This window comes from Glycine soja, chromosome 5, assembly GCF_004193775.1.
Source record: "Glycine soja cultivar W05 chromosome 5, ASM419377v2, whole genome shotgun sequence".
In the NCBI taxonomy this organism is placed as follows: Eukaryota; Viridiplantae; Streptophyta; class Magnoliopsida; order Fabales; family Fabaceae; genus Glycine; species Glycine soja.
This window is the reverse complement of record NC_041006.1, coordinates 8,421,678-8,493,766: the sequence shown is the minus strand read 5'-3', so window position 1 is coordinate 8,493,766 and position 72,089 is coordinate 8,421,678. Positions and strand designations below refer to the sequence as shown.

The 72,089-nt window shown below is 32.5% G+C and overlaps 1 protein-coding gene and 1 long non-coding RNA gene across 2 annotated transcripts; both read right to left on the bottom strand.

Annotated features, from left to right (window-relative positions):
* Positions 1–40,698: 40,698 nt before the first annotated feature.
* LOC114411106 lies at positions 40,699–42,703 on the bottom strand. The gene is made up of 6 exons (XM_028374868.1): positions 42,344–42,703; positions 41,979–42,230; positions 41,571–41,735; positions 41,397–41,467; positions 40,850–41,294; positions 40,699–40,767 (listed from the first exon to the last, which is right to left on the bottom strand). The coding sequence occupies exons 1-6, from the start codon at positions 42,701–42,703 to the stop codon at positions 40,699–40,701; spliced, it is 1,362 nt and encodes a 453-aa protein (XP_028230669.1).
* Positions 42,704–56,166: 13,463 nt separating this feature from the next.
* Positions 56,167–63,252, bottom strand: LOC114412281. The gene is made up of 5 exons (XR_003666635.1): positions 60,046–63,252; positions 58,729–58,792; positions 57,157–57,213; positions 56,727–57,065; positions 56,167–56,601 (listed from the first exon to the last, which is right to left on the bottom strand). It is a non-coding gene; the product is annotated as an uncharacterized LOC114412281 (long non-coding RNA).
* Between the last annotated feature and the right edge of the window lie 8,837 nt (positions 63,253–72,089).

Sequence of the window (72,089 nt, the reverse complement as noted above, 5' to 3'; positions counted from 1 at the left end):
TTTATTTTGTTGTGTTGTAGTTGACATGAATATTTGTAATTATTACAGTTTTTGTTTAATATAGTTGACGTGTTTTGCACAGTTTATTATTTTATAATATAGTTTGTTATTCCGATTGTTTGTGGTCCTTAAGCGAAGTTTACGGTTGTTTTAAATTTATTTTTAAAAAAAGGGAACCTAGAATCATGAGTTTTGTTTGTAAGAATTACATAAAAAATAAAAGTTTTTAAAATGATTAATAATTCATAAGTGAACCCGTTTTCCATGTTCAAGTACCCATGTTTGTAAGAATTACATAAATGAACCCTTTTTCCATGTTTGTAAGAATTACATAAAAAACATAAGTTTTTAGAATCATGAGTTTTGTTTGTAAGAATTACATAAATGAACCCTTTTTCCATGTTCAAGTACCCATGTTTGGGATTTTTTTGCGTGGGTGTGCCAGTGCCCTGAGACAATGGAGGGCGGCCATTTCTCATGTTTGGACGTCAAAGAACCCAAAAAAAATAGTCCCGTTCCCCGGTTCCGTCAACTAACACGTCAAAACAAAGCCTCAAAATCCAAAAAAATACGAAATGAACCCTTTTAACAATTAATTTTTTGGACCACTGAAACAACGCATTCAACTTTATTATGGGAATTAAACACGCCGTAAACATATAAAGGTTACATCAACGAAAAAACAAAAAATTAAACATCACATTCAGTTGTTTAGCGACGTCCCACTGACCTCGTCTTCAACATATTTAGTAAAGACAGCTAAAATTTCTATTGGTCCATATTTTTTCCAGTAGTTAGATTGTACTAACACCTTCAGTAGTTCTTCGTTGGTGATCAGCTCATTTATTTCATATTTTATAACCGTATCTGAATACTCAAACCGAGCTGGTTGGCGGAAAAACAATCGTCTTACCGTTTGTGATTCGTGAATTCCAAGAGGGGGAATCCCTTTAGGTGCAACTTGCTTGATTAAATTCTTCAGTTCATCGATGGTACATGTTGAAGGAATTTGAAATTTCTTAGGATTTTTTCCTGTGAACGCGCATCCAACAAATTTGTTCTGCAGTGGCATGTTCCATTTGCCGTTGTAATACAGGATCGCGTCATGAATACGAGGCATAGTGCGTTCAAGTAAGTTTATTATTCCATCTGGTGTTCTTCCAACGGTGCATAATAACTCAATCGGACCAACACAAGAAAATTGATCATTACACATTAACATTGTGTTGACATTGTCATCATTTATCAATTTGATACACTCAAAGCGAATTTGGTTACCTGTATCGATGAATGGCTTCTGGTAGTGAATTTCATCCAAAAATTGTTTGTCGGATAGCTGAAGGGTATTGTGTATTCTGGTTTTTAGGCTTACAAAATCACACCTATTTGGTACTCGAATGGGCACCGGAATTGAAGTTTGGAAGTAAACCCCAGTATCATTGTGAATAATCGATCCATTTGGATAAATGAAAGCCAACCTTGAGTTGACAGTCGTCTGACTGCTAGTTTCTCCTAGAAATGCCATAGTTTGTGTATCAGTTGGGAGATTATTTGAAAGCAAGATAATGTGTGATTTAGTAGCCTAGTCTGCCATATATATAGATGGTTGTGACCGAGCCTTTGTTTAACTTTGTTTACAAAAAAATAGACACGCGTAAATGTGTTGTCAAGTCAGCCAATGTGTTGTCGCTAATGTGTAGTCAAGTCAACCAATGTGTTGTCGAGCGACTGCTAGTTTCAAAATGTGTACTGAAGTCAGCCAATGTGTCACGCTCAAACTATAATACGCATGAATGTCATTATGTGTTGTCAATTATGACAATGATGTATGCTGCACACGTAAATGATTTTTGTTGGACCAACAATTTCCTTGCTTAACCAAACGAGTAGTTGATAATATTAATTGGTTAGTAACGGGTTACAACAAATTATATCGCATAATGAATACAATTAAATAAACAATGCATGTTTAGTCTTCATTTAGGTCTACATAGTGTGTTTTGAATGACATCAAGCTTGTGTATTGCTGCATTCTACTAATATATGGAATTGCCCATTGCTTTGCCTGAGAATAACAATTGGTTGACCACAACAGCGCTGGAGGCGGCAACGGACAATGGTCTTTCAAATAAACCTGTTGTACATGAACAAACATTATATCATGCGCTGACCGTGCCAAACGAACCAGCGAAGTCATTGCATAATTGTTACACTAACTATATTCAATGTACCTGAACAAAATGATTTCCAAACACGTGACCGACACATATGATGCGGTGGCCAGAAGAGTCAGGTGGTGGTTGACTTCTAAGAGGGAAAAATGTCATGCTTTGTTGTTGGGACAACGATACAAGGATTACGTTATACCGTGAAGCAATCACATATCTCATGTCTGTTATATCCATCCACTTGTCCACACTAACCTGAATGAACCAAACATACACATGTAAGTAATTTAAACATTGTTATTAAAAAAAAATTAACCTAAAAACATACCTTTGAAAAGCCATCAACAAGTAGGGACAACTTTAATTGTTCAAATCTCTTTGTGCCACCGAAGAGGTTCATGTACTCATGCGACCACCTGCCAAGTTCTTTAAGCAATTCATTACGCACTAACGGCCACAAATCTTCCCCTATACCTAATAAAGCGCCAATGGACCGATATCCACAGTTACCGTCCGCTTTCACATCCACAACGTCACGAATGAAACCTTGAAAGAATGACGCAAATTGATCCAACATCAGGATGATCCTTGTTGGCTGACGCGGTTGAGAACATGATGCACTTCATTTCACTGGAGAGTTGCTGCTTTGAACAGAATGAAAAGCATCAACATACTCCCAATAAGACGGATCACGCTTTGTGGATGTTTGACTTCTTTTCATCGGTTTCTTCGGTGCACCTTTAGTGTTCACCTTTGACGGAGGAGGGCACATAGAGTTATGATCAGGGTATGCGATTTCTCGAAGTTTACTCTTCAGATTTACATTGTCAGCCACATCAAGTTCATCAAACCTTTTAGATATGACCTCTATTTCTTCCTTGATGGTGACTTTCGTCTCACATAACCCTTGGTCTGAAAAGCAAAGTCTCCTCCAAAAAAGATGGACTGACTCCAATGGGATGCTGCTAGCAGTATACCTAGAAAGCTCACATGCACAAGGAAGCCCGTGCGTGCTTCTCATCACACAACCACAAGAAGAGAGATTGTTCCCGAGATAACGTAGACGGTCAATCTCAGAAGCAATCTGATTTAAAGCATCCCTCGAAACCATCCCAAGAAGCCTCTTGTATAAGGTTTTTTTATATACATGGCCAACCACATGGGTACTGGTTTCAAAGGATGCTTTAATTTCGACGTGTTGCAGCGTGATCATGTTGTTCATGGCATCCCAAACACTACATAGGTCTCCAACGCTATTTTGTAGTACTCTTTTGAGAGCCCAATGAGCTGATTCAACCCTACATTTAAAATACACAACAAACATGAAAATATACAACAATTAAATACCATTTAATATTAATCGTTACTAACAAATAAAATCAGTTGTTAATACCTGTTTGTTGTTGTGTTGCCTAGGTGCATGACCTTATTCGTCCATGCTGTAATAAATTTTTCCTTGTGGGGGATAATCCATGTGTCGTTAACATAGTCAACGAACATCGGCCAAGGCGAACAAGCAACTTGAAACTTCTGATGTGACTCATGGAACTCGTATTCGGACGGACAATCAACCAAAGTACCCCAGCTATCCATTACATAGTCCCACGCATTTTTTTTCCCGATTAAAGATTTGCACTTCGCCTTCACATTCTTATCGATATGAAACCTGCACAACAAATTAGTAGACTCGGGAAACACAGTTTTCACTGCATTCATCAGTGCTAGGTCTCTGTCAGTGACAATAACAAGAGGGAGGCGATCGTGTCTTAAAAATAGGCCTCGAAATCGTTCCAAAGCCCATACAATATTATTAACACGCTCAGCCTCCAGATATGCAAACCCAGCAGAGAATGTCATCGCTGTTGGTGTCATTCCAACAAAGTCAAGTAGTGGGAGTCTGTACCTGTTTGTTTTGTAGGTACTGTCTATAAAAAACACCAGATGACATGCATTGTATAACTTTACTGCATCTGGGTGACACCAAAACAGATCACGCACCACAACTTCATCCTTCAATCTATGCCAATGAATGTATTGATCACGTTCGAGAAGCTTCATCAGATGCTGCATTTCGGTATCAACTCCTCTTATTGAAGAACGATATGCACTTCTTGCATTGTAAATTTGCTTTATCGTGGTGTAATTTTCGGCATTGTGTTCCTTCAACGTTAGCAAGATGTTTTTCGGTTTCACCATTGACTTTGTCATATCAGCAATAATTTTCTTTTCTTCCTTAGTCAATCGTCCGGCGTATGGATGTCCAACTAAGGACTTCGCCAATTCATGATTATGAATCCCACAGATCAACTTCACCATCCAACCTTCCCCTCCACGCACTGGTTTACCACGAAGCCTGAAGGGACAACCACATTTCCTACTCCCGGTGTTTTTTCTAACGAATTCTTTATTTCTACACTTGTACGTACCACTCCTTTCACACCCAATTAACACAAATGAACTTCTTCCTCTGCTACCGGTCTCTGTGTCAGATCTCATAATCACTGCAACAAATCCATTTTCATGGGCAACTGTTCGAGCCCATTGCAAAACATCATCTCGAGTAGCGAATACCTACAACGCAACCCTAACATATTAATTTTCATACAAACCATCAATTAAACCAATGACTCAAATTATCTATGATTACCTGAGATGTATTAAAAGCATTTGAACAATCGACATGTGGTTCATTCACTCCACATTCTTCTTGATTATCATAATCATAATCCATATGAACTTCTTGTGACATCGCAAAGTCATACCTCCATTGATCTTCGTCCATCTTAAGGACATATGCATCATACACAAGTACATTCAAATTATCATATAACCACATCCAAAAATTTACTACACCTTAAATAACAAACATATTAATAGGACATATGCATCATACACGACTATATTAAAATTATCATATAACCACATCGATAAATTGACTACTTATTAACTAACAACTAATACAAATATATTCTAAATTTATAACTACATTATTTACTTAAACTAAACTTATCACTATAATAAACAACTAATAAAACATTTTTGTACCATTATACATTTAAGTTACCTAAATCATTTAATATTATACCATTATACCTAATTAAATCAATAATCCACAACATATATAAAACAGAAATAAAAAAAATTATAAAACAGAAATATATATATATACCATTATAAAACAAAAAAATTATTAAATGAATTTTATTGTTATAAATTTTAATGTCCACAATATATACCATTATACCTAATTAAACAAATAATCCATTAATCCATTATTAACTAACAGAAATATATATATATATATATATATATATATATATATATATATATATATATATATATATATATATATAAATTATAAAACAGAAATAAAAAAAATGCTAATAATTTAACATTCCGGAAGACCTTCTTCCGGAAGTTACTAAGGCCTATTCCGGAACAAGTGCTTCCGGAAAACACATCCGGAAGCACTTCTTCCGGAATGGGCCTCAGTAACTTCCGGAAGAAGGTCTTCCGAAAGTTCCTGAGGCCTACTCTGGAAGAAGTGTTTCCGGAAAACACTTCCGGAAGCACTTCTTCCGGAATGGGTCTCAGTAACTTCCAGAAGACCTTCTTCCGGAAGTTACTGAGGCCTATTCCGGAAGAAGTGTTTCCGGAAAACACTTCCGGAAGCACTTCTTCCGGAATAGGCCTCAGCAACTTCCGGAAGACCTTCTTCCGGAATTTACCCCTTCCGGAAGAAGTTCTTCCGGAAGTTTTTTCCGGAAACACTTCTTCCGGAAAAGGCCTCAGTGCCTAAAATTTCTTCCGGATACACATTTTTTTACTGCTTTTCTTCTCTAAAAACTAGCCGGAAAAGAAAAAAAATACCCATAAAAGCGTACCTCCGACAAAATAGGAAGAACACCCACTAACAAAACTTCAAATACCGAACACGGGACCGCCGAATCTCTAAATACTTCACGGGACCACCAATGGAAACTGCAAAAGGGACCACCGAAAGAACACCAAGCAACCGGAAGAAACAAAGCAGAAGAAAGCGAAAGGCAGTAAAAAGAAGCGAAGAAAGCGAAAGCGCAGTAGAAAGAAGCGTGTGCGCGTTAATTTAAAGAAAATTACACAAGGGCAAAATCGTCATTACATACGCATTAAATATTATTTTATTTTTACTTATTATTATAAAATGAAAATTCTTATTTCGTTACATACGTTCACTAATTATTTAATTATTTATGTATAATAATATTAATTATTTTATAATTTAGTTTATCCATTAAAAGTAAATTATATTATCAAATAATTTTTTTTTAAAAAAAGTTAACTTCCGGAAGAAGCTTCTTCCGGAAACTTCCGGAAGAAGGTTCTTCCGGAAACTTCCGGATGACGTTCTTCCGGAAGTAATTTGTGGGTACTTCCGGAATTCACAAATTCTTCTTCCGGAAGATGTTTTTTTCCGGAAACTTTCCGGAAAAGCTTTTTCCGAAAAGTTTCCAAAAATACTTCTTCCGGAAGAAGAATTATTGAAGGGCAATTTTGTCACTTCACTGTTTGCTGGGTGCCCCAACAATAATGCTGGGTGCACGTAGCAACTCCCTCTCTGATGACACTAGGACAACTTTATTTTATTTATTTTTAACTTTTCTTTATGTATAAAGTTTATATAAATTTTAGAATAAATTGTACTAATTGTTACTGCAGTAACATGAAATTACACAAATTCTACATTTTACTTTTATATTTAGAGCAATCTCGCTTATAAGAAAATATAATATAATATAATATTTTTAAAACAATTAAGATAAGCAAGTATAATATATAAAAGAATAGTAGTAGTATATTTTTTAAACAATTAAAGAAAGAGTTAGTGTATGAGGAAAAAAACTAAGAATAATTTGTATAATTTCAAGAAATCCCAAGTGTAATTTACTATAGAATTTATGGTGTATCGAGTTTTAAAAAAATAAAAAAGATATTTAAGTAGAAAAAATATAAAATAACATAAATATTTTAACTACAATTGAAATGTTTGCTTTTGGTTCCTTTAAAAAAATCATTTTTTTTTAGTTTCTCTAAATTTAAAATGAATCACTTTTGACCCTCAAAATATTTTAAATATCACTTTATATAAGGATGAAAAATGATTTAAATATTCCTTAAGATGAAAAATTGACATTTAATTAGAGGAATTAAAAACATCCAGAAAATTTTAGAAGGATTAAAAATAAATTTCTCAAATTTTAAAGCTACTGAAACCTATTTTACTCATATTTTAAATAAACAATGTAATATAATTAATAGTAATTTATTTTATATACATTTAAAAACTCTCAATTGTTTCTTTTCTGTCCAATTTGAAAGGAAAGCACACGGTGGAAGATCCAATAGTATTTTTCTTGCGCCCATAATCATTCCTACCTCTGTACTTTTGAAACAAACACATCATTAGTAAACGGAAGATAATAAACTCAAAAATTAAAGCTCAATCTGAGGGAAATTGCAGGGCAGCGTCAATTGGGGGCGCGTGGGAGTGAATATATTGACATGTGCAATGATAGCAGCAGCACGGTGGCTGGGTGAGGAAGCACCACGTGTATGGTACAGTGGGGGACGCTGATTGGCCAATTTTTAATATGGAGTGGGTCCCTTCCAGAAAGTGGCGTATCTCCAAGCCCTATTTCGTGGCCTTCTCATTGGTTCCGCGGTTAAAGCACTGCCCAATGAGCTTCACCATCGTGCATGCACTTATCTGAAGACAGAGGGTACGTGGCCTCTTGCCAGCGAACAGCGTACCACAATATTCCAACATTGATTTCTGGCATTGCTTTTCTTTTTGAGTATTGTTAAAAAAAAATATTTATTATATGGATTACAGGAAAGTAATAAAAAAACCATGGATATTAAAATTTTATACATTTCAATATTTTTTTTTAATTTCTTAACAATGTTCCAAGAATTCTAATTAATTAATATTTTTATCAGTTTATTAATTATTAATGCTCTCTTCAATTGAGATGAGAGAAATAAAATAAAAAAAGTTGTGTTTGGTACATAAAAGATAAATAAAGATGATAAAAATAAAAGAAAGATTCAAGTTTTTTGATTGAAGAGAAACAAGGTAAAAATAATGAGTTTGTGTTTGGCTAGATAAATAGAAATAATATTAGAAGTTTGAAAATAATATTTGGGTATTTGGTAACAAAAAAAATAAGCTAAAAATAAATTTTCAAATGATAGGATCTACTTGTATTATTTTTTACTTATTTACATTCATTTCTCTCCTCATTTCTTTTCTATTTCTTTTCAACCAAACAATTTTACATATTATTTTATTTCTCATATATTTCTACTCTCCCTTTTTACTTTCATCTATATTATTTCATCCAAAATACCAAACACAAGCTTGAGAGGTAGAGTCATAGTAAAATGAGTGAAAATAAATAAAAAATAGTATAAGTGAGTTTCATTATTTTTAAACTGATTTTTTTTTTCATTCTCTCACATATCAAACCCAATTTCCTTATTCCTGTCGGTGCAATATTATTTGATTTATTTCCACCTCTCGTTCTATACACAACGAAAAAAGAAAATAGCATAGAAATAAATAAAAGATAGAAAGAGAGATAAGTAGAAATTAGTACGAACTAGTACGTGCAGGATTCATTGTTTTAAAACTTATTTTTACTTTATTTCTCCTTCACTAAATACTCAAAATTATTTGCTTCATCCTTATATTATTTCCTTCTGTTAAATCAAACAGAACCTAAGTCGTGTGAATTAAAAAATTTTGATTACTCAACCAAGTTTTTGAAAATATTAATTATTGATAAAGTTAATAATACCTAATACTAATAACATGATAAAAATATATACTCCTAATATAAGGGTGTACAATTATTGATTGAAAAGTCATTGTACATGCCATGCGACAAAATATGAAAGGTTCTCTTTTTTTTTTTTTGTTAATTTAAACTATTGTTAGAATTTATTTATTTTAATAGCAAACGAAACTCATACTATGTATTTGCATTTTTTTTCTTTTTTTAGGAGAATTTTCATTTATTTCTATTAATTAATTAAGAAATGAGAATAGAGATGAACTTTGATACATTATCAGTAAAAAAAACTCATTATTAATTAATTAGAAATCTTCTTATATATTATTTTTAAAATAATTATTAAAAATATTTATTTTTAATATACTAGATTTTGTAAATAAATAGGTATAAGTAAAAGTACTTAAATTTTTAATTAACTGATAAGTATTCATATAATGTACCGAGTATTTTTTAAAATAAGATTTAAAAATATAAAATAAAAACATTTAAAATTATAAGAAATATATATACACCTAATTTAAATAGATAACTAAAAGTAGTTTATATTTGTGAAGAAACAAGCTTGATTTTATAAAGAATGAAAGTGATTAATTGATTTCCGATTTATTCTTTGTATATGTTGTTACTAGATTTGACACAATCTCTTTAAGGTGGTGCTCCTTACTAAGCTCCTTATAGTACAATGGTGAGATGTACATGCCAAGGAATTTCCACACTCAAGTTAGCATGCAGAGGTATGAATAGGTGAATTAGAGTAAAAATTGATTTACCTGAACCTTTTGGATCTATGATATTATTTTCCCTTGTTAGATAGCATAATTAGGGAAAGATACAATTTTATTTTATCTTTCCCCGTATGGTAAATTTCTTCTGGTTTTGATTTAGGAGATATCTTTATCAATTATGAGAAAAGATAGAGTTTTACTCTTGCTTTAATTAGCTCTGCAAGGTTCTCTAGATACCTACATTATATATATATATATATATATATATATATATATATATATATATATATATATATATATATATATTATAAACTATAAAAACTCTATCGTGCATGTGCTACGTTGGTGAGAAAAAGAAAAGCGGTTTAATAATCGCCATTCAAATCAAGCAACTTTCAAGTTCAGTTTTGTTTTGATTTTTCGCATAATAGTTTCTTTTATTCTCATTGGGGTAATGATGTTGGAACCCTCAACGCGACAATGAAATTTGCCTAACTCTTTTAGTAATACTAGTACACTACCATCGAATTATTTAATAGAAAGGTGCATATTGGGATAACAAAAACTAGTCGCTTTTCCAGATGATTTGAACCATAAGCCATATATATACATCTCAAAATTCTGAAGTATCATTTGATAAGTATACTTACGTAGTAGCAGCAGCCTCTTTAATATTCAAACATGGAATTTCATAGTTTCAAAATGCCCAATTATTTTACTAGCAAAGTTGCAGGTCGCAAGTCACAACCTTTGATAGGTTTATTGGTCACATCTTAAAAAAAGCAAATGGCATTGGCCAATGGCGTGCACCACATGTCATTGGCATTAGTCAAATGCTATATATGTCCACCCCCTCTATACCTAATACCTATATTTGTCTAAGACTACCACAATAATTAAATGTCTTCCTAATTATATGGTTGTACTTTGGGATTTAATTCATCATATGACTGTTTCCTTCTTTATTAAGTCACATCTTTCCAATGGCATTATTGGTTAAGTTAAGTTTCAACATATTGTAGTGAAACACTTACCCATGCCATATCCAATATTTGATTTATAATTATATATTGATGAAAGCCATACCTTTTATTTTTTTATTATTAAAAGGCTAGAAAGAAAATGGAATAGTAAACTGTTTATTTTTTTTTATTTTCAATATATATTTTTTACCGACAATTAATTAGAAAAATATCACATTATTCTCATTCTATTTTTGTTTTTAAGAATTTATATTTATAGGAAAAGGTGAAATCAATATTTTTTTATCATTTCATTTATACATTATTAAAATAATTAATTAATAGAGAAAAATAATATGATATACTTATAATTACTATTAAAAACATCATGTTATCAGCTAAGTAAAAAGTGGAAACAAATCAAACACATCAGACTTGACACTTGATTTTCTTTCTAATTTTATTTTAAAAATATTTTACACTACTTAAAAATCACTTAATGTGTGTTTGATAGAGAGGGGTGAAAAAAGATGAAAAAGGATGAAAATGTGAGGGATGACAAGGAATGAAAAGGGATGAAAGAGAGTGAAAAGAAAATATTAAGTTAGGTTGTTTGGTTGGGATGAAAGATAGTGTAAAAGATGAAAATTTTGAATTAAAGAAGTAGATAAATAATAAAAGGAAAAACTAAAAAGTTAATGATTAAGTAAATGTCTATTTTACCCCATTAAAAACACACGATTCCATTAATAGTTGTGACGTAAAAAATATTTTTTTGAACAAATTTAATGCATATAATCAATTATGTAAATTGCATATTCAGTTATGTAACTTCATACGAGGTCACTTGAAAGCAAATTCTTCCTTAATGACCACCTAAATGATTATGTTAAACATAATTGATTATGTTTCCAATAGTGATGCACAAGGGTCATGAGGGGTAGAGCAGTGACTCAAAGAAAACCCAACCTTTATATACCTACTTCAAAATTCTTGAGGCATCATCAACAAATCCTTCTTCCCAAACAAGTACAACTGCCTCTTTACTAGTCGTCGCAACTTTCACATCCAATATTTGTTGTTGGCATCAAGTCCTTCATCCTTCTCTAAAAAAACAAAGGGTGTATGAAACAAGTTATCCATTTCCTCTAAAATCACAAACAAATGACCTTACAGTCACAAACATATGTAGTAACCACCACGAGGTGGTCCTCTCATGGTCACACTTGCAATCTCATTCACATTTCTAATAGATTCTTAACTTATCACATAACGACCCTGCTACCATTGGAACTTCCAAAACTCAATGGTCTTCCAGAACTCATCAACACATCACACAAAGATCAACATTTCCCCTACTATTTCAAGCAATCAATCCATCGTTATCCTGTCCTTCACAAACATAACACACAACATGGATGGAGCTCCCTACACAACCTCTCCAAAGCTTGCCTCCACAACTAGTGATAACAAAGAGATCATATTTCTCGAATGACATGTTATCCTCATCACGATCTCATCACATTCTACACAGTCTCACCATGACCAAACCGGGAAGAGGTTCTCCCCTCTTCTTTTGTGCTCACAAACAAGCACAATCTTATATACATCAAACTCATTTCATGAAAACACGTGCATCGTGCACCACAACAACACATCACAATCCATAGCAATGCCATAAAACATTCTCACCCATTCCATGAATTGGACTCATGCCCCATCCCATGTTTTGTTACATTTTATGTTATCCTTCCTTCTCTCAATATTATGCAAGGTTTATCATGACTCGTGTTCTCCAAGCAAGGCTCCTAAGGCTTATTCTATGTCCAATCCCTGAAAATTACAACTCCATGTATGTGTGTATTTAGTCTTTTCTGAGTATTTTCCTATGATTGAATTAACTATGGACTGTGATTTAATTAAAAATCATAGTGTTAAGTTATTTTACTATGAGTGAAATGTCTGTAAATAATTGGATTCTTTGTGCTTTAATTGTCTGTGAATGTTTTCCCACAAATTATTTTGCATGTGATAACTTGTTGTTGATTAATCCTTTTTAAGAGAGAAAATATATTTAATAATTAGGATTTATTTAAGTACACAAAATACTTTAAGTATTAAGTTTTATAAAAATTTAATTGGTTAGATTTAATTCCTAAATCTAGTAAAAGATTAATTTCCATTGCAAAAAATATTTCACAGTGCAATGTTACATTGTGTAAAATATTTACATAGCGTACAAATTCAAATTCGCAATCATAGTCATGTTTTCACTCACCAATGGGAGAACAGGCTAAAAAAGGGTTTTTATGCAAACTGTTTTGGAAAACTGTGGACTTTTCCTTTGCATGCATGTCTTCTACCATTCATTTTCTCTTTTTGGTGCCTTGGAAAAGCTCCTAATATAGAGGAGGCTCTGTCCAAATTTTCTTAGAAAAGAAAAACAAGTTTCGATTTTCGAAATATGGGTCATGAGAAGGAAAAAACTAGCTGGAAGACTTTGTTCTCTAGACCAGTCTCAGTATTTTGAGCCTAGAATAAAATATACTCATTTTTTCATGAAATTTGTCTCATTTTACTCTATACGAAATTTTAAACAACTTTCATGTTGGAGCCCTTGAGAGATGATGTAATTTTGGGGACTATTTGTGACATGCAAGATGATTGTCTTATGTTGCAAATTGAATTTGGTAGTGGTTGGTTTTCTGTAATTTCTTATCTCTATGGTTATCACCTTGAAGTGATGTTTACATTTTATAAAACTAGAGAGAAAATTATTTTCAAACATGTATATAAAAAAATTGTAGGTTTCATTTTTGAATTTAAAAGGTCAAAGCAAAACAAAATGGTTATAGTGAGGATTGAAAGGAAGCACTCTCCAAATATAGAGGTTCATTGAGGAAAGCATTCTCGTTGTTGTTGGATGACCATGGTTGGTACTTGGGAAATGATCATAAGACACGAGTTGTCCTTAAAGGGGAGGCCCCTAGTTGTGACTGATGTCACTGAGCCGACTTGACAACCTTGATTGACTACAAGCAATTTTCAATTGGTGAGAGCCTACCATTGTACCATGGTGTAAAGATGTCCTCCCAATAGTCATCCAAAAACCAAATTGTGTAAGACCATTGAGTTCTAGGAGTTCTAGTGGTAGATGGCCACTAAGAAACAGAGAAATGTTATACGATGCGAGTAAGATCTGGTAGATAACCACATCGTCATGGTTGATAGATTGTATGTGTTTGTTCTTGTTAAGTTCTTCTTTGTCTGGCTGACGAAGAGGGAAGACTCACCTCTTATGTTTTTTTTAGCACCAAATGGCGGGTGAAGAGTCGATGCTCCATCTCGAGCATGAGTGCACTTAGAGGTGGTAGATACCCGACATGATCAGAGGCGTGGATCATTTCTTGGGGTATCCCGATTATGTGATGCCTGTTGACTTATGCTTTTGTATAGTTTCCACACCAGGTTGAGTGTTAGAGATGACAACACTAAGTCTAGGACTCTTTATCTTATATGTATTTGATATGGGTAGGCCTAAGCTTTAGTACTTTTTCTCATGTGTATGTTCAATCATCTACTTTTTTTTTCATATACAGTTGTACCCTGAGGTTGTGCTTGTTACTTTACTCGACGAAAACACTTATGCATATTTATATATATTTTATGAACTTCGGATGCGTTATTTCTTTCTTTTTGTTTTAATTATTTGAGAAGTAAGTTTCTAAATGAAACCATGCTATGCTTCTTTTAAAAAATGTTAATAAGTATTTTATTGATTACGTGACCTTGATCTTTGAAAGTAACTAATGAAAGTTTTAAAAATTCACTAAAATTCTCATTCATGTTTTCTTAGTTTTATTTGATTGTGAAAATTAAATGGATTAACACGCTTTATAAAATAAAGAAATGGATTAATTAAGGTATAATCATAGTCTTAGAAACTAGGGTGTTACAATACTAATGTACTCCGATATCCAAAGGTACCTAACATTTACTACATCCAATAATTTATTAGGTTCACACTTTTATTAAGTCTTTATTCATTGTTTGTCACAATGAATCTTATTTCAATAATCTTAATCACACCTCAAGGTGATAGCACTAGAATAAAATTCTAGTTTCTACAAATGTGCTCATGCATTGTGTCCATTTGTCCCACCTCAAGGATCCCATAATCCTTAATCACGCCAAACAACACCACATCAATATATAAGCACACACCCAATCAAGGTTTCTAGCACACAATTTTCCCGAGGATCACAATTCCTCCTGGTCTCCAATTCAATCAATAACAATTCAATAAAAGCAATTAAAAGAACTCCATTCACAATAGTCAATAAATCATGTTAAAGTATAATGGTATCCCTTTGGGGTAGACTCATTCAATCTTGGTAAAGTACAAGACTCATTTCAATAACAATTTAATAATAGTGGTTAAAGTGCAAATAGTTCATACTCAATTTGATTCAATTTCTAACTTATCAATGCATAGTAAAAGTAAATACTTCAATCATAACATTAAACCCATGTATATTATCCCCAAACCCAAAATCAATAAGGAAATTCCAACTCAAAATCCATTTGGAAGCGAATCACCTGTGCCTAACAGACAGTGGTGCTTAAGCGCTACCTACCCTGTGCTTAAGCTCCACCACTTGGAATTTAAGTGCCACCTTCCTTGCGCTTAAGCCCCAACGTCTGATAACAACACTAGTGCTTGTAAAGAAAAGCCACGCTTAAGCGCGAGTAACATCCTACTTAAGTGTGAGCGACTGCAAGACCTCAAACAAGTGCGTTTTTACCTCCAATGACTTCCAAATCAACCCAAATCAAAACCCAATAACACCAAACACATTCCCATAACATGAACCACAAAAAATGACAGAAATTTACAAGTTACAACAAACTTGCACAAATTTATAACAAAATGGATCTAGAGTGTTGATTTATGGAGAGCTCTTCCTATGCTCCTACAACACATCTAAATGGAGACTACTACATGAGCAAGCAAGAAAACAAGAGTGAGAATGGATAGACTCCTCAATACCTCAATTGATGTACAAAAATGGTGAAGAATGAGTGGTTTGAAACTTCAAGACTCAAGAACTCAAGCAAAAAGGTAAGAACAAACTTCCAAGTTAGCACCCCCACAAAATCTCCTCCCTTTCTTCTACAAACCTCATAACCGCCACCACTAAGAATGGCATCTCCCTCCCTCACTGAGTGTCTCGGCCAGCAGAGCACAAAAATGAGGGGTTTGCACTATGCCGATGCTTTTAATTGGATCTAGAGTGTGTGAGAATCTAATTTGGACTTGGAGGTAATTAAAGGCTTCAAGATCTAGGATTTTAGGGAGCAATGTGAGTTTATTTGATGGTCAATGAGGTGCCCAAACATGGCTGTCCAAGAAATTCCATTTATGGCTAAAATGGATTTTGAATCTTTTGTTTAAAAAGGTTAAAGTAGAATTAGGACAAAAATGGATGTCTCACTTTAACCATAAATGGAAATCCTTTGGTTAATTAACCTTGATCATTGTGCTAATTATCTAGGGAAGAGTCATTAAATCTAATCTCATATAGTGCTAATCTCACACAGAGTAACTTTATATAGCGCAAATTTACACAGTGCAAGTTCACATTGTATAAATTCTACACAGTCCATATTGTTCTCAATTAAATCTCAACAATCAATAGATATTGGTCACTCACACAAAATCAATCACATGAATAATTAAATGAGATTCCACTCAAGATTAATTATATCAAGATTCACATAGTGCAAAACTTTGATTTCAATTAAAGTTGAATTTCACTAAAACTTGTCACATGGAATAATGTACATACAATTCAAAATTTTCTAAATCACTTAAATTATCATTGTAAATAATTTCAATATCAATTAAGCTTTCATAAAGCATCCAAACACATATCTTACTATAGTCTAAGTTGTAAATTTTAGGGTGTTACAAAAATAAAACACCATGGGACCCACCTTTATTTCAAAACTTTCACCTACCTTTCACCCACAAACCAAACATCCATACCCTTCCACTTTCATCCCTTTTTAGCTGCAACCACTTTCATCTATGTTTCATCCCTCTAAACCAAGAACTACCTTAGTCTGTGTTTCGTAGTGTTGAAATGGAGTGGAAATGAAGGAAAAGTTTAAAAAATTAGTGTGGGTCCCACACTTTACTTTAATTTAAATATTTGTTCTCATTTCTATTTCATTCCATTTCCTTCCACTCTACCAAGCACATTTATCATTTTCTTCTATTCTCCTCAAGTGTTGTCACTATAAGAAATTTTCTGATTAGCAAGAGAAACTTCCATCACTAGTCTCTCGCTATTATAAATTGTGAAGGCTTTGTGAGGGATTATCGAGGGAACTTTGTTGGGCTAAATTCAAGCCACTAATTAGCGAGGGAAACATCCCCTCTCTTTCCTTGCTAATATCTCAATTTACCTCTTAATTCCCTCACAAAAATCCCTTGCAAACTAGACGACTCAGAATGGATAATTCACTCGCTAATTTGTGACAATCTTCACATGCTAATTCGTCACAATGTTTCCTTCACAAATCTCTTATTGTTCCCTTGCAATTGTGTCTATCACAAAATCATCATTATTCCTTCAATGTTCCCTACAATTGTTCCGTCGCCATTGCCTTACTATTCCCTCACCATGATTTGTTCACAAATCTAACGTTATTCCCTTGTTGTTTGCAACTTTTCCCTCACAATTTTGCCATTGTTTCCTCTCAATACTTCCTTAGTGAATCTAATGTTATTCCTTCACAATTTTTCCGTCACTTTTCCTTCATTAGTTGCTTACAAGTTGTTGTGAATGTATGTGTATGAAGGTTTTGATGATGCCAAGATGTAAGCAACACAAGAGTACTTCAAGTCAAAATTCAAGATCAAGAAAATAAGATAAGACTTAGTTTATTATTGTTAAAAGAATCTCTTATTGGTTGAAAAGGTTTGGCCTCAAAACATGATTTTCAAAATGATTACAAAAAGTTTTTAAATATTTTATCATTACTAAAATAAGGATTTTTCCACTGGTAATCGATTACCAGAGACAAGTTACTATAGAAACTTTTCAAAAAGAAGTTTGAAATTTGAAATTTAAATACTGTAATTGATTACCATTTTCTTGTAATCGATTACCAGTAACGAAACTTCAGATATTCAAATTGAAAAGTCATGACCCTCAATGTGTAACTGTGTAATCAATTATAAAGAGACTGTAATCGATTACCAGTAAGATAATTTTTGAAATATAATCTGAAAAGTCACATCTCTTCAAAAGCTTTTGAAAAGCCATCAAGGGCCTATAAATGTGTGACTTATCTACAAAAATATTTAGAGTTTTTCATAACCTTATTGTCTTACTCTCTCATAAACAAATCACTGACCAAACACTTGCAAATCATTTGAGTATTCTTCTAAGATCTTCAACTTGTATTATCATCTCAAAAAGAGAGAAAAACATATGTACTTTCTGAAAAGATTTATTGTAATCAAGAGATTGTTTGTCTCTTGAATTGTGAGAATCCTAAACACAAGGGAGGGGAATCCCTAGGTGGTTTAGAAGTTGTAAAAGAGTTTTACAAAGATAGTGAAAATCTCAAGTGGGTTGCTTGAGGACTGGACGTAGGCACGGAAGTGGTCGAACCAGTATAAATTGAGTTTGCAATTCTCTCTTCCCTTATCTCATTTATTTTATTAAAATTGATTTTCTCTCGCACATATAAAGAACATCGATTAAATTGATTGCTGCTTCTTCTGCATTATAAATCTACTATATATCATTTAAAGAGGAAATTAAAACTTGTTAGTAAAAAAATTTTAGAATTTAATTCACCCCCCCCCCCCCTCTTAAGTTATTGAGGCCACTTGTCCAACAAGTGGTATCAGAGCTTGATTCTTGTATAAAGTTTAGAAACTTCAAGAATAATTATGGCCTCATCAAACTTTTTATTTCCTGAAGGAAAATCCATTAATAGGCCTCCTATGTTTAATGGTGTGCGTTATCATTACTGGAAAACCCGTATGCAAATCTTCATAGAAGCTATAGATTTAAACATCTGGGAAGCCATTGAAATTGATCCTTACATCCCTACAATGGTAGTAGGAAATGCAACTATAGAAAAACCCAGAGAACAATGGTATGAAGAGGAAAGAAGAAAGGTACAATATAACTTAAAGGCCAAAAATATAATTACTTCTGCATTAGGCATGAATGAATACTTTAGAGTATCAAATTGTAAGAATGCAAAAGAAATGTGGGATACATTACAAGTAACCCATGAAGGAACAACTGATGTAAAGAGATCTAGAATAAACACCCTAACACATGAATATGAACTTTTCAGAATGAATCAAAGTGAGACCATACAAGACATGCAAAAGAGATTTACACATATAGTTAATCATCTTGCATCATTAGGAAAGATATTTCCTAACGAGGATCTCATTAACAAAGTACTAAGATGTTTAAGCAGGGAATGACAACCAAAGGTAACTGCAATTGCAAAATCAAGAGATCTCGCTAACATGTCTCTTGCAACTCTTTTTGGGAAGCTTCAGGAACACAAGATGGAACTTATAAGACTAAACCAACATGAAGAAAATGACAAGAAAAAGAAAGGAATTACACTTAAAGCCTCATCTTCTATTCAAGAAGAAAGTGACAAAAAGGACTTGAATGAAATAGAAGAAGATGATGATTTTAGTTTCTTCGTAAAGCGATTCAATAAATTTCTAAGGAACAAAGGAAATCAAAGAAGAAAAAACTTCAATTCAAAGAAAAGAGGAGAAGATTCATCTTCTGTTCCAAAGTGCTATGAATGTAATCAACTTGGACATCTAAGAGTTGATTGCCCTAGTTTCAAGAGAAGAATGGAAAAATCTAACAGGAAAACCTTCAAAGATAAGAAAGCAAAGAAAACTTACATCACTTGGAAAGATAACGATATGGATTCATCCGGAGACTCAGAAAATGAAGTCGTGAATCTAAGTCTCATGACCAAAAACAATGAAAGTGAAGAAGAGGTAACATCTTCTAATAATAACTTATCTATTTCCTTTGATGAACTTCAAGATGTATTCATTGACTTACATAAAGAATCAGTCAAACTTGAAAAACTAGTTTCATTTTCTAAGAAAACTATTTCAAATTTAGAAAAAGAAGTTTTGAAATTAAATGAAGAATTAGAAATCTTAGAATTGAAGTCAAAACTTTAAAACCAATTGATACAAATCAATCTTCTACCATAAAATTGATACAAGATAGTAATGAAGCATCTAACTCATGTAGATGTTGTAACAAGTTTAAAGAACAAATCAAAGATCTGAAAAATTCTCTTGCCAAATTTACTATTGGCAAAAATAATTTAGATATTATACTAGGAAAGGAAAGATGTGTGTTTGATAAGGCTGGATTAGGATATAGACCTGACAAACAAATGTTGTCCATCCAATGAGGAATGGAAAAGAGCTGAAAGATTGTGTGAATTTTTGAAGCCATTTTATAAGATGACTAATTTGATTTCAGGTATATTTTTTCAAACTTCATAATTTTAATAAATAGTTTCAGATTTATATTTATAGTTTAATTATCTTATTTGAATTTTTTTAGGTACATCTTATCCAACTTCCAATGAATACTTCATGCAAGTATGGAAAATTGAATGGTTGTTGTGAGAAACAAAGTGTGATGGTCCAGTATTGCAAAATATGGTAGTGTTGATGATGGAAAATTTTAGCAAGTATTGGAGTGACTATAATGTCATTCTTTCAATTGCTATGATTCTTGACCCACGGATGAAGCTTGAAGCACTTCGATTTTACTATTCAAAGCTTGATGCTTCTACTTGTGATGAAAAGATTAATAACATAAAAGAGAAGATGTACAAGCTCTTTGATGAATATGTGAGTATAAAGTCAAGTTCATCTACTACATCAAGTTCTCAACAACCTACTATTGAAGATTTCAGTATAGAAGAAAATCAAGAGATGGATGATCCATGTAATGTTAGTCTTTTGTTTAATTATTTAATAGTTTTATGATCCAATTCATTTTATTTAATTTTTCTCTTATATTGTCATAGGAATATATGTTCGAATCCGACAAGTGCACCGGATCGCGCAAGTAGTATAAAATGGTAAGAACCGAGTATCGAACTCTCGGGGAACTTCTGTTACTTGGTAAAGCTATATTCAGTGAATAGGTGTCTAGTATTAAAATATATGTGTGGACTGTAAACAGGTATGTAAACTAACTATTAAAAGGAAAATCACGTGAGTAATGATGTGTAAAGACAAGTAGACAACACGTTGGTCTTCCTATTAGGTGCCTGATGTTATAAAGATATTCTCTACTTAACAATGCTCGTGTGTTCTATGGTGTCTCCTGAAATTTTAAACCCCGATTCCTTATGATAGTATAGTGTAATCTTGATCAAGCATCGTCCTCAGATTCCTCTTGCTGGTCTAAACTTGACCAGAACCGCATTAAGACAAACATGCAACAACTAGGTTACGGTACCCCGATCCCTCGTGATAATACGATAAACTAGCCCCGTCCTATCAAGTTCTAAGAATCAGACCAGTTTCCACCGTTGAATGATCCTAACAAAGCATGCATCTACATGATCAAGGCAAAAGCACATTGAAATGACGTACTGATAGCATAGAGAACACATAAAACATCATTAAATAGATATACAGGTATTTACATCAAGTACCTACAGGGAAGAACCAATAGAGGATTTAGCTCTCCATACCTGGGAAGCTTCCTTTACAACAAAGAGAAGAGAAAAATGAAGGATTAAAGAAATACAAGTAGTGGGGATGTCTCCTCCACCTTTAGAATCTCACAATCATTCACAGACTCATCTGATGCTCTTTGGATGACTTCCTCTTCATGCTCCGTTCTCTGCCACTCTTCGCACAACAAAAGCTCTCAAAACTCTCTAGAACTTGGACCTTTCTCTCTCTATAAATCTATAAACATGCAAAAGCTTCGAAAATTGCCCAAACTCCCCCAAAATCTGATTTCAGGCTTAAATAGATGGCTTTGTTTGTGCTAGCGCGCTTAGTGCGACTATGGACCGCTCAGTACGCATTAGTGGATTTTGGCTTAGCGTGTGCTTTTCTCGCTCAGCAAATGGACTGATGCGGTGAGCTTAGCAGGATGACCCTTTGCTCAGAGCAAATGCACAGCTCATCCTTCTTCCAGATTCTTCCTCGCGCTCAGCTGAGGAGTGTTGCACTCAACGGATGGCTCGCTAAGTCAGAAGATTGGCTTAGCGAGCGGATGAAAATCAGCACTTCACAAACTTTCCTAATTAACCTAAAATTGAGAGGAAATGGTTATTAAACACACAAAATGGGAGTACTAAGTATTTATTACCTATCTTTAACAAAAAGTAATTACAACACTACAAAATAACCATAAATTGGAGGAGTTTGATACAATTTACACAGGTTTTATACACAAAAGTTAGTCGTATTCATCGACTAACAATATATCAATTATGTGAGCCAAAATGTTAATGTCAATGACAAGTCTGAATTAGATCTCTATTTGGCTGAGACACTGCTTGAACCAAAGTTTTTTCCTAAGTTGGATATTTTGAGTTATTGGAAGGACCGCCAAGAATGTTATCCAAATCTTTGTAGATTGGCATGTGAGGTGTTAAGCAATAACAACTCTTGCTAGTGAATCGACATTTAGCATTGGTGCTCGTGTGCTAAACAAGTATCGTGCTAGTCTTCTTCCTTGCAATGTTCAAGCACTAATTTTAACCCAAAATTGGATAAATGGTTTTGAAGATATTGGTAATTTACATTTCTTTTTCCATAATTTTTAGTTTGTTATTAGTGTACTGTTTTATTTACTTGACTTATTATTGATTTTTTTTTTTTTTGTCTTTGTAGATGAAATTAATGGTGATGTTGAGAAAGAAGAGGAAGTTGTTCTGGATTTCACAATCCATGACTCTAATGTTTAATTTCAATTTCAATAGTTTAGAAGTTTATTTTTGATGACATTTAAATTTCAATTATCTTAATGTTGAATGTTTATTTTGAAGACTTCAATCACTTTAATATTGAATGTTTGGATTTGATTTAGTTTGGTTTCTACATTGGATTTTATTTTAAGTTGTTTAGAATATTTTTTTTTAAAAAAAAAACTGAAAAGTGGGCCAGCCTGCATAACCCACCAACCCGTGGTGGGCCGGGCCGGACTGGCATTTTGTTAGCCCACACGAAAGTGGGTCAGGCTGGGTTAGCCCACTTTTAGCTCAACCCGTTGCGAGCCAGCCCATATGGGCTGGGCTGGCCCGTTTTGATAGCTCTAACAACAAAAATTGTATAAAAACTTCTTTGCATATGCTTAAAAGAATAGTTCTCCTTTCTTGACATGTTTTTATTGTGGTAAGAAAGGACATAGTGCATATACATGCTATTTTAGGAAAAATTGTAATAATATTAAGATGGTATAGGCTCCAAAAGGATCTTTTATCAAAACTAACATTCAAGGACCCAAGAAAATTTGGGTACCTAAGTCAAAAATATGATTATATGAATGAAGGATTCTTTGAAGAAAAGTTGGTATATTGATAGCGGATGCTCTAAATACATGACGGGAGATGCATCAAAGTTTACTCATATTTCTCCCAAGAATAGTGGACATGTGACTTATGGTGACAACAACAAAGGTAAAATTCTTGGAGTCGAAAAAATAGATACGAATCCATCTGCCTCCATTGAAAATGTTTTACTTGTTGATAGTCTCAAGCATAGTTTACTAAGTGTTATCCAATTATGTGATAAAGACTTTTCAGTATCATTTGATTCTCACAATTGTTTTATTGAAAATAAACATGACAAGAATATAAATTTTTTTGGATATAGAACTAATAATGTATACATGATAAATTTAGATAAAACATCAAATCATGTTCAATGGATTTTAAGCAAAAATAATGATTCATGGGTATGGCATAAGAGAATTGCTCATATAAATATGGATCATTTAAATAAATAAATTTCTAAATATTTAGTAATCAGGTTACCAAAACTCAGATTTGAAAAAGATAGATTATGTGATGCATGTCAAAAAGGAAAACAAGTAAGGGTCTATTTCAAATAAAAAAATATTGTTTCTATCACTCAACCCTTACAATTTTTGCATATGGATCTCTTTGGTCCTTCTAAAACCATGAGTTTTAGTGGAAATTACTATGCCCTTGTAATAGTTGATGATTATTCAAGATTCACATGGACATTATTTCTTACTCACAAAAGTGATGCTTTTCATGCTTTTAAGAAACTTGCTAAACTCATTCAAAACAAGAAAAATCTTAACATTGTATCCATTAGGAGTGATCATGGAGGAGAATTTGAACATAAAGATTTTGAATTATTTTGTGATGAAAATGGTATTGAACACAATTTTTCTGCATCTAGAACCCCTCAACAAAATGGAGTTGTTGAGAGAAAAATAGGTCTTTAGAAGAAATGGCTAGAACTTTGCTAAATGATACAAATATTCCTAAGTATTTCTGGGTTGAAGCTGTTAGTACTACATGCTATATAATGAATAGAGCTTTAATCAGAGCTATCTTAAAGAAAACACCATATGAATTGTACAAAGAAAGAAAACCAAACATTTCTCATCTTCATGTTTTTGGATGCAAGTGTTTTGTGTTGAACAATGGGAAAGACAACTTAGGTAAGTTTGATGTAAACTCAGATGAAGGTATATTCCTTGGATATTCCTCAAATAGTAAAGCTTTTAGAATTTAACAAAACTATGATTATTGAAGAACCTATTCATGTTGTTTTTTGCGAGACTAACCCTATAAGGTCAAGAAAGGAAACACTTGATGATATTACAGATTCTTTAGAAGATATGCATATTCATGAGGAAGGGCACAAAGACAAAGGAAATGGAAATGATGAAGACTCTCAAACTAATGAAACTAAAACAAGTACAAATCTTCCAAGAGAGTGAAGAACTTCAAGATATCATCCTCTTGATAATATCATCGGTGACATATCAAAAGGGGTAACAACTTGACACTCTCTCAAAGATGCATGTAGTAATATGGCTTTTGTTTCTTTAATTGAACCTAAAAACTTAAATGAAGTCATAGTTGATGAACATTGGGTCATTGTTATGCAAGAAAAGTTGAATTAATTTGAAAGAAATCAAGTCTGGGAATTAGTTGATAAACCTAATGATCATCCAGTTATAGAAACTAAATGGGTATTTAGAAAAAAAATTGGATGAACATGGAATAGTTATTAGAAACAAGGCTAGATTAGTGGCTAAAGGGTATAATCAAGAAGAAGGAATAGATTATGAAGAAACATATGCTCGAGTAGCCAGATTAGAAGCCATTAGAATGTTATTAGCCTTTGCATCCATAATGGATTTTAAACTTTATCAAATGGATGTTAAAAGTGCTTTTTTAATTGGTTTTATTCAAGAAGAAGTGTAAGTTAATCAACCTCTTGGTTTTGAAAATTCAGATATGCCCAATCATGTCTTTAAATTGAAAAAGGCTTTATATGGTTTAAAACGAGCCCCTAGGGCTTGGTATGAATGCTTGAGCAAATTTCTCTTAGAAAAGGGCTTCACTAGAGGAAATGTTGATACCACACTTTTTATCAAAAGAAAAATGAATGATATTCTTTTAGTACAGATTTATGTTGATGGTATAATCTTTGGGTCTACTAATGATTCTTTGTGCAAAGAGTTTTCTCAAGATATGCAAACTGAGTTTGAAATGTCCATGATGGAAGAGTTGAATTTCTTCCTTAGACTACAAATAAAACAAATAAAGAATGAAATATTTATTAGTCAGTCAAAATATTGCAAGGAACTGCTTAACATGTTTGGGATGAAAAATGATAAGCAAATGGCCACTTCTGTGAGCACTGCTTGTTATCTGGATAAAGATGAAATCGGTCAATCAATAGACATAAAGAAATATAGAGGTATGATCGGATCTCTTCTTCATTTATCAGCAAGTAGACCTGATATAATGTTTAGCATTTGTATGTGTGCAAAATATCAATCAAATCCCAAAGAATCTCACCTTAGTGTCGTTAAAAGAATAATGAGATACTTATTAGACACTATAAATCTAGGGTTATGATATCTTAAGAGTTCCTCTTATAACTTAGTAGGATACTCTGATTTTGATTTTGCTGGATGCAAAACTGATAAAAAAAGTACTAGTGGAACTTGTCATTTTATTGGTTCTGCTCTAGTATCATGGCATAGTAAAAAGTAAAATAGTGTTGCCTTATCAACTACAGAAGCGGAATATATTTCTGTTAGAAGTTGTTGTGCACAAATCCTTTGGATGAGACAACAACTTTCTGATTATGGCTTAAAACTCGATCATATACCTATCCGCTGTGACAATACAGGTGCAATCAATCTATCCAAAAATCCTATTCTGCACTTTAGAACAAAACATATTGAAATAAGGCATCACTTCCTTCGAGACCATGTTCAAAAAGGGGATTGCATATTAGAATTTGTTGACACAAAGAATCAATTAGTTGATATCTTTACAAAACCTCTCCCAAATTTTATTTTCTTTTTGCAATTAGAAGAGAAATAGGACTCATAGACCTAAATAACTTAGATTCCTAGCCACTTTGATTTTTTTATAACAATTGTTTTTTATGGTTGTTTATCATGCTTGTTTATGATGATTGTTCACTTTGATTGTTTATAATAATTGTTTTTGATGAATTTTTATCATGCTTGTTTATGATGATTGTTCACTTTGATTGTTTATAATAATTGTTTTTTATGGTTCTTTATCATGATTGTATATACTAATAAGTGTTTTTGATTGTTTATAATAATTGTGTATATTGGTTACTTATAATAACATGTTTGTCATGATTATTAGACTTAAAACTTATATTTTAGGGTCTGGTAATCGATTACCAATTTCTGTAATCAATTACCATAGAACAAGGCCACTGTAATCGATTACAATAGGCTATAATCGATTACCAAAGGCTGTGGGTAGTTATAGGTTAAGCCTGTAATCGATTATCATGAGCTGTAATCGATTACAGCTCATCTCTACCTATAAATACAAATTTTTCTCTCTCCTTGCACAAAACCCTCTTCCTCCCTATCTCCTTGACGGCGCCCTCCATTCTAAAATCTTCAAATCCTCATAACTTTCTCGTTTCTTAACCAAATCCTTTCAAACAAAGTGTAAACTTCATCATTTTTAATTCTCTACAAACCTCACGATCAAAATCAGCAAAAAAACACACCAAATGGCATAAACATCTAAGAAGCGCAAAGGTTCAACTTCAACCACCACCGCCATAGGCTAACGCCGCCACAACACTTCCGGTGACTCTATCGCACCACCCAATCCCTCCATTTCTTCCCTACGCTCCTTAACTCTATTTTTCTCTGATGATCAATGTCAAAGGTATTATTCCTCGTTTTCTAATCGAGTCATTTTTTATCCCAAATATTTAGACTTAGAATTCTTTGAAGGAGAGACTTTTGATTGTTATCAAGTCTTTCAAAATTCCGAATTAATCGATTTTATGACTCTCAAACTGCCATACTATCTTGAGTTAGTCCATGTCTTTTATAATAATATGAAAATTCAGAATGATGTTATCTTTTCTGAGGTGCATAAAATTCCCATTGTGGTTGATCAATATTTATTTTATTCACTGACAAAATTAAGTAGTCAGGGTGTACCTTTTGAGGGCACTTTGGTTGATGAATGGAAGCATATTTATTCAAATCATGATGCCCGCAAAATGGTTTGCACTGAAAATGATGATATGATTGGTCGATTGCTTGCTGGTTCATTTACTTTTGAATGTCGTATCATGCACTATATTTTGTGTCGTATCTTGCTTCCCAGTTTAACAAATCTTGCTCAGGCTTCTGAAGAGGATTTGATTCTGTTGTGGGCCCTTTAAACCGGTCATCAAATTGACTGGGCCCATCTTGTTCGGTACCATATGCATAAGGCATTACGGGCAAATGCACCTCTTCCATACCCCCAACTAGTCACTATTTTTCTTCAACATTTTAATGTCCCTCTAGATGATGAACTCTTTGTTAAGGTTAAACGTTCTTTTGCCATTGGAGTTGCGGCTATTGCATCCTTTGGGTATCGGAAGGATATGGATGGTCAGTGGGTATGGAAACAAGACCTTCCACCTACTGTTCCTAATGAACATACACCCTCACCACCACCACAAAGGGATTCCTCATCTTCATTGTTGCATGATGTTCTCTCTGAACTTCGGGATCTTCGGGCCTTTGTAGGTGAGCATTTTGATGCTATGGATTCACGTATAATGCGTCTTGAGGATGACATGAGCTTCATTCGTTGATGCTTCGATCCTCCGACCGATCCATAGAGCTTTTTCCGTACTTTTTTCTCTAGCATTCTCTGTCTTTAAGTTCCTTGTTATTTTAAAACTTTCTGCATTTTGTTTATGATTTAGTCATTTATAATTATGTTTTGGATTTGATATATTTAGCACTTGGTTGCTTATTATGTGAATACTTTGGTCATTTCTAATTTTTTTTTGGACTTGATATGTTTAGCACTTGGTTGATTATTATGTGAATGATTGATCAATTCTGGACACGTATGGATCTTTTTGGACAATGTGAATGATTGTTTATTTTATGGTGCTTCCTTATTTTTGATGTTGCCAAAGGGGGAAAAAACTATGTAAGGTACAAGGTATATTTTCTGAAAATATTTATTCTACTAAGTAATGATTGCAACTTTAAGGGGGAGTGATTGTATCGCGAAAAATATTTTTTGTACATTCTTTCAGATGGTTGTCATCATCAAAAAGGGGGAGAATGTGAATGTATGTGTATGAAGGTTTTGATGATGTCAAGATGTAAGCAACACAAGAGTACTTCAAGTCAAAATTCAAGATCAAGAAAATAAGATAAGACTTAGTTTATTATTGTTAAAAGAATCTCTTATTGGTTGAAAAGGTTTGGCCTCAAAACATGATTTTCAAAATGATTACAAAAAGTTTTTAAATATTTTATCATTGCTAAAATAAGGATTTTTCCACTGGTAATCGATTACCAGGCATTGTAATCAATTAGCAAAGACAGATAAATACTGTAATCGATTACCATTTTCTTGTAATCGATTACCAGTAACGAAACTTCAGATATTCAAATTGAAAAATCATGACCCTTCAATGTGTAATTGTGTAATCAATTACCAAGAGACTGTAATCGATTACCAGTAAGATAATTTTTGAAATATATTCTGAAAAGTCACATCTCTTCAAAAGCTTTTGAAAAGCCATCAAGGGCCTATAAATGTGTGATTTATCTACAAAAATCTTTAGATTTTTTCATAACCTTATTGTCTTACTCTCTCAGAAATAAATCATTTGCCAAACACTTGCAAATCATTTGAGTATTCTTCTAAGATCTTCAACTTGTATTATCATCTCTAAAAGAGAGAAAAACATATGTACTTTCAGAAAAGATTTATTGTGACCAAGAGATTGTTTGTCTCTTGAATTGTGAGAATCCTGAACCCAAGGGAGGGGAATCCCTAGGTGGTTCAGAAGTTGTAAAAGAGTTTTACAAAGATAGTGAAGATCTCAAGTGGATTGCTTGAGGACTGGACGTAGGCACGAGAAGTGGCCGAACTAGTATAAATCGAGTTTGCAATTCTCTCTTCCCTTATCTCATTTATTTTATTACAATTGATTTTGTCTTGCACGTTTAAAGAACGTCGATTAAATTGATTGCTGCTTCTTTTTCTGCATTGTAAATCTACCATATATCATTTAAAGAGGGAATTAAAACTTGTTAATCGGAAATTTTTAGAACTTAATTCACCTCCCTCTTAAGTTATTGAGACCACTTGTCCAACAGTTGTCCCTCACATTTCCTTTTGGTTGCTATCTTTACCTTGTTAGGTTTGGACAATCCACCATACTTTACATTTTCATGTTTACAAAAGTATAAATATTAATAATCTAATGTGTTGACGTTAAGTGCACAAGGCCAACTTCGTAAAAAGGCTTAATCATTATTTTATCAACATCTACAACTCCAGTAGTCACATCCATGCTTAAATTGGAAAAGATTGTGATAAGATACATTTAGCATCCAATGTGCTATAAAATCAATTGGATCCACTTCTTTTGAAAAGAAGTGTTTATACACTAAGTGTTTTTATTACAAGCATCCAATAGTTATAAGCCACTTACATACTCATTTTATACTCTTATAAGTAACGTCCAACCGAGTACGAAAAGACAATGTTAGCCACAAAGAAAAGTGTACGATCTCTTTCTTTACAAAATTTAATTTTGATTCTCTTTATTTGAATTTCTAACATTTGAATTTAAGGAAAGAACAAAATAGAAGAGAATAGAAGGCATTTACAGAATATACCTCTAAAGGTCGCTTTGGATGTAGAAGATGAGCACATACTGTTGTTTGTACTTTTATTCCTTTCCTTTGCAATCAGAGCGTGCTACATTGCCTTGCCTCCATATGTGAGACAACGATCATATCAAGACTAAACGCTAATCCCATAACAAATCCTTCACTGAATTTTATAAAAGGCAATCTCTACTCAAAAGCAGAAAATGAAAAAAAATATAGAAGAAACAAGCAAATACTTGTATTATTGAATTGTTGTATTCATTCAAACTTTGTGAAAATCAAGAGTGACTTAGTGTTAAATAATACTTGTATAGTTAGGAGTGGTAAGGCAAAATACTTCTTTTGAAATCAAAGTTTTGATTAGCGAAGTCCTTTACAATTGTGCAAAGGAGAACTGGACATAACTCAACATAGCTCTATTTGAGTGAGCTAGTATAAACCAAGTGTTCCTACATCTCTCTTAAGCGGTTTTATTAAGTATTTTATTAGCTTACTTTGTCACTATTTTCTCACCAAGTATTTATCCGAAAACCTTTTTGAAAATATTGTCTTACATCTACAAGACAATCAACATCTATTTTCATCAAACTTGTACTTTTTTACCGGATAACTCCAGTGCATATTTCTTTTTGAACTTGTATAAAGCTATTCTTTTATGAAAAAGTGTCTATCTTTGATTAACACACTATTCAATCCCCCTTCTAGTATGATTTGTGATATTTGATACCTAGTTTCTCTTGTTAATCTCTTTCTATTCCATCAAAAATTCTGTTTTTTTTAATAATCATTTTCCCTTTCTATTCAAAATAATAAATATATATTTGTTTGGTTAATACAACAAAAAATTAATTTAAAAATAATATGATTCAAGACAACTAAAATTATAAATTTTAAAATGATTCAAGATAACATGATTCAAAGTAACAATTTGAAAAAGTATTTAAATATTATCAACAACTCAAACTCTATTATTGAATGTGTCTTCTTTCAAGATAACTAAATAATAAAACATTGGGATCCAAGTGCACAACAAATAAAATGCAACACAAAACACTTAAACATTATGTATGTATCTACAACTATGTTTGCAATTACACCTGCATTTGAGACATCTATGTAGCTATTGCAGTGATATCTTTTGTGGAACGTGTAGGATTTGTGGAAGATGGACCTATAAATGTTGAAGATGAACCCTGTGGAGAACCACTCTTAAGATCCAAGCTATTACCGGCCCATGTCATGTATTTTACCTTTTTTGTTTTCACCAGCCACTTGTAATCAAATGTCAGAGTCGACTATAGGATGTTTTGATTTGTCTTTTTCATATTTCTCCATTGCAGCAATTTCATAGGTTTCCTATAGCAAATTAATAAAATTTTAGAAACATAGTAGTAGCAAACAAATTAACAAAGACAATATCAATAAAAAATACTTAAAATGAAGTTCTTAGCTTTGCTAGAGACATATTCCACATCTTTTTTATGTACTTTGGTGTACAATACACTATAAGTAGCATGACGCTTGTGCTCTGCCTCCTGTGATAACATGAGAAGAAAACTCTTCATAAGTATATTCCAAATTTTAACTCATTATCAAAATACAATCAATATGTATGAAAATAGTCAATTTGTACAATTCAATAATACATATGAGCAGTGTAGGTTCCACTTAAATGGTCAAAGCAAACAATGATTAGAAAAATGGACAAGAAAGAAAAGTTATCTAAAAAGAGGCTAGATTATCATACCTTTACAACAGCTCTAGCAAATTGAAGTATCTTATGAAAGTATTGTATTTGTTGGCAACCCTAATCCACTGAATTACAATCAACTGTGTTTTGATTATTATATTCCATGTTTTGTTAAATTATAGACTTATTCCTATATATTATTGTTTAAACAATTGTCTACTAACATAATTGATTATTCATCAACATTTTTCTCACTTATCTCTATCTCTTTGGCAAGGCATTAGCAGAACCATGTTAGGAATAAAACTAACTCATCCTCATTAAGGTGAGGCCACGTTACCTCTAGCTATCTAGGCTCACACCCTAGAGAAAGTTCACAAACTTTATTCCTCCTCTTAATATCTACCAATCACTATTTCTTCACTCAATGATTTCCAATGATTTTACTAACAAAAATTAATAATATTAATTCTGAATGGAATTTCTTTGAGGACAACCAATCATTCTCTGTCCTATTAATCTTTGCAACTTGATAAATGCATAGACAGGACCGATGGGAAAGAAATGAAATGTATTCAATATCAGTAAAAGACGAAGCTCTCATACAAGGAAAACAAAATGACTTCTCCCTAAAACGGTTCCTACACTTGGCACATAGACTGATACATCAACAATTGTCGGGTCTCTTGTAGCAACTTGAATGAAACCGTCAATTCCATTTTTGAGTTCTTCAATTACAAGGCCAAAATGATCATTTCTTCGTAACATCCAACTTTGATTAGGTCTCATGACTCTATAGTTGATTTAACACATTAAATCAATCACGCTTTGATGAAATAAAGCACATATAGATGAAAGGGGAGTTAGAAGAGGTATATGGTGAGATGATTCTAGGTATAGACAAATTGGCTTCCTTGTCAACAAGAGAGATAAAGATAGCGTTCTCAAGTAATAATACTTTGTTTTGTTATTGTGAGATGTATTACCAATTCTAACAATGGCATAAAAGCACTCTGTTTGAGCTATGCACTCTTTACATCTATTTAATTATTTTTGAAAATTGTCTTTGTTAACCCACCACTAATGAGCGTTCGACAGGGAAGCTAATCCTTCACAAATCCATCGCAACTTAATGAGGGATTAGCGACGAAAACGCCTCACTAATTTTTGTCACTAATTACGAATTTCTTGTAGGGTTTATTTAAGTACTTGTGGGACAAACTTTAAGAAAACAAAAATGTATTCAAGAAAGAAAAATTTTCTTGGCTTAGGGTGTGTTTGGTTTAGAGGATGAAATTAAAAGAATTTTTTTCAAAATTAAAGTATAGTGTAAAAGGTGTGGGTCCCACATGAAAAGTACAAAACCATTTTTTTTATTTCTCCCCTCCCACCCTAAATCAAATACAACCTTAAATATGATTTGAATCCATGATAAATTAAAGAATTTTATTTGAGTCTTTAATAATTTTTTTGGGTTGAGTTTCTAATTAATTTTTTTTTGTTATTGTTATTTTGTCTTAGTCCTTCTGATATATCTATTTTTTTCATTTGAGTCTTTATAATATTTTTTTTATTTTATATTAATCCATTTGAAAAATATTTGATAGAAACTAATCAAAGGTCTACATATTTTAGGAAAAAAATACAAAAAGATATATTAGAAGTACAAAAACAAAATAATTAAAAACAAAATCAAAAATTTTATTTTATTAAGGACTCAACACAAAACATAATAATATTAAAAACTCAAAATAGAATTTAATTTATTAGGGACTAAAATTATATTTAAATCCACTTTAATTTATTCTATTCTCTTCAAGTACTTAGTTTATGTATTCATAGGACAAACTTTAAGAAAATAAAATCTTATTCAGGAGAGAAATATTTTTAAATGAGAAATATAACTAATACATTTTATAAAACAGAAAACTATTTTTATAAATAGTAAATAAACAAGGTCATATTGTCACATATTCCTTTGTAAATTCTTAAAAGAAGAATACAACAAAAATAAAGTATATCTTGAACTAGCTATTATAAATATTAATGAAACATATCCTGTAAAACTTCTTAAAACAACTTCCAAATCCAAAATACTAATTAATACAACAGACATATATAAATTCGCTACTTAAACTAAACAAAAAATCATATGTGGAAGGTAACAAATGACGAACAAATTCAAGATATCTATGCATAGCAGTTACTGACTTACTGTAGTAAAATAGTGAAGTGACTGAAATATTAGGCTCAACCATGCCGCCAGCTGAATATTTGATGAAAAGCTCTAGCAAATGTTATTCACCAAACAAAAAAAGCTCTAGCAATTGGTTCCAGAATACACATGCGAAGAGCTAGGCGAGGAATGAAACTGGAAGGGCCAATCTACTAGTTTACACATCAAGTTCTTTAATTTTCAAGATTCTTTTATGACCGACTGCAATTTCTTATGGGTCTTATCAAAGAATCTAACTGTTCAAGTCCTCCTTCTAAGTCAGTTGGACAATCATGAAATTTAACTATATAATATTGAAGTTTTTAGTCAAATTGCCAGATAACTTCTTTTTTTTTTATTTTTTATTTTTTAATTTTTTATTATTATTAAATTTACGTTCATTGATTTTATTTATATATTCTTCATCTTTTGTAATTTCAACCTTTAGAATAATTTTTTTACTGTTTATAATTACTTTTTATAATTTTCATTGAAAAATAAATGAGAAATACAATTTTTTAATAAAGTAAAATTTTCTAGTTTTTATGTGTCATAATAGAGAAAAATAAAAATAACGTTGATATAATAACGATATTAATTTTTTCATACTTATAGATTTATCCTTAGAAATCCTACTAATTTTTTTTATGAATAAAAATTATTAAATATAATATTTCCTTTTTAATTGGTGTTTCTAATTTTTTCATATAAATAATATTAGTATAAGTACATTCTTACAAGTTTAATAAAAAGTATTTGAATTTGAATTTATTTTTATTTTTAAATAGTAATAATTTGCATATTTTTATACTAATCACATTCATAAAGAAACATTAAAACCATTATAAATAAACAGTCGTTTAAATAGAGATTTGACTTATTATATTAGATAAAATTATATTTAGTTTTTCAAAAGAGGAATAATTATTTTATTGATAGAGTGATACAATTTTATTGAAACAATTATAAAGTAGTAGAGTTTGAGTGTTAGAATTGAATTAAATCAATAGTTGCACATGACCATATTTGAAATTTGCCTTAGCATCCAATTTTATAATTTTTAATGTAACGTTGATTAAAAATAATTTAATTAGTTTATTTCAATTGACTTTTTGAAGGTAAATGCATTAATTAATTAATTTTAATATTTTTATTAATAATTACCCGAGTAATTACTATATATATATATACTTGAGTTGAATACATTATATTTATAATTTTAATTTTTAAAATAATATTATATTTACCTCTTAAGTGACATAATTTTATGGACAAATATTTGAGTTATGAGTTAAGAAGTGATGTTAGACATTTTAAATTTTATAAAGATAATATTAATTTTTTAAAAATTTATCAATGAATAAGATAAAAATTATTTTTGAGTCATAAGACAAATCAGGACCCTTAATAATTTTGATTTGATACAAATAAATTCTAAGTTCAAAAAGTTGCGTCTAAAGTGATAACAAACGGAAGCGTTGTATTTGTGTCTCATGAAACAAATGTTGGCATACAATGATAGCTTTGTAAAACATTAAAAATGGTGTTAATGCTTTGATTTCTTGATCCTTTGTCCAGAGAATGTTCAAACATCATTTTTAGGATTTGTTGAAGTGAAGAAAGTAGAAAAGAATCAAGTTTAAACTCTACCTTCTCATGAAAAGACGTATCACTATTGTGCAAATCCTTCTATGAGTGAAAATTGATTTGACTACTGAAGCCAAAAAAAGAAGTGTTGATTAGGAGCTTGGAGTGGACTCGCATTTAATGAATAATTTTAATGCTCCATGATGCAATCCTCCCAAGGAGGGGACTCATCACCAGAGTCATGGCTAGGAGAGTCCAAGAAGATTGAGTCAGAGATGCAGGAGAAGGCCCTAGGGTTCTCATGAGCCTTAGGGTAGATTTTGGGCCCATGGGCTAAGTATGAGCCCACTTATCTTTGTACATATTAGATTAGGGTTTTATTATTTTTTGGCCTTATATTTAGGGCTCCATAGTATAGGGAGGGTACCCTAGTAATGTAGGATTTTTCAGCCCTTGTATTTTAGGGCACCTAGACTAGTTTTTGTATTAGGCGTAGTTTTGTAATTTCACATGCATTAAGTGCATTATTTGATGTGTGTGTGTTGAGAGAGAAATTTAATTGAATTAGGAGAAACCCAATCTAATTAAATTGTGGACCATCCTAAGGGGGAGGTGAGCATTTGCTTGTTACACCCCATTGCCACATCATATAGTCACACTTTGTGCATGTCCTTCATGCTTTACATGTCTCATGACACCTAAGCATATTTAATGGAGAATCTTGAACTTGATCTTGGTTTAGTGGGTTGAACCATAGTTAAAATTCACTAATCATAAGTAGTGAAATTTTGACTCCAAATTTGGCTCCACAAATTAAAATTCAAATTCAAGTGAAATTTGAATAGAAATTCAAATTTCCCTCCAATTTTATGTGATACTTAGGCTATAAATAGAGGCTTTGTGTGTGCATTTTTTCAACTTTGATCATTTGAGAAATTATACTTCAAAGTATAGACCTCATTTGAGGCATAAATTTCGTGCCCCTTCTCTCCCTTTCTCTCTACTCATCTTCTTCTACCTTCAAGCTCAAACTTTTTATAAAGGCCAAAATCAAAAGAAGGGCAGATGAATTGTGATAAAAAGATTTTCGCAAGCTTTTTAAAAAATACAAGGACTATTGTCTGTACGTTAAAGACTAAGAAACAAGGTTTTCAAAAATGTTAGGAGAAATATGATACTTAATGACTTAAAAACATGTTTTCTCAAAGGAACAAAAACAACCCACAATCAGTATAAAATTGATATGGAAAGTAAACAGATGAACATGAAGATTTACGGGTTTCTCTTTACTATTGAGACTACATCTAGTTCTTGACAACCCACCATGTTTCTACCATCTATAACAAAAGATTCAAGGATTTTTTACGGCCACTTTTGGCTCTTACAAGATGCTTATCCCTAAGTTTTTACAACACAAGTATTATTTTCTACCAATTAAGCCGTGAAAGTTTGTTTTTTAATTAGGTTAATGCCAAATAGACAACTTGTAGAAGCCACTTCTATCTCTAGAAAAAATCAATAGATTTGTTTAAGTCTAGGGTGCACGCAGATAAAGCTATTGTCTTAGATGAATATCTAACTTAAGCATGATGTCTTTTTCTCTCAAGATATACAAGGTGTTTTGAAAGCTTTTTACAACTCAGAAAATTTTCCAGAAAATCTATGCTGATACACCACTTTGCTTATCTTCCTTGAGTGACACTTCTACAGTTGGCTTCAATAGTTACATCATTAGCGCAAGGCAGGTTTGATCACAACAAGTGTAACAGTTGGTGCATCTTTTAATGAGAATAGAAAGGTTGATCTTGATCATTCTCTCACTTTCTTTGCTTCAACAAATCCTAGAAAGGGTGTTGAAACATTCTTTGCAAACAGAATCATAGACATAGAACATTAACTCAATCTTAAATGCTTTCTAGAACTTGTCATATGCTTGCTATAATCTGTAGCATGTAAGACACAACTTTTAAGCTTAGTATTTATTTGTATCAAATCAAAATTGTTGAGGGTTTTGTTAATCTTATGACCCAACACTTTTGAATAGAGCATTCTCTCCTACTTTCAAGTTTTTTGTATTCAAATTTTCTTAAGTTATAAAACTCTCAAAACACCTTGTAAATCCTAAGAAAAAAGACATAGTGCTTAATTTGTAAATATGTTTGTAAGACAATAATAGCCTTGTTTGTGAACACCCAACCTTAAACAATCTGCTGATTTATTTTTGAACTAGGAAGTAAGTTGGTAGGAAACAATACTTGAGTTGAAAAAGTTTGGAGATAAAATTTTTGTAAGAACTATAAGTGATAGTGAACAATACTTGTATCTTTGTGAAAGATAGTGAAACTTGATGGGTTACCAAAAATATAACATAGTCTCAGTAATACAGACAAACCAATATAAGATTCTTCGTGTTATTGTTATCTCTCTTCATCTATTTAATTGACCTTGAGTTGCGATTTTCATTTTACAAAACTATGGTTTTAATCTGATATAAAAACTTTTGTTTGATTCTTTTTATGTTAAAATTATTTTTTAAACCTGCTATTAGATGTAAGCTTGTTTACGAAAATCTTGTGAAAATTTTGAAGATCGCAATTGAACTCCTCTTGTGATTTTTTTTCCTTTACAGTTAATAAAATTTTTTTACTCAATTAATTTTTTTAAAACTATTAAAGATAATTTAAATTTAAAATTTATTTACATTATATAAAAATTATAAAATAAAATTTACTAGATTTTTTTAACTAAACATTAGTATGACCTTAAAAATACATATTCAATCCTTTTGTAAGGGTATGTAAAAATAATTTATCTTGTTAATTATTTTTATATGTACTGATAAATTATCTTAATATGAAAAAATATAGTATCTACATATGAGCTTTTTAAAGTATACCTTCAGAGTTTATTTTTTTTAAGATTAAGTTGTTAATTTAGTTCTTTGATAATTTACTCAACATTTAGTCTTAATTAGGTCCTTTAAACATGGGAATATAAATATTTCTTTTTTTTTTTGTGGTTATTTTGATATCATTTAAAGAACTTATTAGATATCACAATAGTTTACTATTACAATTTCTAAATAATTATTACAATATATTTATTAAAATATATAATAGTGTATTAAAATTAATTATCATCATTATTAATAAATTGTGAATGACTAATAATAAGGGAATGAAATATTACATAATTAATATATAAATCTGTGAATAGTTAGGGTAATATATTCTAAAAATAAAAAGTTTTGAAATTAACTAATATTTATCTAAAATAAAAATAATTGATGAGAGAATTTAGCCCCCCACCCCACAAAAAAAAAACCAAAAAATAATAATAAAATCTTATGACTAGGAAGATAATAAAAAAATAAACTCAAACAAAAAGGAAAAAATGATTTCAAACAAAATAAATCGTACACAACAGTTGATTTGAGATTGAGATTATTGAACGAAAAATAATGACGTCGTGATTGGAAATAAAAGAAGGAAAAATTAATTTAGTGAGAAAATTTATTATTTTCTAATCACTATGTTTATAGATATGAAATATTTATTGATTTTGTTGATGGCTAATCTTCAGGAAAAAAAAGTTATCCAATTATTTTTAATTAATTTTTCCCTCCCAATCATGTTTAATAGAATATTACAAGAATAATTGAGAGAATCCTCCTATATATAACATGTAGGTCAAGTGTAAGTTTGCTCCAATTTTTCTTTATTCTTTTTTATAGGTGTCAACTTATTTACTTTCTATAAGAAAAATATAAAACTTACTTTTTTTTAAAGAATATAAAAATTACATGTGACCTTTTGGAAAATTGAATTTGAGATAATTCATTCTCCATGACATTGATAAATATAATAGAGGTTGATCCAAAAAAAAAAGATAAAATATAATAGTTTGATTATGATTACTACACAATGAAAATAATTGCATTGACCTCCTATTAGTTTTGTGAGCTATTTATTATGATTTGTCTATAAAATAGCTATTTATTCTAAAGATTAAAATCATATTAATTCAGAATAAAATAAAATATAATCAATAAAATATGACATAATTTAGTCTGTCCCAACCTATTTAGCAAAGCCCAATGCTGGCCTACTCATGTCTTTTTTCAAAGTAAGATGGGCTAAGTTGTGGGCTATCGACCAAACGTTTTAGAGTGCTGTTAGGTGCACCCAACATTATTGCTGGTGCACCCAACATTCTAAGAAAATGGCAAAATTGCCCTTGTTTATTTTTCTTCTTACGGATCAAGTTGATCCGTAAGTTGAAAAATAATATAATTAAATATATTGATTTATTTTATTAATTATAATATATTTATAAATATTGATTTATTATAAATAATTAATTTTTAATATATTTTTTTAGAATAAATTTGTTTAGAAAATGATATTAAAATACTTACTCAGTCCCATTATAATTATTGTTTAAGGTTATTTTATACATATTAATAAAAATCAATAAATACATAAAAGATAATAATAATTTTAGTAAATTAATATTATATTAATTTATTTTTGATTTGTATAATTAATTTATTTTTTATGTCCATTTTTTGTTTAATTTTTTTTTCTACGAAAATATTAATTTATTTTTTTATATGACCTCTACTCAATATGTCCATTTTTTGTTTAATTTATTTTTTTCTACACCCTTTTCAACTTATTTATTTAAATTATATTTAAAATTATTTTTTATTAGTTGGTAAACTAAGTTAACTAGACCATTTATAATAATTTACGTATATTATAATTAAGTTAACTAGACCATTTTAATAACACGTGTGTATATAGACACAAATGAAATACACAATCAATGGAAATAAATAAAACTAACATTACTAACAATACTCATGAAATGGGTTCATGTACAATATTTGTATATACATGGAATATCAATAGAAAATATGTAAATAAACTACGCCTGATCCGTGCGCCGCCTGCGTCTAGACCTAACATACACTAGATGGTCCTGTGTCACACTCCTGGCCAACCTGAGGCATTCTTCGATCACCTCATGTGTCGATTAGCCAGGCGTGACCACCCCTAGACTCAGATGGCGCTCCAACCTCTCAGCAATGTCATCACAAACTTCCTATTACATACAAAACAAACTGATTACACAAATTATTATGCAAATATTGAGGTAAATGACGTAAATTATTAGTATTACTTACCACTGCATGTCTAGGCTCCTCCGCAGATGTCGACGATGCTCCTGGCTCTGGCACGTGAGGGATATCCGTCTGCGGGGCCTGAGGGACGACTCGGGGCTGCAGGGCGTGACCATGAAGCAGAGAATTTGATGCGTGGCCTGGTGTCATGAGAGGATGGGAGATGCCGAAGAACCAGTCCATGTAGTCATTGGAACACTGGCCTGACACAACGCACACCTCACCTGCTGGAACGATATGATCCTCGTAGTGCATCCACCTGTCGTGTATATCATCATACGAGACCCATGAATCGACAGGAGGAGCAAGAATGGTCTGTGTGTAGCCAAACTGCCACACGACCCTCTCCGGTCGGTAATAAACAACAACAGGCCCCCAGCGCAAGAGACCGGAATAGCATGATCTGACGTGGAAGTCCCGGACCTCCCGATGCTCCCCATAAGGGATCCTATAGACATTTGGAATCCGGAGTCAGTCCAGGCGCTCCCTGTATGCCGACGTGCGAATGCTCTTCATGGTCTTCTTCGTCGCAATCCACCTACACGCACACGGGGAAGCCTCGTCGTAGTCCTGATCAGCGGTGGACTCCGCGACCGAGGAAAAGTGCTCGTAAATCCAGCACTATAGATGTAACATTAAAATTATAAACATTAATAATGAAAGTGTAACAAAATTTAAAGTTGAACATTGTTGAGCCTGAATGAATGAAAAACATATTTGTTACCTGCAGTAGTGTGATGTAATCGCCAAGCTGTCGACTGTGGCTCATAGATGCATCGTTCAGCTGGTCGTACATATGAACCAGAGCAGTTACTCCCCAGGCGTACCTCTCTGTCATACTGAGGTCACGAAGGGCCTCCAAGTAGAAAACATGCACATTGGTTGCACTCTTGTTAGCAAACAGAGTGCAACCCAGAAGATGGAGAAGATATGTGCGAGCCACTGTTGTCCAATGACTTGTCTGGCATCGGCGCTCATATATATCATGTACCCATTGCAGGCGTACGTACGGTCCACGACACTAGGCTGTCTCAGCCCTGGCAGACTCTGTAGAGACCATCAATAAGTCGACCAGCATCTGAACCGCATCGTCCACATGCAAGGGCTAAAAGGCGTGTAAGTCTCCAATCACGGGCAGATGGAGAAGCGAGGAGACGTCGTCCAGCGTGATGGTGAGCTCTCCCACCGGGAGATGGAAACTAGACGTCTCCCGGTGCAACCGCTCCACAAACGCGGACAAAAGTCCCCGATCGCCGGTGTCTACCGAACACGCGATCAGAGGACTTAGTCCTGTACTAGCAATAAGTCCCTCAATGGCAGGGACAAGCCTGCCTAAACTGTGGACCTTCCTCCCATGAGAGGATAGCTTCAATTCAGGACGCTTCTGAATTGAAGTATAAAGGAACGCAAAATTTGTTAAAATCATCATTTAAAGGAAAACTAATTTCAATCATAAAGTCTAATTTACAAGTAACTAAAAATAAATATTATAAATACCTCTTCCATCCATACGCTGCAAGCAACGTGATCCGCATACTGGGTCAACACGGATGGGTCGCTCGGACCACCCGGAAATCCCTGATGCTCATCCTCAGCAGCCTCTGCGCCTGTGTCTGCAGGAATGTCTACCACAATGTCCTCTGCAGTAGCTGGTGGCTCCATCGGGTCATCCTGAACATCTGGCGCAGGGACCACTGGCTCATCGTGCGTCGCAGTCACAGTGACTCGCTGCCTTCGTGCGGATGCAGTAGGTCGTCGACGCTGCGGAGCATCATCGAAATCAGCATGATCTCCTCTGCCCACACCTCTGCCAGTAACCTGACCTAAGGCACGACCTAATCCTCTGGTCTTAACCATGATTTGCAAATGAGTACCGCAAAATCCATCACTCATTTCATTCTCTCATATTTCATGCATCTAACGCATATAGGACATTGATTTGGGACAACAAAGCACCATCACCCAATGGTTGTTCAACCATGATCTGTCATCTTGTTGTTTTATCATATGTTTTAGTTATTAGAGAGAAACTTGCTCAGCTTTATGAATCTGAGAAACAATGGTCAACAGCATCTTAAATGCTTAGTGGTATGGACCTTGATTCAGGAATCTGAGAAACAGATCATTCTTGTTAACATCAGTATAGTATACCCTAACTCCATGCATGGTTTTGGTTGTGTTCGTCTCATTGATACTAACATCAGTAGAGTATGGACAATTTAATTTAGGGCAGAGAAGGCACAGAATTCAATGGATCAAAGAATTTAGGGCTTTGTTGCAAGAATTAAGGGTATTCATGGTTTGGAAACTTAATTATATACCTTTCAGTCAATTTCATGTAACCACAATAGTAATAAAAATTTCTAGGGCCAACCATGTGGATTAGTGTTTTTATATTAATTAAGGACGTTGGTGTTGTACAAGCACTAGGTATTCATGGTTTGGAATATTTGGATAATTTCATACAAGCACTAGGTATTGATGGTTTGGAATATTTGGATAATTTCATACAAGCACTAGATATCTTTTGGAATTTTTTAAATGAAGTAATTCATGCTAATCAATCAATACTATTTATCTATAATCATAATTCATACAAGCACTAGGTGTCAACATCTCAATATAATCATAATTCATGCTAATCAATATATACTATTTGGATATGATTGTTCTTTAGTAGAAATTGAGTAGATGTAGATCTATGTAAGTTAGTCCTTGGTTGCTTCTCTGCGTGATTGGAATTTAGAAGGGATGTTGAAACCTTGGTTGCTTATCTGCGTGTACCCTCATAAGCTTCAGTGGATGAGTGAAGTCTTCAGTCGTTTTCTTGAATTAGTGGTTACTGGAGGAGAACATGGTTGAATGTAACATTGACTATTTACATGTCAATATAATCATAATTCATGCTAATCAATATATACTATTTGGATAATTCCCTAAAAGAGGATATATCTATATATAATCATAATTCATGCTAATCAATCAATACTATTTATCTATATGTCAACATGTCATTATTTACAACCAAATTGTGACTAAGGTCAAAACAAATTGTAACAACAATCTAATAAGAATGATCCAAATTACAACCAATATTTACTATTCTACCAAAGTAATGCTAAACGTTGAAAAAAAAATTCGTCAAATACATCAACTACTCACCTTGTTCAGAGTTCAAACGAAGACCATATATTAAAGAAATAGCCTTGATGAAGTAAGCTGCAAATTTCAGAATAAAAAACACACAAAATTCAGAGTTAGCAATTTAAAAAATGCAGTTTCAGACAACTTCCGGATCAACATGATCCGTAAGCTGTTTCTACACTAAGCTTCTGGATCAACATGATCCGAAATAAGCTTACAGATCAATGTGATCCGTAATAAAGAAAAGGTGAAAACACAATTTCCGAATCAAGTTGATCTGGAAATTGTGTTTACAAACCTTCCGGATCAAGTTGATCCGTAAGATTTTCGGATCATGTTGATCCGTAAGATTTTCGGATCATGTTGATCCAGAAAAGCTTACGGATCAAGTTGATCCGGAACCTTCCCTGTCAACACCCATGGTGGAGACGAAGACGAAGACGAAGAGGAACTTACCTCAACAATGCCGACGCGAGGACACAGCAACACCACTGTCAACACCCACGAAGAAGAAGACGAACAAAGGTCACGAAGAAGACGAAGAACACGCGATTGGAAGGTCACGAAGAAGACGAGCGAAGGTCACGAAGAAGACGAAGAAGAAGATCGTGCTCAAGATTTTTCGAGAGGAAGAAGAAGGAAGAACGAAGGTCACGAAGAAGCAGGAATGGCGAGGAAGAAGCAGGAATGGCGAGGAAGAAGCAGAAGAAGCAAAAATGGCGAAGAACGCAGAAGAAGCAGAAATGGCGGAAATGAACAACTTTTTTTTTTAAAATTAATTAGCCCAGGGGTACATATGTCTTTTCCTCTTAATTGCTGGGTGCACCTAGCAGCACTCAACGTTTTAGTTTACTAGCCCACGATTTTCTTAATTTGAATTTTTAACTTTGACCTATCAATATTTTTTTAAACTTTGATATTTTATGAACAAAAAATCGTAGACTTTTATAACTGATTTTTGTTAAGTCTTTGCACAAATTCAAAAGGTTAACCCGGATAAACATACTCTAAAAATAGAAAATTAAAATAAATAATTTAAACTATCATTACAAAGTTGTAAAAACATTGTAAAAATTACAATAAAATAATTTAGCAGGCTCGGATGGTCAATGGCATATCAACCCAACTTGAGCCGAAAATATTTAATTGGACATAATTGGGCTAAAATTTAATGGAGATTTGTTTGCACTTGTTATTTTTCCTTCACACCCTTCTCTATTTATTTTTTCTATTCTAAAAGGATTAACTATGTTTTTTTCCTGAACTTTTTCAAATTTCAGATTTTAGTCTTTTAAACAAAATATTGACCTGTCAAAGTCCCTAATATTTTATTCCATTATATGTTTAAGTCATTGCCGTTAGATTGCGCCATTAAGTGATGATGTAGCGGTCATGGAAACCATGTGTTATTTTTTTTAATTATCTATTGGTAGTTCATTTTTTGGCAGCTTAAAATCGCAAAAAAATGCCTTGTAATTGTTTACTCTATAAAAGACATTTTTTGATGGTTAACAAAAATTGGTAGACAACACACATCAAATTGGTGTTCTTCCCAAATCAACCCAAGAACACAACAAACCTCAAATACTATACAACACAAATCCATCCAAATCAAACTTTTTTCAACTTGAACCAACAAAAAAAAACATGAACACATTCACAACAAATCCATGTCTAGATTCAGATCCAAGTCCAAACCCAAAAGGAAAAATAGATAAAAAAAAACCCAAACATCCCAGATCTGTCGATGATAGCATAGATATGAATCTCATGTGGCGACGTCAATCCAAATCTCGTCGGTAGTGGAGTTAATCTAGATTTTCGGGAAATCGTTAGTATGCACAATCACAGTCGTTTAATTTTTGATTAGGGGAGATTTGGATGAGAGAGATGGAAGAGGACGATGACAATTTGTATTTTGGCGATGATGATGACGACTCATTGTTTTTCTCCCTCATTGACAAGCCTAACAAGAACATGGCCTTGCTCGATGATTACGAGGCCAAGGAGCTTCACTTTGATTATGACCTTGACCATCGAAGCAATTTGTGTTTTGCATTGAAAGGGGAGAAGAAAAGGGGAGGGGGTAACTGGAGAAGCGTAGCTAAGGAAGGCAGCGAGGAGGGCAATGTTTGTATTGATGTGAAAGAGATGGAGAAGGAAGGATGATAGGTATTTGTGGGCTTGAGCCTGGACTATTAATTTAAGTTGATTCTATTGGTCCAACAAAATTTCTCTTAACACCTACCCACCAAGAGCAATTACCAAACTATCCTTTCCCACCCTACCTCCCTTATCTTCATTCTCCTCTCCTCTCCCTTTCTTCATTCATTCTCCCTCTTTTCACTTTTCCCTCTCCCCTTTCTTCACTCTCTGTACTCGCATAGTGCCAAGTATTTTTTTTTTGTTTTCGTAATCAAAACAAAATCATGATTCCATTTTTTTTTTCATTTTGTTGTTGCTCAACAAAATCACGATTTTGTTACACAACAAAATCAAAATTATTTAACCCCCATACACAACGAAATCATGGTTTTATTGGGCATTTTTTTTCCATACCAAGACGCACTAGGAAATTGTGATTTTGCTACATAATTGGGGTGCGAAAATTATGCACTACAGAATCGCGATTCTATTGTGCACAATTTTTGCATCCCCTGTTATGCTGTGGAATCACGATTCTGTAATACCTTTTGGGGATAGGTAATTTTGGATATTTGAGGGATTGTAGGAGCCAATAGCAAAAGCCATTGTGGCTAATAGTCAATCCCTTAATTTAATCAAGAGAAACATAATTTCCAATGATTTTTAGCCCAAAAAATGAACCGTATTAAATTTTTTTTAAAAGTATCATGTGACGCTCCCAAAGGATGCCATGTGACCACTTAACGACATAATCTAACAACAATGACTAAAACATGTAACATAATAAAAGATTAGGCACCTTGATCAATCAACATTTTATTTAAGAACTAAAACCCAACATTTGAAAAAATTTAGGGACAAAAAACTTAGTTAACCCATACCAAAAATATCCTTTTCTGAAAACTAATATCCTAAAGATATATTTTAAAATACATAAACATCCGCAAATTAACTTCTAAAACTAGTTTTACAATATTCGAAAACTAAATTCCAAAATTTTATAAAAAAAAATACATTACAAAATTTAGTATCCAAAATAGATGATATTTTACTTCATTCTGAAATTTAGTTTCAGAAATATTATATAAAATATTAACAATTCCATAAACTAAATTCTAACATAGATTTAATTTAAATTTTTGCTAGTAAATGTTATGCAATTGAAATTAAGTTTTGGATACCAATTCGTCAATTATAGCCGCTTATCAAATTTGTGACCCTACAACACCTGCACTTCATGTCTATGGAAGTTTTTGCCTACAGACATAAATTTATGTAGGTAAAAGTAAAAAAATATTTATACCTATAATTGGTTGTCATAGGTAAAATTTAAAGATTTGTACTCATTATTATTTGATGTAGGTAAAACTCAAAATAACTTCTGCTTACAAATGTCTAGTGTTGGTAAAATTTCAAAAAATGTATACCAATGATTACTTGGTGTAGGTAAAATCTTATAAAACTTGTACATAGAGTCCATTGGTGTAGATAAAGTTAAAAAAAATTCTACCTACAAATACATAGTATAGGTAAAATCTCATAAAACATATACATTAGAATAATTCTTTTAAGAAAGTTTATCAGAGACTCAACAACATAATTTATTCTCATTTGTTTTCTCATATTAAAATAATTATTTCCAAAAATATCACAAGAACAACAATGAAAGGAAAAAAATAAAAAAAATAAGTGGTAAAAGTTACTCTTTATTAAAAAATAAGTGGTAAAAGTTACTCACAGAATCAGATATTATCAACTCTTTATTTAACAAAAAAAGAAAAAAAAAGGAAGAAGTGGTAAAAGTTACTCTTTATCAAAAAAATAAAAAATAATAAAAAGGATTAACAAATGCTGAGGGAAATGGGGTCCACGAGTGCAAACGTAATGACCATGCTCTTCCGCGCCTTCTCTCTGCTTCAAATCATTTTCATTCCATTTTCTTCTCTCTACTTCTTCTGTGCCTTCTTAGGGTTTGGGTTTGGGTTTGTGCTTGTGCTTGCTGCGTGCTTCTGTCACTCATTTTCGGGTGAGGAAAACAACTTACTCTTCTTCTTACCTCACGAATTTTGCTTTCATTGCTCTTTGTGACGATCACATGCTGCATTTGTTGTTTCCTGATTTTTTCTTCCTTTTATTTCGTTCTCAGTGTTTGTTTCACCATTTAATCGAGGCTTATTGTTGGTTGAAATATGCATGAAATGAATTGCTACTACTACTGACGAGTTTCAATGAGTTGTATGTATGTAAGTATTGTGATTCGGCAATAAGAAGCTCAACCAACTTTCCTAGTTTATTAAGTAAATTTGAGGCAATGCTCTTTCATGAGGTGGAAAAGGTGTGGGACAAATATTGTTAGAATAACGTCGAAGGAGAAAGAGTGCGATTGTTGAATTGGGTGGGAGTTTTCGGGGTTCTGCTTTCTCATCCTCCTTGCTCCATCATTTTCGTTATTTTTTTTCTCTGTTTTAGTTTCTGATTTGCTTAAAATTGGTCTCATGTATTTGATTGATGATTGAGACTGCAACTATGATTTGTGTATGCAAATCTTGTGTGTTCATTTTACAATTAGTTACACTAGCATTCACAATTAAGTATTCAAACTCAAGTTTTTATGCGCTTCTGTTGACGCACAAAGAGAAAAGAGTTCAGAGTTGAGGAAGATTTTTTTAAGAAAAAAAATTCACTTTGCTGGAACAGTAGATACCTAATCGTCACTTAACATGTGAATTAAGCACCACGGACAGTGTTAAGTAGCAAACTTAATAGTAGGTACCAATTTGAGTGACAGAGATCAATTTTTAGGGCCTTTTTCATTTTGTTAAATTCAAGGATTAAAATGAGCGAAAGTTACAGTTGTTACACTTTTCAGGGACCAAATTAGCTATTTAGTCAAAATGTATAAGCTTAACTGCATTTTTCTTAATTGCGAATGAGTTAGCCGAAAGGGACAAAGGGCAGAGCAAGGCGAAGAGGTTTTGTATTTTAGGGATTCAAAGGAAGAATCACATGAATAAAAAAACATAGACAAAAAAAAACCAGTGGTTTGTACTGGTGATGAAGATCTAGCATAAGATTGGACATCCTAGATTAATCTAAGGAATAAAACTTGTGATGCATAATAGAACACTTAAAATGATGGTCTGTCCTAGAATTGTCCCACTATAAGAACCAATGACATAGAAGCATCTAACCCCTTAAGATTTAGATCATAACAAAAATTATTAGAATAAATGAACAAGAGTTTTTTGTGCTAACATGTGTGTTCCCTATACAGATATATATTCATTACTTATTTAGACAAAATATGATTAATTTTGGGCTATTTATCTATTACAAAATAATGTTTTGTGAGTCCAATGTCCTTTGTATGAACACATCTTTGAAAAATGAAGTGGACAGTTTATGAAGCAATAAAGCATCTTAATTTGTGCAAGGTTGGTGTTTGCTAGTTACTAAAAAATGATCAAGTAATCATGTAATCAACAATTCACCATTAATCCTTTCTTGAAGTGTTAGTTTGATTCATCCCAGGAATCTGTTTAGACAATAGACTCTTGAAAATTAGGATTGGATAGCTAGGGAAATATTGGGATAGGTTGGGTAGGTATGGGGGATAGGTGCTTGTGTGGAAGGAGACCACCTCAGAAAGAATTCAAATGTAATCATAATTTTGATCTTGTGTTGCAAAGAATTACATAAATATATTTTGTATACTTTTGTGAATATGTTCTAAACTGTTTGTAGGACTTTAGAACCAGCCCTACTCTTAAGTCTTAAGGTACCAAGTTAATGACTTTTGGACTACCCATAATTAACTGGACCCCTAATTACAAATTTGTACTTTCATTGGCTTCATTAGCTTGTCAAATACACTAAACTACTACTCTAGCAGTTATAGATAACTCAGTAAAATATCTTTGTACACTAATAAATATTTATCGTGTATGTCACAGTAGCAAAATGGGCATATTTTGGAAATTAAGTCTCATTGCATCAAATAATTTCCATAGATGCCTAGATGGGAATATACTGATTGACACCTGGTGCTTGTTATCAACATGTTAGTGGTCATTGGTGCAATTTTTACCTTTTTTATGCTCAATGTAGTAAACTCATTTGGATTTTTTGGATTGCCATCAAAAGTGCCTGCTATTGAATGTACATCAGTTGTGTTAGGTGTAATTTTATTACCTATAGCAACTGCTCCAGAGGTTCCCAAACCCTTCATTGGGATCTGAACATAATGCACTTAAGAAAAATACTGCCAAGTACAGACCATTGTTTTTTACATTTTGTTGACATTTGTACTAGTATGTGTTGTTGACAATTTTCCTAGTTTTTAATTTTAGTGATAGGTAATGAAACAATAGATGTGATTTTATTACTTGTAGCTCCTTAACTCGCTTATGTTGTTAATTGTAGCTCCTCGAGAAATGAATTCCTTTTGACAATAAGACAATTGGCCTTGGTACTAAGGTACAATTCTTCCATATAAATGTTTGTCCTATTTAATATAAAAAAACCTATATGCATATAATGTAACCATCATAATGCATATTAGAGTAAGGGTAGTTGTTGTAACATCCCATTTTTTTCATAAATAAATTTAAAAAGTTTTTTAGTAAAAATAATAAATAATAGGTCATAAATGCCCCTAGCTATAAATAGCAACATGCTAGGTTTTTCAGACTGACTCCTCAGCCTCCTCTTTTCGTTTTTCCCCTTCTCCTCTCAAAACCCTTTCTTTTTCCCTCAGCTCACTAAACTTGTCTCAGAAAAATGACGATCTCGGACTCATTCACCGTTGGATCGTCGTGAAATTTAAACACCAGGTTCACAACCCAATTCTGAGCATTTTCACTGTTGCGAATTTCAAAATCATGTCTGAGCTTATAGGAAAACCCTTCACATTGTAGCCTTTTAATTTCCCGCAGAAACCCAAAACTGTCTCGGTAAAACTATGATCTCGGTTTCTTTAACCGTTGGAGTTTCATGAAATTTGGATATGTCGTTCGAAATTCAATTGCGCACACTTCCACCGTTGGGATTCGCGAGATAATATTCGTGGAGGGAGAAAGAGGAATCGCATGAAGACAGTACAAGTGGAGGTTTCAATCTCTTCTCCGTCTCTCTGACGTTTGGTAATTCTATCAGAGCAGTCGGAGGAATAACTGAAGGAATCTCAGGGAACTGTTAGAGATGCTGCTATCGTTGGTTGAAGACACGTGAGTCCGCTCAGAGGTAAGGGATGAGTTATTCCCAATTGGGAATTAGTGAGAACATATGTAGGGATCCTTAGAGATATCAATTGGAATGAGTTTTGGGGTGTTTTTGCAATTTTCATTTTATCCTTATAATTATTACAGTGAATTATATATGTTTGACAAACCAATTGTTGTGAAATTGATATGCTATTGTGTTGAGCGTGAACCCTATAAATCGAGCATTTTTCTAATTAATATGAATTGATGAAATAAAGTAAGGAAAAATTTAGAGAGAGATATTGATTTTGTATTTTCTCTTTTTGTTGCTTTTTTTTTAGGTTTTTATATATAATTTAAAAAATTAATGTCATAATTGAAATTGACCAAAGTGTTCATATAATTATTTAGAATTTGTGCATTGAAAGCTTACTTTAACATTTGTGATTCAATATGATGTATGCTAGCTTATATATATAGAGGTAGTTATTTATATTAATAATTTATGTAAATAATATTGTAGAGTGTTATAGTATGATTCCAAAAATTATTAAGTGTTGGAGTTTGAGAATATTATAGTTAAATTTGATGAACATGTGTGCGTTGTACCTTATGAATATCATTAGGAATGTTATGAGATGGTTGATGTGATGTTATGAGATGTTAAAGTGTGGACATGATATTCAATTGTGAATAAGTGGATGTGTTTAACACTTGATGTTACATTAATTATATTGTGAGCTATGAATTATACAATAACCCGACCAATGTTTATGCGCAGTGTTAAAGAAAAAGTGTAGGTTCCTAGTTAGGAACCAGTGTTAAATTGTAGCGCAATTGTGTTAAACATGTTTGAAACATGAGTGTGAGGTCGTGGTATTGTATAATTCATGAGCAGTATTTATAAATGAAATATGTGATGAATTATGGAATAATATGTTTCCTTGAGATTATAATATTGTTATTGAGATTGAGTAAAAGTGTAAAGTAGAACATGTGTTGAATTGTGAGATACGTGAAAACATGTGATGGTGGATTGTGACATTATGAGATTTGAAATTGTGAATGAGTTTTGGTTGTGAATAAGTGTGTGATTAACTCTTGATGTGACATTATTTGTGTTGTAAGCTGTGAATTGTACAATAACCCGACCAATGTTATCTTGAGAAAAATGTAAATGCGCAGTGTTAAAGAGAAAGTGTAGGTTTCCTATTTAGGAACCAGTGTTAAATTGTAGCGCAATATGTTGTACGTGTTTAACACACGAGTGTGAGGTCACGGGTATTGTATAATTCACGAGCAGTGTCTGTGTGCTAAAATGATTTTAGGGGTTGGAGCTGAATTAGGAGGGAGAGGCCCTGACGGACTCTTCGGAGTGTAGGCCTTGGGGGTCACTGGGTTTGAGTGCTCCTTTAAGCCTATGCTGATCCCATATGGTTGGAGCATTCTCGCAAAACATCGTGACCCTAACTGGTCTTCCTATGATCTTACTTAGTGAGAGTGACCTGACAAACCCATTGTTTGGTGTGTCTTGTTATGTACTCCTAAGCGCCCCTAGGTGGTTTTTCACTGACATGGTACCACATTGCATATAGGCTTGAGTCTTAGCATAACTATCTCATGCGCTTGCTAATTGTTTATTATGAAATTGATGTGTTATTATGTCTTGATCAGAGCGTGTGATTCTTGTGTAATGTGATTGATGATTGAAAAGTGAACTTTGAATGACAAAGTGGTGGAATTACGTGAATTACGTGTAACTAAGTTTTATTTGGTTTATATGATATGTATATCTAGTTTTCTTGTTTCTTTATTAGTTAGGAATGTGATAACTCACTCCCCGTGTGTTGTTTGTGTTTGGATCCTGTGATGATCTTGAACTTTGTGTTCGGGGGAGCAGATGATTAGGTGAATTGCTTTAAGGAACCATGTGTTGAAGGACGTCGGGACGCAACACTCTGATAGGATGTGGCATTGGGGTATAGGGTTTTATAGACGACCTTGTTTGAGCCGAAGTGAATTTATTATTTATTTAGAAAATTTTTATGATGATGTTAGAAAGGTGAATGTGAGCCTGCTACCCTCTTGAAAGGCTTGTATTTAAATATGTTTTAAAAACTTGAATTAAGTTTAATTTTTTTTAATTATTTCTTTTATTATTAATACATATATGTGTGGGGTAGAGGGTGTCACAGTTGTTGTAGTCTTCAGTCTTGTTTTTGCTTTTGGAGATTTTCTTCCATCGGGAAGGTATGCTTGCACATTTAGACCAGATAATATATCTCAAGTTTTGTTACCATCACTCAATTTAATGCTGGTTAGATCTTGTAGCTGTTAACATTTTAGTTTTTATTTCAATGCTCACTCTTGTTAAAATATATGTTATGGTTGCATTCTTATGTTTTATTTTTCATCTTTTGTTGCCAGGTGGTCAATTAAAATAATTTTCCGTTTTCACTGTTAACATTATTATTTTTATAGTTGCTGACAGGGTTGTGATTGATTTGTACATGGATATTTTAGTTATACCAAGAACTAATTTATTATGTCTATTTCATTCTATTTTTTCAATTTATTTTATCAAATGGATAAGAGTTGGATAGTTACAACTCTATTAATAAACATAAGTACATTAAAGGGGCTGTAAATTTTCTTGATTTTGCATTTGAAAAATTGTCAAAGGATGGAAAAATTTTATGCCCTTGTACCAAATGTGTCAATTGCAAGTGGCACTCTTGGATGAATGTTTATGAGCACATCATTAGTAATAGGTTTCTAAAAGGATATGTTACTTGGATCTTTCATGGTGAACAAGTTGTCCCATCTAGTTTTTTGGGTACATCTCAAGTAGAAGGGGAGTTTGATCATGATATGGATACATTGGTTCCTGATGCATTCATGATGCATGTAACTAATGAGAGTGATGATACAAATATAAATATAGAGGATGGTGATTCTGGAGCATTCACGAATGGGCCTAGTGTTCAACAATCTGAAGACAACAATATTTTAGATAAGTTCTATCAGTTGTTAAGGGAGGCAGGGCAAAGTCTTTATATGGGTTGTAAGAAGTTTACAAAATTGTCATTCCTTATACATTTGTATCACTTAAAGTGTCTAAATGGGTGGACTGACAAAGGTTTTTCGATGTTGTTAGAGTTGTTAAGTGATGCATTACCAGAAGAAAATATTTTGCCCAAATCACTTTATGATACAAAGAAGATTATTTTAGGGTTGGGTCTATCATATGAAAAAAATTCATGTTTGTCCCAATGAATGCATATTGTATAGGAAGGATTTGGCTGATGTTGAAAATTGCCCTAAATGCAAATTTTAAAGAGGGAAATGCAACTCTGATGATGTTGAATGTAGAAAAAAGATACCGGCAAAGATTCTTCATTAGTTCCCTCTTATGGGAAATTGGGGTAAAAAAATTTGATGCATGGGAAAAAGAGTCATTCCAAATGCATGTTGCAATTATGTGGACTATTAATGATTTTCCTGCTTATGCAAATTTGTCTGGTTGAAGCACTAGAGGTCAATATGCTTGTTCGTGTTGTGGTTTTGAGATTGGTTCAAAGTGGTTGCGTTATGGTAGAAAGTTTTGATATATGTGTCATCGCCATTGGTTAGAGCCCGATCATAAGTGGAGATACAATAAAAGAGATTTTGATGGAACCCAGGAGTTTAAAGCTCCACCTAATCTACCTAGTGGAGCTTTTGCTTTGAGACAGATGGAATATCATGGAGTTGGGGATTGGTCACCATGGAAAAAAAGAAGTATTTTGTTCACATTGCCTTATTGGCAACATAGTGTGCTCCGTCATAATCTTGATGTTATGCACATAGAAAAGAATGTGTGTGATAAGATTATTAGGATGTTACAATTAGAAGGTAAGTCAAAAGACAATGATAAGGACACTATGATCTTGTTGATATGAATGTTAGAAGCCAATTACATCCTAAGATGCATCCAAGTAAAGGCAAACAATATTTTCCTAGAGCTTGTTACCAAATGACTTCAAAGGAGAAAGAAACATTTTTTGAAGTTCTCAAAACAATAAAAGCTCATGATGAATATTTTTCTGATATTTCAAGATGTGTTCAAGTGAAAGAACATAAATATTTGGTCTCAAAAGTTATGATTGTCATCTTTTAATGCAAGAGTTTCTTCCTATAGCCATGAAAGGTTGTTTGTCAGACAAAGTGAGTTTAGTTATATTCGATCTTTGTTGTTTCTTCAAGGAGTTGTGTGGTAAGGTGCTTAATGAGCATAATTTAGAGCACTTAGAGCATGAAGTAGCTCAAACATTATGCCAATTAGAACAAATTTTTCCTCCATTTTTTGTCATCGTAAAGGTACATTTGGTAATCTATTTGGCACATGAAGCAAGAGTTGGAGGTCCTGTACATTACCGATGGATGTATCCTATTGAAAGGTATGAATACTTTTTAATCATTTTAAAACACTAGCGAGAAGCCTGTGCCGATGCACGGGCTCATACTCCAATTTTGGTTAACAACACAGGCTATCAACAAATTATGTGTAATTTTATAAAAACGCACGTTGTAGGTGTTTGATCCTTGAAATGCATGTAAAATATCCATGTTGTTACCATGGCCACTGTGAAATAAGTGTAGGTTTAAAAAATTAAAACAGCAGAACAAAGACAAAACATAAATGATATATTTAAAAACTAATTTGCTAACAATTGTTGAGATCTATCTTCAATCCCTGTTTTTTTTCGTCACGCGAGGAAAATTGAAGGCGCAAAGTGATGTTTTTTTGACACACCTTAGTAAAATATAATCAACAATAAAAGCACTGAATATTGGAATGAACAAAGTAATACATATAAGCCAACAAAATAAGTTCATAACCATTAACTGTGCAGTAGAAAGTGAAAGAAATTGTTTGATACCCTAAGTTATTTGATTAACAACATTAATCAAAATATAAATGAAAATAAACAAAAAAAAAGTCAGTGTCTGTAGGCATGGTCTTCAATTGGAGAGGTCCTCATCCCATATAACTTGATTCCTAAATATGACCTCCCATACATGTTCGTCAAACCTGAAGAAGAACACGACTTCATCTCCGGCCATTAAATTATTTTTAGAGAGGTATTGGAACCATGGTTCTGCAACAGATGGTAAACCATTATGCACGGTGATATGCCATTGGTTACGTATGTCATAGCCACGTTGAACAAGAATATATTTTTTTGATCCAAACAAAAAATTTAAAGCTGCTGCTGGAAGAACCTGCATTGAAACCAAAACAGTGATTATACGACCATTTAAAGTGATCAGCAGTCAATGTTATTTGAACTAAGAGAAGATGGGAACAAAAAAATAAAAACATAATTGAGTGGGTAACAAACTCCTACCAAAGGGTTGTTGTGTTCCATCATCTCTTGTGTGACATCAGCTATAAAGATGTGCCTTCTAGTTGTAACAACCGACCTTCCACGTGTCTGTCTATGGATAGGTCCCATGACGTCAACGTCGAAATAAGTATCTTTTGAGGGAGCAAAAAACCGGATAATGACACTGTCATTAATGTCGTGGGCTCTTATAAACTCTTTCAGCCCATCAGCAAAAAAGTATCGTGTGTCATATTTGCGCAGCCTAACAAAATGCTTGCTTCCATTATAGTCAAATAAAACATAAGTTGGGTAATATGACCTCCATTGTCTATGGTAAGTCAATGGAACTTCAATGTTGTTCTGCAGGGAAACATGAAAACATTAGACATTAGATATTATTTTTATTTGGAATAAGAGAAATGGAAAAGTGGTTAGGATTGTGAATGTTGACCTTGTCAACACAAAATGCTACTATAAATCATGTTGTTGCCATCCAATTTGATGAGCCCTATAGCACAACATTGAATGTAATTAGTTACAGAACAAAATAAGAAACATACACCCAAAAAAATAGGCAATCGTCGAACATTGGACGTAGTCATATTTGTTGTGCAAAGAGGATGCCTGTAAGGTAGCTTAAAAAGAAAGACATAAAATGGGTTCTTAGGGTGAAAAAAAAAATAAAAGGAAGGTGAGAAATCAGTTTGGGGAGGATACCGAAAATGTTAGGGATACAAACATGAATATTGAAGTATGAAACAAAATAATCAAATAAGAATTCGACAAAAACATAAGCAAAATGCAAGCAAATAAAAAACAAAAATCAGGATGATAAAAAAATGAAGGATTTTGTATTGGGCTAACTCAGAAAACCAAAAAAAGGTATTGAATGATGCAGATGTGGGATTAAAAGGCAACACAAACAAAAATAATGGTTTATTACAACAAACCAATGACGAAGAATAGAAAAATCAGCGTATACAAAGGCACGACAAACGATGGTCAAAATGCAAATAAACTATAATCAACATATACATAAATATACATAAAAAACATAACAGGAATCATGGAAGGAAATGATGAAAATCGTCAAAACCGTCCATGTTAGGCATACAAACATGAATTCAATAACCAATTTATAAGGAACATATAGATATAAGAAGCAACACACAAATATTAGGAAAAGACAAAAATGTTACACTCATAATTTCCAAAGACATGATAAACATGATGAATATCCTAGTCGATAGAATTATAAACATGAATATGAACATGTAGTCTATAATCAACATATGCATATAATATACATATAATAACCATAAAATGAAGGACGAAGAGGTAAAATAGATAACACCATTGCAAGGATGTGTGATGAAACAAAACTGAACATTGAACATATACATATAATATAAGAAGCAAAGAGGAAGGATGAAAAAGTTAAATACATATAAGAAGGAAAAGAGGAAGGATGGAAAAGTTAAAGAACTTACCACATTAGAGGCGGTTGATGATTGTGTACTCATACTATTAAGGGTTATGTGATGTTGTTAGACAAATGAGATTCGCAATGTGGATAATTGTTGGTTATGTTTTGATATACCTCAGGTTTTGTATTTTTTATTGAATGGGGTTTAGTAAATACATAATGTACTTGTTGTAGCAGTTATTGCATATTGGAAACCGCTTTTAGTTACGCCTCTTCAAATAAATACATAATGTACTTGTCGTAGCAGTTATTACGTATTGGCAGGCTTTTACTAATTAATAATATAGTTTTTTTGTTGTTGTATATTAATTGTGAGGATTTTACAATTCTTGTACTCGTTTTCTATGGTAATGATGATAATAATCATTACCTTTCTCACTTCCCAATTATGATTAGATGACTAGAACTTTCTTCAGACGGCTAGAACTTATTATATTATAGCAATAATATTACAAAGTATAGGAGTCGACCATACATGTATAGGCATTAATTCCAATAAGATCCATTGCCGGGATTTTGTAAATGAGTATACGTTACCTGGATAACTACGTCAGCATTGATATGAAGCTTTAAAATGTACGTTACTATACTACTTGCCAACCTGCAAGTAAATCAAAGTATGACCTTCCATATTCAATTTATATATTAAAATAATACTAAATTATTGTTTTTGAAAATAAAACACATCAAATGTTGTGAACAAATTGAATGTTAATACAATGAAAATGAAAATGAATTTAGTGATAATTACAAATTAGAAATATTATAACAAAGTCTTCGGGTAACGTAAGAGCATTAATTACAAATTACAAATATCATACCAAAGTCCTCGGGTATAGGAACATAATTCAAGATGAAAAGGCAAGAAATCTAGGTATAGGAAACGATAAAGTAATGATAAAATAACAAAGCTGGCCCTCTTAGCAACATGCAAGCAAATAAAAACATATAAGAATTTTTTAAAACAATAATGTAAGCAAATAAAAAATAAAACAGGATTCACAATGAAAATGTAACCTTTTGTATTGCGATAAATCAGAACACCAAAAAAAGGTACTGTGAAGCCCTTATTTGTAACATGATAAGATTTTTTTAAAACAATAATGTAAACAAGTCAAAAATAAAACAAGATTCACAATCAAAATGTAAGCTCTTGTCTTGCGATTAATGATTGATACCCATCTGACCAATGCAAAACATGGACATCCATAAAAAGTTACAAAGCTGACCCCCTCAGCAAGTCATTCAGAAGTCAAACATGGCAGTTCACATATGTGGTTTTGTTTGCTAGACATGAGTACAAATTAATTGATCCGAAACATGTGGCAAAAGATGCACAACGGACATGAACATGAACATAGAAAAAAAAATTTAAGCAAATATAAATGAGACTTCAAACAATAATGTAACCACATGGATATTCAAAACAGGATTCACAAGAAAAATGCAAGCCTCTGTGCTGAGACAAAATTAAACCCCCAAAAAAGGTACCACATGATGTACATGCAGCATCTAAAAGCTTGGTAGCTGGGTATAGGAAAGGATAAACTAATGATAAAATGAACAAAGTTGTAAGCTTTTTCTTATGTATCCACTGAAACAGATATGAACAATGGGCAACTTGGAAATCCAAAAAAAGTTATGATGTTGTTTGTCTCACAACTGATTCAGAACTCAAACATGGCAAACCAAGGTTTTTAAAAATGTAAGCTTTTGTCTTGCGATACATTAGAAAACCAAATTAGGTAGTAAATTATGCACATGCAAGATCAAAATGCAACAAAGGCCCACAAAAATGGTTGATTACAACAAACCAACAACGAAAGATAAAATGTTGCGTATAGGAAAACATACCGTTGACTGCCGTTCTTTCTAGTTTTCCTTTTCAGTTTCTTTGTTTTTCTCAGGAAACATGCAAGCAAATAAAAACATATAAGAATTTATTAAAACAATAATGTAAGCAACTCCAAAATAAAACAGGATTCACAATGAAAATGTAACCTTTTGTATTGCGATAAATCAGAACACCAAAAAAAGGTACTGTGAAGCCCTTGTTTGTAACATGATAAGATTTTTTTAAAACAATAATGTAAGCAAGTCAAAAATAAAAAAGGATTTACAATCAAAATGTAAGCTCTTTTCTTGCGATTAATGATTGATACCCATCTGACCAATGCAAAAGATGGACATCCATAAAAGTTACAAAGCTGACCTCTCAGCAACTCATTCAGAAGTCAAACATGGCAGTTCACATATGTGGTTTTGTTTGCTAGACATGAGTCCAAAATAAAACAGGATTCACAATGAAAATGTAACCTTTTGTATTGCGATAAATCAGAACACCAAAAAAAGGTACTGTGAAGCCCTTGTTTGTAACATGATAAGATTTTTTTAAAACAATAATGTAAGCAAGTCAAAAATAAAAAAGGATTTACAATCAAAATGTAAGCTCTTGTCTTGCGATTAATGACTGATACCCATCTGACCAATGCAAAAGATGGACATCCATAAAAGTTATAAAGCTGACCTCTCAACAACTCATTCTGAAGTCAAACTTGACAGTTCACATATGTGGTTTTGTTTGCTAGACACGAGTACAAATTAATTGATCTGAAACATGTGGCAAAAGATGCACAACGGACATGAACATGAACATGGACAAAAAAAATTAAGCAAATATAAATGAGACTTCAAACAATAATGTAACCAAATCGATATTAAAAATAGAATTCACAATAAAAATGTAAGCCTCTGTGCTGAGATAAAATTGAACCCATAGAAAGGGTACCACATGATGTACATGTAGCATCAAAAAGCTTGGAAGCTGGGTATAGGAAAGGATAAACTAATGATAAAATGAACAAAGTTGTAAGCTTTTTCTGATGTATCCACTTAAACAGATATGAATTATGGGCAACTTGGAAATCCAAAAAAGGTTATGAAGTTGTTTGTCTCACAACTGATTCAAAACTCAAACATGGCAAACATGGCAAACCAAGGTTTTTAAAAATGTAAGCTTTTGTCTTGCGATACATCAAAAAACCAAATTAGGTAGTAAATGATGCACATGCAAGATCAAAATGCAACAAAGGCCCACAAAAATGGTTGATTACAACAAACCAACAACGAAAGATAAAAAGTTGCGTATAGGAAAACATACCGTTGATTGCCGTTCTTTCTAGTTTTCCTTTTCAGCTTCTTTGTTGTTCTCAGGCAACATGCAAGCAAATAAAAACATATAAGAATTTATTAAAACAATAATGTAAGCAACTAAAAAATAAAACAGGATTCACAATAAAAATGTAACCTTTTGTATTGCGATAAATCAGAACACCAAAAAAAGGTATTGTGAAGCCCTTGTTTGTAACATGATAGGATTTTTTTTAAAACAATAATGTAAGCAAGTCATAAATAAAACAGGATTTACAATCAAAATGTAAGCTCTTGTCTTGCGATTAATGACTGATACCCATCTGACTAATGCAAAACATGGACATCCATAAAAAGTTACAAAGCTGACCCTCTCAGCAACTCATTCAGAAGTCAAACATGGTAGTTCACATATGGGGTTTGGTTTGCTAGACATGAGTACAAATTAATTGATCCGAAACATGTGGCAAAAGATGCACAACGAACATGAACATGAACATGGACAAAAAAATTTAAGCAAATATAAATGAGACTTCAAACAATAATGTAACCAAATCGATATTCAAAACAAGATTCACAATAAATGATGCAGATGCAAGATCAAAAGGCAAGAAATCTAGGTATAGGAAACGATTAAGTAATGATAAAATGAACATAGGTCTAAGCCATTAAATCCACTGATACAGATCTGAACAATGCCAAACATAGACATCCATAAAAAGTTTGTGTTGCGATAAATCAGAAAACCAAAAAAAGCTTGCAAATCATGCACATGCATCATCAAAACGCAACAAAGCCCAAAAAAATAGTTGATTACAACAAACCACCCACTAAAAATCGATAAGCTGTGTATACCAAACTTTAAACTAATGATAAAATCAACAAAGGTATAAGCTTTTGTCTTGTTAGCTTGCGAAAAGTCAAATACCATAACAAAAACACATCCACTCATTCAGAATAAAAATGTAAGCTTTTGTGTTGTGAGTCATCAGAACACCAAAAAAAGGTACTAAATGATGCAAATGCAAGATCAAAAGGCAACAAAGCTGGGTATAGGAAACGATAAATGAACAAAACATGTGGCAAACCATGCAAAACGGAGACGAACATCAACATACCAAAGAAAGGTACTAAATGATGCAAATGCAAGATCAAAAGGCAACAAAGCTGGGTATAGGAAACGATAAATGAACAAAACATGTGGCAAAACAAGCAAAACGGAGACGAACATCAACATGCCAAAAAATAAAATTTAAGCAAGTATAACAGATTTCAAAAACAAACCTGTAACTAGGGTTGTGGGACCCCGTTTACTGCCATTCTTTCTAGTTATGGTTTTCGGCTTCTTTGTTGTTCTCGGCCAACATGCAAGCAAATATAAAAACATATAAGAAATTTTCAAAACAATAATGTAAGCAAATGAAAAACAAAATAGGATTCACAATAAAAAATGTAACCTTTTGTGTTTCGATAAATCAGAATAGGCAAAAAAGGAACTAAATGATGCGCATGCAAGATCAAAAGGCAAGAAAGCTGGGTATAGGAAACAATAAACTAATGATAAAATCAACAAAGCTCTAAGCTTTTGTGTTGCCATAAGTTAGAAAACCAAAAAAAGGTATTAAATGATGCACATGCAACATCAAAATGCAACAAAGCCCGACCAAAATGGTTCATTACAACAAACCACCCACAAAAAATCGAAAAGCTTCATATAGGAAACGATAAGCTCATGATAAGTATCTAAACAAAATGAGGAATGAAGTGCACCTACGGTGAGTCATCACATGAGAGCAAATCCAAATGGGAGAAAATTCCAAAGCCACAATCGAAAAGTCACAATGGAAAATGGAAAGCGTGAAACAATGGAAACCGTGGAGAGCAAATCCAAAGGGGAGAGAAATCAAAAGCCACAATGGAAAATGGAAAAATGCAAAGCGTGAAACAATGGAGACCGTGGAGACCCAATTGGAAGTCGAAAAACACAAACAGTAAGTTCAGCCTTGTTGGAAAGGTAAAAATGCATTGGTAAGTTAACCGGCCACGCACAAAACGACAAAAATAATAAATGCATAGTGAAAAGACGTTTTTGGGTGGCAATAAGGAATGTTGGCATTGCGACACGTATGCCCTGACAATGCCATGTAAGCATTGTCAGGACCTTGTTTGTATCATGATAGATGATTCTAGAGTTATAATGTAAAATGATATTATCTTAATTTGTAACCTAAAATTTTCATTTTAGGTTCCCTTTGACTCTAAAGTCATTTTTTTTGTAATCGAGCACATCCAGAAGGATATATTGCAGAAGGATATTTAGCTCATGAATGCTTGATATTTTGTTCAAGATATCTATCTAGGGTGAAGAATCATTTTAAATCCAAGAGGTAGATCATTGGGGAGAAAGAAACAAGTTGGATTCAACGTGAAGAAGAGAAAAAAGCTTCTCAAATTTCTTTTGATGAGAAAGCATTGGTTCAAGCACATAGTTATGTTCTTTTCAATAGCAACAATGTTGACCCCTTTCAAAAGTAATACGATTTGTTTAATGTTTATATTTAGTTATTGAAATTTTGTATAATATCTTTCTATCAATGCTAATGCTTACTTTTTCTAACCTTTTTTACATAGAGCCCATACTGATCTTATCAAGAGACAAAATCGTTGATTATCTCAATATGAATTCAACAAAATTAATAGGAAATAACTTTCATATTGGTTCCGTGAACAAATTGTAGAAGCAAGCTTCATGATGAATCAAGATTGATTCAAAGAGTTTTGATGATAACAAAGATGATGACAAAAAGCTGAAAAGTTAAGAACACTTCATGATAACAAAGATGATGATCTCAAGAATCAAAGAATAAGTTCAAGATTGAATCAAGAACATTTCAAGGTTCAAGAGGAAATTTGATTTCAAGAATCAAGAATCAAGATTCAAGGTTCAAGCTTCCAAGAATCAAGATCAAGATTCAAGAGTCAAGATTCAAGAATTAAGAGAAGAATTAATCAAGATAAGTATGGAAAAGTTTTTTTGAAAACTGAGTAGCACATGGATTTTTCTCAAAACATGTTTACCAAAGAGTTTTTACTCTCTGGTAATCGATTACCAGATTGTTGTAATCGATTACCAGTAGCAAAATGTTTTTGAAAAAGTTTAAAACTGAATTTACAACATTTCAATTGATTTCAAAAAGTTGTAATCGATTACAATGTTTTGGTAATTGATTACCAGTGTGCTTGAACGTTGAAATTCAAATTCAAATGTGAAGAGTCACATTCTTTCACTAAAAAGCTTTGTGTAATCGATTACACTGATTTGGTAATCGATTACAAGTGATAGTTTCTGAACAAATCAAAAGATGTAACTCTTCAAATAGTTTTTGACTTTTTCAAATTGGTTTTAAGGTTTTCTAAAAGTCATAACTCTTCTAATGGTTCTCTTGACCAGACATGAAGAGTCTATAAAAGCAAGGTTTTGCTTTGCATTTCAAGTATCTTTCCAATTCATTCTTTTGACAACAAACTTTTGCCAATTGATTTATGAATCTCTTTGAACTTCTTCTTCTTCTTCCTTTTGCCAAAAGCTTTCCAAAGTTTTCTGGTTTTTCCAAACCTTGAAAACTTGTGATATTCATCTTTTTCATTCTCTTATCCCTTTGCCAAAAAGAATTCGCAAGGGACTAACCGCCTGAATTCTTTTTGTGTCTCTCTTCTCCCTTTTCCAAAAGAACGAAGTACTAACCGCCTGAATTCTTTTGTGTCTCCCTTCTCCCTTGTCAAAGAATTCAAAACGACATAGTCTGAGAATTCTTTTGATTCTTCCCTTTCCCATATACAAAAGATTTCAAGGGACTAACCGCCTGAGAATTCTTTTGTATCCCCATTCACAAAGTTTCAAAGGTTTAACCGCCTGAGATCTTTGTCTTAACACATTGGAGGTACATCCTTTGTGGTACAAGTAGAGGGTACATCTCTTGTGGATCAGTTCTAGTGGAGGGTACATCCACTAGGTTGTTCAAAGAGAACAAGGAAGGGTACATCCCTTGTGGATCTTTGCTTGTAAAGGAATTTACAAGGTTGAAAATAAATCTCAAGGACCGCAGGTCGTTTAGGGACTGGATGTAGGCACGGGTTGTTGCCGAACCAGTATAAAACTCTTGTGTGTTTGTCTCCTTCTTCCCTACTCTTTTAATTTTCGCTGTGCACTTTAATTCCCACTTTTACTTTTGGTTAAGTTTCATCTCTGTTCTTTATTTCCTTAACAACATAGTAAAAGCCTTAGAAGAGTAAATTTTTAATTAGTAAAGGTTTAGGAATAATTAATTCAACCCCCCTTCTTAATTATTCTGAGGCCACTTGATCCAACACAAATAAGTTTAGGAAGCATAAATAATGTTAAATTTTGCATTCATTTAAAATTTTAACCATTTGAAATAAAATTGAGGTAGGTTGCTTGATTGGAAGAGCAAGACAACACTCTAGTGACGAATGATATCAAGTGGTTAGCACGTGGTCCACTAGAAATAGTGAGAAGATATAGTAGGTACATTGTTAATGGAGTTAGATTTCATACAAAGACCCATGAAAATTACTTGAAGACTCAAAACAATGGCATTGTTGTAACTATTAAGACACTAAGTTATGCTAGTTCAAGAGATAAAAACCCAAAGGAAGGATAAATCCACTACTATGGTGCACTAACAAATATAATTCAATTGGATTATTCAGGAAGATATACGTTGTACTTTTCAAGTGTGATGGGGTTGATATAAACAAGGGCTGCAAAATTGATCATTTCGGTATGACATTAGTGAATTTCAATTATTTGCAACATACAAGGAATGATATATGTGATGACCCATTTGTTTTTGCATCTCAAGCTAAGAAAATATTCTATGTGGAGAATAAAACACAAAATGATTGGCTTGTTGTTGTGCATGCTAAAATCAGAGATGTATATGAATTGGTGATGGGCAATCAAATGACATAGATCAAGGGAATGAACAAGTCTTACAAGGGAATAAAGTCATGTTGAGTCTCATACTTCTCTTGGAAGTGCAAGTGAAAGTTCAACTAAAGGTAATTATAATTTTCGGTCTTTTTAACAGTGCAAGTATATACACCTCTCTCTCTCTCTCTCTTTCTTTTATATATATATATATATATATATATATATATATATATATATATATATATATATATATATATGATAAATGTCATATCCATGAATGATTAGTAAAAAGAGAACTAGAGGTTATACACATATGCTAGATGTGTAGAACTTGCTAGATGGAGAATTCATACTTGTTGAAGTAGATCATTGGGGAAATTCTCTCTCTCTCTCTCTCTCTCTCTCTCTCACTCTTTATATATATATGATAAATGTAATATCCATGAATGATTTAGGTAAAAAGAGAACTAGAGGTTATACACATATGCTAGATGTGTGGAACTTGCTAGATGGAGAATTCATACTTGTTGAAGTAGATCATTAGGGCAATCCTATGGGTTGGGAAGGGAAAACTCTATTGAATGCAATTGGGAGCTTGGTAAAGAGACACCAATGTGTTCCTATCAATTTTCTTAGCTGGAAAGACATGCATGAGGACTATATTACTGACATGGTTGAATTGATTAAGGTCTAGTATAAAACTTTATAAGTGTTGTTTCATTTTGATTCTTGCAAAATTTTATGTTTTGTAATGTCTAACAAAATGATCTTTTTTGTTTGTTAATGATACTCATAATAGAGTAAGTTTCGATTTTTTCATGAATTAATTGAACAAAAAAAGGAAATATTGATTGATGACATGAGTCTGAAATGGAGACAATTTAAATATGAATTGAAATCAAAATGATATGATGAGAGCAAAACTAAGGAGGAAATGGTTGCTCACATCCGAGATCCAAGGGTTGATCCTTCTCAATATCGTGATTTAGTATATTATTGGTGTTCTAAGAAAGGACATGTATGCATGTACAATGTTACCAACTTTGGCTAACATAACAATTATATATTATATGCTTATTTTTATTATTGAATTTTTATATTTGTGGGTTATAGAAAATAAGCAACATTAACAAAAGGAATCACTCAAAATATGAGGACTTGCATTGCATGGGGGTGATGTTGTGAGGAGGAGTAACTAATGAGGAGATGAATTTTGTTTAGTGCATTGAAGTATTGAGGATATTGATGCATGGTAATAATTTATAAGGTGTATTTATGTAGGATGAACTAAAAATGAAAATGGTTGAAGTAGAGAGTTCACAAAATTGACAAAGCTCCCAACATTCTACTAATTGGACAAATGATATATATTCAAAAGTTAAAGGATCTTAAAAAAGAGGATGAGTGCGTTGTCTTGGCAAGCTTCCACATCAAAAAAGTTCATCTTAAAGCTCTTATGCAGACAATAGAATTAAAAAATTGGAGAATTTGCTTGGAAACCTTGTTGCTGTCCTTAAAGTGCGATTTGCAAAAGATCCACAAATTAATCAAGTCTTAGAAGCTGTAGATCAAGAGGTATGAATTTATAATTGAACTTATTCACATATTTAACTATGATATGATACTTTACAAAGAAAAAACATTATTTTAATTTAGGTACCTACAAATGGTTCTACTAGTAAATATAATCAAACTACAAACAATCCCAACTAGAGGTGAGTTGAAATTTAATAATTAATATTTTGACAATACCATTTTTGTTAGCATATGGTATAGCTTGTAGTGTATCCGTATTATCTATGTATGTAGTAAGTTGTAGCTTCCCTTTACTTGGTTGTCTCCTCTTTTCCTTAAGTCATTTATGTATCTAGACTTGTTGACTAAGTAAAAGAGTTTGAATTTTATTGTTTTGAGAATTGACTCAAACTAATCAAGCTTTATTATATTTTTTCTATTCTAATATGATTTTTAAGAATCAAGTTAGGCCAAGTTAGTTGATTCACATACCTATGCAACTGTAATTAAGAAGCTGCCACATCTATTGGCATAAGATATTCATTTGTATATGTTAATATGTATTCCTTTATGTCATTGTAATGGCTTGCAACAATGAAGATAACCAAGTAATGGTTTTGAGGTAAAGACATTTTCTTCTTACATATATTCTTGATCATTTTAAAAATTTGTTGCTAACTTAGTTTATGAATGTGTAGATCAGTGATTACTTGAATGTAACTATTCTGTTGGTTATTGTGAATGCTAGATATCATCTCACTTGACTAGCTGTTTGGGGACATAAATACTTTTGTTTATTTTTGTGATTATGTGATTTTACTTGGATATGGCTATGCTGTTGGTTATTGTAGATGCTAGATATCATCTCATCTTTGTTAGGTGTTTTGGGATACATAAGTACTCTTGTTTATTTTTGTGATTATGTGACTTTCCTGGGAAATGGACCTTTGTCCCCTTCATCCCTCATAGAGAGAGGAGTTTAATTAGTCAATGTTTGTCAATTTTCAATCTTTTCTCCAATGTTTAAAAACCACTAGAACTCTTTTTTTAAGTAAGGCAATTACTTTATTGCATAGATTAGTTCCTTGGACTTGTAAAAGGCTTAGACAATTAACTTAGATACAATTGATATTCATTTTATCTGGATAACTAAATAATAATATTAATAATAATTTAAAAACATAAAACATCTCAATAAGTAACAAGCAATGTGATCTTTTTATTATGTGACTTTTACTTACGATTAAAGCCTATAAATACAAGTAAATGGTTTGTATTTATGGTCTTTCAATGGCAAGTAAGTTAATGACTTTTACCTACAGTTAAAGGTTGTAGGTACAAATTAATATTTTTACCTACATTGTATATATAGGTTTATGACTTTTACTTGCACACATTGTGAATTGTAGGAATCATATATAGTGACAATCAAATGTAATTATAGGTGAAAATAAATCCATAGGTAAAACCTTTACTGACATATTATAATCTGTCATTGTACACCCCTCAAAGTTGACGGCCAAAATATCCGTAGGACAAAGTTTTTATTACAGTTACCTACGTATTTTTAACATCTAGTAATGGTTTTTGTCCGTAGACATATGTTATTTTTCTTGTAGTGCATATACTCTTGTATACACATGAACCTATGCATTCAAATTCTCAATTACATACTTTAGGACACAATTATAGGACATATTTATCTATTAGTCATATTATAAGATATTAGTAGAACAATCCTATGACATAATTATTCTTACGTGAAGTTGGAAAAATGCATCTCTCGTTTTAATGAAATCACATATATTTATCTTAAAAGTTTATATATTATACCTTTTAATTTTATGTGTTTGAATCCTCTAATTTATTTTTGTGTCTCTGATTTATTCTTCTTTGAGGATAAATAAATAATTTAATGTCAATGTACTCATAATGTAAAAATAATTTTACATTATTATTCAATCATAAATTACCATTTAAAATAATTATTTTAAAAATCAACGAACTTATATTGCTCCAACTAACTTTGGGTCATAGATCTCTCATTGATTATTCCTTCTACTTATGTTAGTAAATATAAATATAAAATAAAAATAAATTTAAAACATCCTAAAATTATTGCACAAGTTGAAGTCTTGCAATCGTTGAACAACCCCAAACGGGAGTTCACTTTTTCTCACCAACCCCATAAAAACCGTTGATCCCCCCTCCCACCGCTCCCTCCCTCATCTTCCATTGTTCTCACTTTATTCCTTCGCGCTTTGCTCTTTTCTTTTTCACAAAACCCCACCAAATAAAACATGCCCAATTCATCCTTGTATACAATCTTCCACTCTCTCAACCCCCCCCCCAAACCAAACAAAAAAATATGGAAACTCACATGGTCAAATTCTTCTTATTATTCCTCTTCATTTACCTCTTCGGCTACTTCATCATATTTTGCAAATGGAGTCCCAAGACCTGACCCGAAGCCTCCAGCTACTTCATTTCCATCTTCCATGGCACTCTGGTGGTGCTCCTCTCCTCCGCCGCCATCTTCTCCGCCTCGGATCGCGGTTTCTCCGCTGCCAACATGAAATTCCAGAACATCGTGCTGGACTTCAACGCCGCCTACTTCGTCGTTGACCTTCTCCACCTCGTCGCCTTCTTCAATGGCGCCGGGGACCTCCCCTTCGTCCTCCACCAACTCGCCACACTCGTCGTGCTCCTCACGTGCCGCCACGCAACGGTCCATGGGGTCGTCACGGTGCTCGCCCTCCTCGCCCTTGCCGAGGCCACCAGCGCGTTGCAAAACGCGTGGGCGCTGGGGTGTGCGCGGAGGAGGAGTGACTCCTCGTCTGTGCACGCACGGGTCGCGGAAAGGGCGTGCGACGCCGTGTCAGTGTCGTTTTATGGTATGTATTCGGTGGTGCAAGGTTTGTTGCGGCCTTACGTTGTTTTCAGAATGGTGTTTTATTCGCGTGGAGGCGCTGAGGGTGCTATTGCCACGTGGATTTGGGTTTCTTGGGTTGTTGTGGTGTCCATGGCCATTGCTGGGAGCATTGTGTGGGTTTCGAATCTATGGATTGAAGTGCAAAGAGAAAGGTCGAGGAAAGTTGAGCAGAAAATTAGGTAGGGGCTTTGTTATTGAATGGGTAAATAGTCCCATGAGGTGATGCCAAGAAATTTGTAAAATCATTTCTAATATTTAAGAATCAATCTAATAATAAATTATAGAGTATAAAGATTAATTTATTATTAAATTGTTTACATAATTAATTTATTACACTTTTTACATTTCAGAATTTAATTTTAATTTATTATTTTTCAGGATTAATTTATTATCGTTTAAAACTTTTATGGATCAAAATGGATATTTTCCATTATTAATTTTTTAAAAATAATATTATCATAAAATAATGTTTCTCAAGATTTTTTTTGGATCAATTTTCTGACAAAAACATTATGGTGGAGGTGGGAATCTAGGTTTTTTGACTTAAAAAATAAATTTAATTATGATAAAAATATTATGTTACTCTAATTAAATTATTAAATGAGTAAATAATTAAAGATGATCATAAATATACTATTTTACATTTATATTCCCGTAAAACTTCTAAGACAATATTTATGATCTATCAAACAAAGTTAGTCATTTCTAATAAGCAGAGGATTTCATTCCGATGAATGATGATCCCGGGTACGAAAAGATTTCTCTTGTCCAAAACCTTATTTCTAGAGTAATGATACAAGAAGTAAATACTTCCTCTGTAACTAAATATAAGATCTTTATAATTAATTTAATTTATATAAAAAATATAAAATAATTTGATATTATCAACTAATCATATGATAAGATTTGTTAAAAATTAATAACCATCTTAAAAATTATACTAATAGTATTTTACAATTAGAATATAAATTAAAATTATTTTATATTGTCAATCTACATTGTTAAATTGAATTCATATTTATTAAAAAATAGTTAATTTAGTGAATATTATTAAATTTATTTATTTACTTTTGTAAATCAAAATAATAATATTTCTTTTTCAAAATTATGCTTAAAATTGTTAAGATTAGCTATATTACATTTTCCACTTAGATAATTAATATATGGAGAGAGAATAACATTAGTAAAATTTTAATTTTTAAAATTAAAATCTTTAATTTTTCAATCCGAGAGAGAGAGAGAAATAATTTATAGCATTTATTATTTATGGATTTAAATAATTAAAGGTGTTTTAGTCAAAAAGTAATTAATGGAAGAAATATTGTGACTACTTTTATCCCCTGTTAC

What these genes read in the sequence shown, in the direction of transcription:
- LOC114411106 (XM_028374868.1), bottom strand. Translation starts at nt 42,703, where the DNA reads ATGGTTAAGACCAGAGGATTAGGTCGTGCCTTAGGTCAGGTTACTGGC. An exon ending in GCAGCGTATGGATGGAAGAG is followed by an intron (nt 42,231 to 42,343) that starts GTATTTATAATA and finishes ACTTCAATTCAG; the next exon opens with AAGCGTCCTGAATTGAAGCT. An exon ending in CCTCGCTTCTCCATCTGCCC is followed by an intron (nt 41,736 to 41,978) that starts GTGATTGGAGAC and finishes TTTGCTAACAAG; the next exon opens with AGTGCAACCAATGTGCATGT.